General features: G+C 43.0%; 1 protein-coding gene across 1 annotated transcript; it reads left to right on the top strand.

Annotated features, from left to right (window-relative positions):
* The first annotated feature begins 25,719 nt into the window (after positions 1–25,719).
* On the top strand, positions 25,720–67,261 carry TMED10 (transmembrane p24 trafficking protein 10). Its single transcript, XM_043556657.1, has 5 exons — positions 25,720–26,008; positions 45,033–45,144; positions 50,096–50,169; positions 63,298–63,424; positions 63,826–67,261. Exons 1-5 carry the CDS (start codon positions 25,784–25,786, stop codon positions 63,945–63,947), a joined length of 660 nt encoding a protein of 219 aa, XP_043412592.1. The 5' UTR covers positions 25,720–25,783; the 3' UTR covers positions 63,948–67,261.
* Positions 67,262–72,089: the final 4,828 nt, after the last annotated feature.

Raw genomic sequence — 72,089 nt, 5'->3', positions numbered from 1 at the left:
CCTTCACTCAAGTGATTGCTTTGACTGGAAACTCAGCTGTCAAAATAAAGTTGATGGCCTTTCAGAAAAGAAAGTAACCCTAAAAACGGACGCACCCAAGAGAAAGATGAAAGAAAATGAGCCCATTCCATCAGACCCGTGGATTCAAGTTTTAGGAAATTGCAACAGATTTGGGGGACTACGAGGTGTATCTCTGGCAACTTCTAGAAGCCCGTAGCTTTTCTGAGGACCAGACGTATTGTGTTTTGTGGGTGATTGTCGCAAAGCTCTTCTGTTTCCTGTGGTGCTTGGAAATCCGGGGACACTCTGAATGATTGTTATGTTTTTTGTTTTTGTTTTTCTACATGCTTCTGGTTCTACCCATTTCCTTTCAGCCAGAGGCCGAAAGCTGGCAGCCTGTGGGCCAATTCAGCCTGTGAATGTGTTTTGTTTGGCCCACAGGGTGTTTTTTAAAATTTTCTATTAGTTGCCAGCATTTAAAAATCAAGAGACTTCACGCGCGCACACACACACACACACACAAATCAGGATTTCCTGCTTTTCTTGAAAAAATGATAAGATCTGAAGACATCGGGGCTACATGTCCACATGGCAATAGTCTGCAGGAGCTGAGTGGCAGCTGCCCCCTTGGGCTAGGCATGTGCCCTTGCCTTGGCCTCATCCCCTCCTGGCCTGCCACCTTCCTTCAGTTTACCTGCCAGTTCCATCCTAGGACTCCGCAGAGAATGAGGCTTCCAAAATACCTCGGTCGTTAGTTCTAAACCACTCGCCCTGACGTGTTTCCTGTTCTACATCCCAACTCGTCCCCAAGCCTTGGATGTTCTGCTGTCATCGACTGATTTCCTGTTTGTGGGTTCGACTCATCCCCCTGGCTCAACACCTGGCACCATTCCCCATGTTACCTGTGCTTCCTGCCCACCCCGCCCCTGCCCCTCTCAACCCAGAAGACCCACCCACGTTCCACGCTGCTGGCAGCCCTCCAGCCCATCCACAGGCACCCCCACTTGGCTTGCTGTTCCCTCGCATCTGTCTCTGCTTTTATTCCTCACTTACCATCGCCCTCCAGCCCTCCCTGGTTGCTCAGCTTTGGCTCCTGTTTCCATCCTTGAAATCGTCCCTTGGACTTGACTAGAGTACAGTTCTCCTTCTTCCGTCTCTCGGCCTCCTTCCCTTAAGCAAATCCTAACATTTCGGTGGCTTAACCTAATAAAAGTTTACTTCTTACTCGTATAACAGTCAAATGGGAGTTTTCCTGGCCCAAAGGCAGGACCCAACCTCCTTCCAGCTGTGGCTATGCCATCCTTGAGGGCCTCGGAATCCTCCTTATCCAGCTCGGAGGTAGCGAGAAAGGAGAGAGCGATGAAGGAACCACTGTTTCTTAATCTTTTTATATTTATTTAATTTTGAGAGAGAGAGACAGAGGGAACACGAGCCGGGGGGGCGGGGGGCGAGAGAGGGGGACAGAGGATCGGAAGCAGGCTCCGTGCTGACAGCGGAGAGCCCGATGTGGGGCTTGAACTCGCAAACAGTGAGCTCATGACCTGAGCCGAAGACAGATGCTTAACCGACGGAGCCACCCAGGTGCCCCAAGGGACCACTGTTTCTTAAATGCCTTCCAGGCTGGAAGCAACACCTGTCACCACCACTCACGTTCCGTTGGTGAGAGCTAGTCACGTTACCACACAGATGGAAGAGAGGATAGGACCTGTAGTCTGTGGGGGGGGTGCCATCCCCCAGTGACAGTCTTGCTATGAAAGGGAGAGCCTGAGCTGTGTTGGGGGGGAGGGAGGGCTGGCTATCTCTGCCCAGCACCCCGGCCAAGCAGAGGCCCAGATAGCCGCTTCCCTGGCCGAGCGGGTGCTAGTCTCATTAGACGTGGGAAGGGAGTCGCACACTTTTCTCCAGCATCATGGAACTCTCCACAGCAACTGACAGAAACCCAAATCAGCTAAGAAAGAAGAATATTTGGGGCTCTCATGCCTGGGAAGTTCAGGGGGTTGAAGTTGCCTGAAATACGATTGGATCCAGACACAAATAGGGATGTTAGGTCTCTCTCTCTCCATTTCCCCATCTTGACCAAACCCCCTTTCTCTTCTCCTGCAGATTTTCTCCACATGGCAGAGAAGCTGGCAGACCGCTGACTCTGCATCACATCCTCCTAGTTCCATGTTCTAAAAGGCAACTCCCCTTCTCCTCCGGCTCCAAGCTTTAAAAACCAGAGAGAAGCCTGGCCGGCTGGCCTGGCAGGAGTCACAGGTCTACCAGGGAGGTGGATGAACCATGAGCTCCTCTCCCACCATTTCCCACCATGAGCTCTCCTCCCATCATTTTCCAAGGATATTTCATTGGAGTGAAAGAGAAGCAGCTTCCTTAAGGAAGCCGGGACTGCAGAACAGAGAAAGCAATAAACGTACAAACCTTTGACTGCACGGCCTCTGATTATACCTCTGTGGTCAGCCCAGAGTCTGGGCCTCAGCGTAGGTCCTGGGAAGCAGCCTCCTGAGACCAGCCCACTCATTATGCACTGCTTAAGTAGAAGACATGGTCTCTGTAAGACGTGATAGTATCTTCATGACTTCCTATGAATTCACCAGAGTTGGCAAGGGCCTGTTGACAAGTTGTTGTGTTTTTTTTTTCTCCAAGACCTGAAGACCTAGGAAGAACCATCAAGTTCTACCAAAGGGATATATTTATAAAATGAAATATCATTGGAAAATCCATGCTTTTCAGGCAGAAATTTACTTCAGATGCGGAAGCACCTCTTTTATTCATCCCTCCAACAAATAGTTACTAAGCAACTGCCATGCGCCCAGCTTGGAATCAGGTGCTACACATGCAATGGTGGATACGTTCCAGTTCCCTGGCCTCACCAGCCTTAGAGTCTCTGCACGTAAGGAAACACAGTTAAGGCAAAAATGTGATACGGTGACCAAGTCTGTAAGATAACACTGTTACACAAACAAATAAACAAAAGCCACCCTGAATCAAGAGCTGCTCAAGAGTGAAGAAATTCCTGAGATACTAAAGAAATGAAGGTATGAATCAGGAGGAAATAGCAGTCAGAATATCTTGAAATTCATGATGTGTGAAAGCACTTCTGGAATGTAGGTTTCCCGGTATGCTACCTTACCTGGTATGCTGTTGGGACCAACCACCCTCTGTCTCCTTCCCTAATTGCTACTTAGTTTTGCTTGGAGATTTTTTTCCCCCATGAACACCCATTTCCCTTCAATGTTTATTTATTTATTTTGAGAGAGAGGGAAAGAGAACGAACAGGGGAAAGGCAGAGAGAAGAGGGGAGAGAGAATCCCAAGCAGGCTCTGTACTTAGTGCAGAGCCTGACGTAGGGCTCAGTCTCACAACCCATGAGCTCGTGACCTGAGTCGAAATCAAGACTCTGACGCTTAATCAACTGAGCCACTTAGGTGCAGATTTCCAATTTTTTATTGTTAAGTCAACAGCAATTATTCCACAGTTTCAGAACTTTACAATACTATTAGTACACAGAGTAAAGACATCCTGTACAGTCTAGCTCTTGATTCTTTTCATAAATTTTAAATTTTGGAATAATTTTAGATTTACAGAAAAGTTGCAAAGATAATACACAAAGTTCCCATATACCCTTCACCCAGTTTCTCTTAATAGCACATTTGTCAAAACTAAGAAACAAACATCGGTACACTACTATTAACTAAATTCCCTACTTTATTGTGATTTTGCAGTTTTTCTCCTAATGCCCTTTTTCTGTTCCAGGATCCAGTCCAGATACCACATTGCATTTTGTGGCTCTTGATTTTTAAGGATTATTAGTCTTCAGGCATGGGTCAGTTCTGCCTCTTTTCCTCCTTGCTGCCAATGCTTTAGACATTTCATGGTTCATTAGCACCTGCTCTAGAATGAGAGCAGGGGAAGGAAACAATTTTGAGATGCAAATTAGCCAAATGTTGTTATTTATTGGTTGGTGGCCGTTAGCTCAGTTGCTAATAAGGCCAAGGTTATTGGTTTCACGTCTGTCTGTGAGTCAGCTGGCTTAGCAATGACAGGGGAAATTTTGACCTGTGGCCATTACTTGCACCCTAAACCCTGTCCGGCCTCTATTAAATGCAAACTTTTTGCCAGAATGGGGTAATGGTGGGAGTGCCTATCCTATTACCTTGCTACTTAAAGTGTGTTTCATGGACCAGCAGCAGAAGAAATGCAGGTTCTAGGCCCCGCCTGGGTATAGGGATCAGAATCTGTACTCTAACAGATCCCCAGGCGATGAAGAAGCATGGCCATTGCGAGCCTACCCTATGTAAGGTGCTAGAGTCTCAGAAAAGCAAGCTCATCTCGCCACCATAGAGCATAGAGTCTGGTAGGGATTCCAGTCGAGCAAAATGGCAATTATAGTTACAAAGGCATACGCGATGATAGGGTACTGCTAGAGAACAAGAGAGGGCCTAATCTTGAACTGGGGGACCAGAGTATTTTCAGAGAATATTATATTTGAGCTGAGACCTGGAGAATAAGAAGATTTAGCCACTTGAAAGAGGGAGGAAGTACAGGGGGTGAGGGTGAAGGAAAAACAGGTAGGGGTAGAGGACTCCGAGGCAAAGGAGACCATGGTGTCTCCTGAGAATTGCACATAGTGTAACATGGCTACAGCCTCCTGTGCCAACACTGGGAATGTTTGATGGTGACGATCCAGAGATTTCCTTCTCTCTGTATTCATCAACATCATCAACACGTATTGTTGAATGCAAACTATATGCTAGGCACCATGCTAGGTGTTGAGGATATGGGTAATAAATGTCCCAATCCCATTAGATATGGGACTCCAGGTCGGGTCAGTTAGATATTGTATTTACCCAACAACTGGAGGTAAGAGGTGCATGATACATCAGAGGCCTTGTGGGTACAGCTCAAGGATCCTCCAGATGGAACAGTCCAAGGGAGGCCGGACCTGTGCTCAGGTAGGATCAGTAGAGTGTGACCAATATTGAGGGGTTAAGGGAAAGGGTCCCAGCTAAAGCATCCTATGATAAAAGCGTGAGTCCCATAGAGCCAGGAGATGATGCTAAGGTGAACACCATGTGGGAGATGGGAGGTACATATATTAGTTTTCTCTTGTTGCATAACAAATCACCAAAAACTTAGTAACTTCAAATGACACCGGTGTATTAGGTGACAGTTCTGTAGCTCAGAAGTCCATCAGGCACAGGTGGGCTCTCTGCTTGGGTTCCCACAAGTCAAGGTATCAACCAGCTGAGCTTTTACGTGGAGGCCCCCCGGGAAGAACCCACTTCTAAACTCATCCAGGTGTTGGCAAAACCCAGTCCCGTATGGCTGTAGAGTATGTATGTATGTACCTTGCTGGCTGCCAGCCAGGGTCTGCCCTCTGTTCTAGATGGCACACACACTCCTTCTCAAGTGGCCCCTAACGTCTTCAAAACCAGCAACACTGCATCACACCCTCCTTGTGTTCTGAATCTCCAACTTCCTCTTCTCTACCAGCCACAGAGAGCTCTCCTCTACTAAGGGGCCATGAGATTAGATCAGGCCCACCTGGATGATCTCCCTGTCTTAATTTAAGGTCAACTGTGCCATACAATATACCACAACCACAGGAATGCTCTCTCATCCTATTCAGAGGTTCGGGGGATTGGGACATCTATGGATGTGGACTGGGGGACCATTTCAGAAATTCTGTCTACTACAAGAGCTAGGAATCTAAATGAAGGTTTGGAATCCTAACTGGCAGGGCTGGGTCAGCAGCTAAAGTTCCAAAGGAGACTTGTAGCAAGGCAGAAATGGAGCCTGCATTCTGATGACCCCCCCGGGAGGCGTGCCTGGGCACTGTGGTGATTGCACGAAGTCAAAGAAGGTCTCATACCCACTCATGATATATCTGATTTCCTGTAGGATTCTGGTGGTCTTGGCTACTTCTGGGGCCAAACTCTTCTTTCCTCTGTGTTAGATCAGTCTGTGAATCTTCTCACCATCCCCATAAAGGGGCCCTGTGATGTTCCACAACAGTCCAGACCTGGAGTTCCATCCCATGCTGGCCTATGCACAAAAAACCACTCATTGTGTTATGGTGGAAGCAGCAGGCCTTACTGGGGTTTGAGACACACACCCCAGAGTCCCCCTGGTAGCACTAAACACCTCTTTCCTTCAGGGTCCTCTGTGATTCTTGGTCCCCTCGCCCTCTCTTCTCTCCAACTTCCCTTCTCATGCTGGTTTACTTCTTCCTACCTCTCAGAAGCCAACCTGTTCCTCCTTTATCATATGCACAGAAGTTCCATTTTCCCCAGCTCCAGACTTTCTTTGCACAGCTGATGATTTGGCTAAAGTTTTTGGTGTCATCACACATAAGGACCTACTGGATTCAGTCCTTAAGTCAAGACCGCTCTCCTCCCAAGTCTCTGTCTTCCTGTGGGAGCGAGGGTGAATGAAGGTGGTTTCCTTCTTCCAGTTTCCTGTGCTGTGGATGGGAGTGCAGGTGTAATAGGAAACACAGGGTTGGAGCACCTCTCAAGCAGGTCGCAGGTCACAAGAAGACCAGCAAGGGTGGTCTCTCTCTTCGGAGAGTGGAAACCAGGTCCCAAATGAGGCAAGCAGTTTGTACTAATAGAGGGGGCAGGGAGTGAGAGAGCAAAGCCTGTTTTAGGAAGTGAGGAAGGAGTACAGAATTGGACCTTGAAAGAAGATTAAGGTCTAGTAAGTGGAGAAGAGGAAACAGCCTTTCAGGTGGGGCCCTGTTGATAGGAAAGACCAGAGAGAAGGACTGAAACTTGTCCATTTCTAGACCTTTCTGCCTAGAGTGAAGGGCAGTCACAGAACCTGCTGGGCGTTAAGGCCAACTTGCAAAAGGCAGAGAACACAAGGCTATTACTAGACTTCACTTCTACAGGCAGTGAGGAGCCATTGAGGTTTTGGGTGTGGCGTGTAATTTGTGCTCAAGGTCACTTCTATTGACTTAGCTGGTATGTTTGCGAGTCTACCTTCAGATTACACACACCTGCCTTTACACACACACACACACACACACACACTTCCAATTCACAATAGAGCAACTCTTTGATGATATAAGAACTTGCACTGACCTTGTGTTTTCCCTTGGCTTAGTGATTCCTTAGTTCACAGAACTGCCACTGACAGGCAATGTATTGGATATGATTAGCTGGCTCTCAGTAACCAGTCCCACTTTTTCACTGGGTCTTAAAAGTTAGAGAGCTATATATAGGCATGCATTGGTGGCTCATTCGGTTAAGAGTCTGACTTCGGCTCAAGTCCATGATCTTGCAGTTCGTGAGTTGGGGCCCTGCATCAGACTCTGCACTGACAGTGTGGAGCCTGCTTGGGGTTCTCCCTCTCCCTCCCTCTATCTCTGCCCCTCCCCCACTCACTTTTCTCTCTCTCTCTCTCTCTCAAAATACATAAATAGGGGCGCCTGGGTGGCCCAGTCGGTTAAGCGTCCGACTTCAGCCAGGTCACGATCTCGCGGTCCGTGAGTTCGAGCCCCGCATCAGGCTCTGGGCTGATGGCTCAGAGCCTGGAGCCTGTTTCCGATTCTGTGTCTCCCTCTCTCTCTGCCCCTCCCCCGTTCATGGTCTGTCTCTCTCTGTCCCAAAAATAAATAAACGTTGGGAAAAAAATAATAATAAATAAATAAATAAATAAACTTTAAAAAAAAGCTAGAGAGCTATCAACTATGTTTCTCGTACTCCTTTGTGCTAGGGTTCTGAATGGTATAAATTAAGTTCCATTAATTAGAGGTACTCATGAGAGATTTAAAAGGCAGAAGAGAGTCTGGGGTCACCTTCCTGATGCTTTGGCTATGTTCTGCTGACAAGAAATGTCAAGGCCATTTGGACATCTACAGCAGCATTCCAGTGTTCAATTTCCAGAGCCACAAGTGCCACGTGGAACTTGTGACAGACGAGGAACAGGTGGTAAGTGATCCCTGGATTACAGCCATGGTGGTGAATTCTTAAACCAAGCTGTCTTATTAGTAGCCTCCTGGTTCTGGAGGAGTTGCAGCTCCGCTGGCAGGCCAGTTCTGCGGTGTTCTTGTATTCATTCCAAGAGGGTGCTCAGTCCTCCAATCCTTCTCATAATTATAAAATTATTAATATATTGCTTGTTTAAAATACCTTGAGTGGCTTCTGTTTCCTGCTCTAAAACTTAACTTCTGCAGCAAGAGGATATAAAAGCATCGTTTTTCACTAAATAGACTCTCAAAATATTCTTTTTTTGTGTTGAGAGAGGGCACAAGTGAACAAAGAGCAGAGAGAGAAAGAGAGGAGAGAGAGAGAGAGAGAGAAAGAGAGAGAGAGAGAAGCAGGGCTCACCCAAAGCAGGGCTTGTGCTTACCCAAAGCAGGACTCGAGCTCATCTGATGTGGGACTTGACCTCATGAACCATGAGATCATGACCTGTGCCGAAGTCAGATGCTTAACAGCTGAGCCACACAGGCACCCTTCTCAAAAAATATTCTTTTTAAAAAAAAAATTTTTGAGAGAGAGAGAGAGAGAGAGAGACAGAGCGTGAGTGGGGGAGGAGCAGAGAGAGAGGGAGACACAGAATCCAAAGCAGGTTCCAGGCTCTGAGGTGTCAGCACAGAGCCCGATGCGGGGCCCGAACCCAGGAACCGCGAGATCACGACCTGAGCCAAAGTCGACATCCAAACTGTGATGAATTGAGGAGTATGGAGCCACATGCCTCATAACACATGAGCTTTTCTAGGATAACATCCCCACAGTGTGATACATACATTCCTAATGATACATATGCCTCCCTCTACGGGAGGATTTTGAATAGTACACGGGTGAACATTTACGCAATTTTAACAGTTGTGTACTTATTTCAATGTGTATTAGAAGAAAATTTACAGGTAGCATATCAGGCCTGATTTCGTGAATGACATAACCTAAATTGTCTGTAAAAAATTATTCATAAACAGCGTTGCTTATGGCGAGGCTAGAGTGGTAGCAAATACTCCAGCAGAACATATCAATTGATCTTACAAAAAATATTGAGTAAATAACAGAAAGATGGCACACAGAGTTGGCAAAAACCGTGAGGATAGTGTTCAGATGACTGAGATTTGGGACACTCTAGCCTAGTGACTCGTTCTGATGAGTCCCCTCACTGTAAAAATAGCGACGGGGAGCAACTTGAGATCAAAAATCCTGTTCTTCAACCTATACCCGGCCCCACTCCCAAACACCACCTTTCCTTTTGCCTCCAGATATTACTGGAAGTCTAAACTGCGCCACAGTGTCACAGAGAGAACTCCCAGAGCCTGCAGGGAGGTTATCACACATCAAGGCTGAATCAGCCCATCAGCAGGACCAAAGGGTACGGTGGGGAGGAGAAACTGAAAAATGAGCCTCGATCTAGGAACAGCATGTATTCAGCACAGAGCCACAAGTTCAGAAATACCAGACTTGGGTGTGTTTGTTATGGAGACCTACTACAGCGAAAGGGAGGGCAAGAACCCAGGATTGCTCTCCTCAAAGGGAAAGCTGGCAAAGTCATCTCCCAAGGGTTCCTGTCAAAAGCCACAAGCCCCAGACGCACTGACAAAATAAGGGGACAGCCAGGAGCCACCCTACCTCTTTGTCCTTATTCTCATCCCGCAGACCTCAGAAGAGATACTGCAGATATATGACTCTAAACGTAATGAGTACAAATTGCAACGACTCTAAAGCTATACCTTGATAATCCTTAACTGCAACAGCAGGGAGATAAGACAAGAAACTGGACCAGAGGACATTTAGAAAAAAAGGTCTAATAGGTCAGTGATTTCCAAATGCCTGTCTACAGACCAGTGTCCAGCTGCCTGCAGAATCATCACCTATCTCGGGGATGGGTGTGTGTTTTTTAAATGTCTTCCAGCTTTATGAGATATAATTGACATATAACATTGTGTAACCTTAAGGTGTACGATATGTCGATTTGATATACTTATATACTGCAAAACGATTACCACCACAGGGTGGGTGTGTGTTTTACTCTCCGTCGCCACCCAGGGCGCGTTCTGGTTCACGCCAGAAATGGACTCTCGGAATTGGTGTTTTTAACAAGGTGCCCGATGGTTCTAATGCTCAGTCTATTTTGCAAGCTACTCTTTGAGCCCTTGTGTCTCAAGTCTAGTTGCTTCCTTCCTGTTCCCACTGGCCCAGCCTGGTTCACTCCTTCCACGTTGTGTGGCTCTAACAGCTTGCTAACTCCTCTCCTGCCTCTCTCTTTCTTTAAACACTTTAGAGCCGATCCCATGGTTCTAGAGAATAGGAAAATCGCATGGGAGAGAGAAACAGGATTTGGTGTTCAAAAAGAGATCTCCCTCTTGAGAAAAGTCATGTTATCTCTCAAAACTGCGGTTTTCCTCGTTTTCAAACATAGGGGTTAATAAATGTGCCCACGTTGCTGGGTCACATCATTTCTGCTTAGAAGCATCCAGTGGCTACTAGAGCATCCAGTGGTGGTCTGGCTGGCATCTCTTCCTTTGGGAACGATCTCCCTCTCCCTGCTCTGCAAAATTCTGGAGGACAATCAATCCTAGATCCTCTGAGGTGGGCACAAGACCCAAGCGATGCCAATCAGACTCTCCTGGACGTCTGAATTTTCAGTAGGGATTCAGGAAGGGGAGGTTTGAAATTGAGTCATGAGTTCATACTCTGGAGATCTCCTCCTGCCTGATCAGTTCTTCCTTCAATTCTGTAAACTCCCCGATATCCTTCTAACGGATTGCCCCCATTTTCTGTCCGGTTAACTCAGAATTGGTTCCTGCCTGTTGAAACGGAAGAGCCCTAATTAATATAGCTCCTCATAGTCTCCAGAATGAACCATGCAAGCTTCTCATCCCATGCTACAGGATTCTCCCCATTGTGTTTACATCTCACTTGATGGTCCTTCTCTAACTAAACTTAAACCTCTGTGTGACAATCCCTGCGAGCTAGGTATTCCACTGTTTGCATTTTATGGGCAAGGAGGGCGTCTCAGTCATCTTTGTACCGTGGTAGAAAGCTTGATGTATTTTGATCAGATTTCATTGAGAGAACCAGCTCTGACATTTAAAAATAACAAAAGGCATTTTGTGGCTCAGGGCAGAAAAGTTTCCCAGAGATTAAGATTTTAGAAAATCTGGGTATAAACCAAGTTCTGGGGGTATATATATATATTTTTTTTTTTAAGTTCATTTATTTATTTTGAGAGAGACAAAGAAAGCCTGAGTGGGGGAGGGGCAGAGAGAGAGGAAGACAGAGAATCCCAAGCCGGCTCCACGCTGCCAGTGCAGAACCGGGTGCAGAGCTTGAACCCATGAAACTGTGAGATCATGACCTGAGCCTAAACCAAGAGTCAGACACTCAACCGACTGAGCCACCCAGGTGCCCCCTGGGGATATTTTTAAAGCACATTCTCAAGATATATTCCACTCCTTTGGCTAGAAATTAGCTTTGGAAGTTTAAGATAGAGGACCCAAATGAACTAGCTCACCGATCATTAATGAGGCCAAATGTCTTTGGGTTTACAGAACCCTCTGGGTTGTGCATTTTGATGTTCAGAAAGGTTATTAGTACCCTCAGGACATTCTGATGACCCAGGAAATCTTACTCATAAGTAGTAAGTTCCGAGAACTTAAGTCAAGCAAACTATAATTTTTTTTTTTTTAACAAAAGGGAAGGAATGCAAACGCTTCGCTGATCACAAATACAATTAAGAAACAAGGTTGATTTTAAATTTATCTAGTGGAGGGGCGCCTGGGTGGCGCAGTCGGTTAGGCGTCCGACTTCAGCCAGGTCACGATCTCGCGGTCTGGGAGTTCGAGCCCCGCGTCGGGCTCTGGGCTGATGGCTCGGAGCCTGGAGCCTGTTTCCGATTCTGTGTCTCCCTCTCTCTCTGCCCCTCCCCCGTTCATGCTCTGTCTCTCTGTGTCCCAAAAATAAATAAACGTTGAAAAAAAAAATTAAAAAAAAAAATAAATTTATCTAGTGGCAAGACTATTAATAAATTCTCTTTCCTTTCTTTACCTATTTTGCTCCTTCTGCTAAATTAGCTCCAGTCACCGATTAGCCATTGCTATCTGGGTCCACAGTCACCAAAGGCTTTTTTATTCCCTGATAGTAAAGAGAGGTAATGATTAAGGTAATTTCTCCTTCAAGATTGGTGCAATGAACAAGACCGCCTTGGAGTCCAATACACTTGGGTTTAATAAACTGCTCTGACACTTGTTCATAGTTTAACTTGGAGTAGTTTTCCTTCTCTAGGTCTCGGTTTCTTTATCTGTGCAATGGGGACAATAATGCTGGCCCCCGTCTCCAAGATTCTGCTGTTGGTCCAGGATGACTGTGGATCCTTGGAATTTTGTTATGAGGATCAAAGGAATGAAAAGCCCTAGAACAGTGCCTGGCACCAAGTCAGTGCTCAACAAATGTTTCTTTCCCTTCTCCTTTGATAACTTCTTCCCTGATACCTTCCGTTCATTTCCACTCCAGACCTCAGATCACATTATATACAGGTAACATGTGCATAAAAACACATGATTTTAATGTGTCAACATATTCTGTGTACATATTCACTCATTTGTTCAACAAATAGTTATCGGGAACCCATTGGTGCCAGGCACGTGGTAAACCAGTTAGACAAGTTCCCATTTCTCATAGATCTTACTCTCTAGCTGGAGAGTATTCGCTGTGTTGGGATAGGAAGGCAGGGGTGTGGAGAAGGAGGGCCGCAGGGACCAAGCAGGGGAGGCTTCTCTGGAAAGAGGGGCTTTGAGGCACAGAGGATGGGGAGGAGCCAGCCACAAGCCAGCCCGGGGCAGAGCACCCCAGACCCAAGCACAAGCTTGGCCTGTGCAAAGCCCCAGGGGCGGGGGCGGGGCGGGGGAGGGGCGCAGCTTGGTGCTTTTGGAAACAGAAAGGGTCTAGGGCCAGGAAGGACGAGAGTGAGGGGGAACGGCAGGGCCCTGTTGGCCAGGGTGAGGTGTTGGGATTTAAATGTGACACACTGACAATGCTGAAGTGGGGAAGGAGTGGGATCTGACTTAGGTTTAAAAAGCATCTCTCTGGCCGCTGCGTCCCAGAGTGGATTGCAAGGGGCGAGGATAGAAGCAAGTGCACCCGACTACATACACATTCCAGGCATGTGGACTCCCAGAATTAGAAAGGAGCACAGAACAGCGTGGGGATTCCCAGGGGTTGGGGGTGGTCACCAGCCTGGGGAGCACCGGTCCTCATCCCCCACCCTCACTTCACAGTCACCTGAGGGCACAGTTAAAATTCCAAGGATCCACACAGCCGCTCCCATGGGCCAAGAGAATCAGAATCTCATAGATGGGGGCCGGCTCTTGGGATTTTCTTCACAAAACTCCCCCGGGGTATTTTGTAGGCATCCAGAGTTAAGAATCACAGTGTCTGGGTGAACTCTCCAGGGCCCGAGACCGCTTTCCAGTGTCACACATCCCATTACTACAATGCCCTTTTTCAGTGGAGCTTCCCTGCACACCCACTCTCATGGGACCAGCCAGCAACTCTTCCTCCTATGAAAGTTACCCCACCCTCCACCCCCACTGCCACACCCACCATCACCCAAAGCAAAGGGAAGGAAAGAACCTGATGCTTCGGGAACTCTGGATAGGAAAGGGGTTGTCAGGCTTCTGGGCATGCCCCCAAACCCCTTCGGGGCCCCGTCTAACAGGCCCTTGCATCCAGGAGCACTGTGTGGACTGTCAGAGCCTCTGTCTGACCAAGTCCCCAGAAGGTGAACCGATGACTGTCCTCCCCAACCCAGTCCACATGCATCACCACAGAATTTGAGCACTGGAAGGGCTTTCCCCTAAGTAGTTTAATTCAAAGCTAACCACAGGTTGGCAGGGGGGTGGGGGGAGGGAGCCAGACACTAAGTATAATCAGTCTTGTATTTCTGGAGCATTCTTAGAAGCTTGGGCGGGGGGAGGGGGAGGGAACTCCATCACCTACATTCTGGCAGGCCCTGTGCTCTATAATTTACAGTTCTCACAAAAGCTCCATGAAACAGATGTGGTCATTCTCTTTTAGGGACTCGGTAGCTGAGATTCAAAGAGGTAGAGTAGCTTGGCCAGGGTCACACAGCTGGCCAGTGCTGAGGGCCCGATGAAAACTGAGTCAGCCTTGCACCAACGCTGGGGCTCCGTCTGCCACCGCACTGTGCTCCCTCTTGGTTATCTTTCTCTAGAATCTTCCTTCAGCGGAGGGGTAATCAGCATCACCCCTTTCCCCAGGTCACCCCATTTGAACCTAGGAACCGGCTTGCCACGTCCTGCAACACCCCCTTGCCCAACATTCTGTGCCCCCTACCAGCACCCAGCCCCTCGCCCCCCTCTGTCCTCTCCCTCCTCCATGTTTCCTGCAAACTCGGTCCAGAGCACAAAACAACCCTTCAGTAGCAAGAAGGAACAAAATATGGAGGGTAAAAGGTTGTCCATTTTGCCGACATGTTTTGACGGAGGGGCAGAGAGAAGGAGCTGCTTTTGTGCCTTGACACCTTGCTGGTTGCTTTGCCTGGCTTGCTGTGACTTTACATACTTAACAGTGAGACATTTCCCAACTACTCAAGGCCTACAGTGGTCTCTCATTTTAGGACTTGACCCCAGAGTTAGCACTTACATAGGAAATCAACTTAATCCTATCACGTTCTCTTGTTGTTGCAGATGGACATATTTTGACTAACCACTCCCCCCCCCCCCATGCCCCTTGTTTAACCACAGGGTTACTTTTTTTTTTTAAGTTTATTTATTTTATTTTGAGAGAGACAGAGACAGTGCAAGTGGGAGAGGGGCAGAGAGAGAGGGAGAGAGAGAATCCCAAACAGACTCTGAGCCGCCAGCACAGAGCCCAATGCAGGGCTCGAACCCATGAACTGTGAGATTATGACCTGAGCCGAAACCAAGAGTAGGACGCTTAACCACTTGAGCCACCCAGGCACCCCAGGGTTACGTTTTATACATCATTTGTGTTCCTTTACACAATGGAGTCGCTAAAGGTTCTTGTTGACTAAGTGATTGGCTGACCCTGTCATATGCAGGGACCACTCAGTTTCTACCTTAAAGGTGGCCCCACATCTACTCTTAGACCTCACAAGAGCAGAGCCTAGAGAAAGAAGCCATTCTTCAAGCATTTGCTTTCAAGGCAGAATTCAGTCCCTGGAGGAAGCCACTCCTAAAACCACATTCCTCTTCCACCTGAAGGAACCCCGGGGCTCCTGGCAGACCTCTCCCCACCCCGCCTCCCCCAGGAACTCTGGAGCTAATGTCTTTATCTCTGGTGCTCTGCCAGGCCCTTTATGGATCTTATCTTAGCTCGCTCTCACAGCACACCTAGGCAGCGTTATTCTCGTTTCAGAGCTAAGGACGCTCCAGATCAGAAAGGGTAGGAAGTAACTTGTTCCAAGGTATATGCAGCTGGTATAGAGCAGAAATGGGATTAGAACCCAGGGGTGCTGGGCCACAAAGCATCAGAGCATCTGATACTCATTTCTGGGCTTTAGCTCAACCAGATTCAAGGCTCCTCAAGGTGGAGACCAAGTTTGGATTCCCCACAGGGCTCAGCACAGGGCAGAGGCGTAGTGAGTGTTTGCTCAGCAAATTGTCAGAGGAAGTTTACCCTGATTACCTATTGTGTGAGAACCAGTATTGGGGAAAGAGGAAGTGTTTGTGCAGTGATAAGGTCTGTGTGCCATGGTCGCCCCATGCCCTGGACCAGGGACAAGAAGTGGGAGGGTGGGCAGCAGAATGGGGCAGGGTGAAAGCCTCCTCCCTTACAGGGGCTGAGGGAAGAATTAGGGGTGGCCGAGAGACCCGGGATTTAGGGGAGGAGGGGAGGAAGATTTTGGGGGTTGACTGGTTGTTGACTTCCCTGGCATCCAGGCCTACAGGTTTCTCCCACCTGAAGAAGCTACAGAAATAAGGAAGGAAGGGGAAGGCAGGCTCTCAGTGGATACAAGGACCACCTGGAGGTTGTAGGACAAACCAGTCCGTGGCTGCGCGAGAGGTGAGGGAGGACATCAGGTTGGGGAGAACTTGGGGGCAGATGTGGGATTTAAAGGAGCTTCCGGGAAGTTGGAGGAGAAAGAGGACTAGATTCAATACCTCTGAGAAGAGGACATTTTCTTGAAGAGTCCCATACCAAGAAGGCAAAGCATGGAAGCATGGCTTGGAGGGATCAGAAAAGATGGGATTTGGTGTGGGGAAAGGCAGGGGAGGTTTAGGAAGCTGGTTCGGAGAGGTAGCTGGGCCTGATGAGGGTACAGGGAATGCCTTGTGGGGGTGGGGTGGGGTGCAAGTTCAGGGAAGCAGTGGGACTGGGGACCCAAGCTGATACTTCACATCCCCACCTCACCATTTACTGAATGTGGGACTTTGGGGAAATTTCTTAGCATGTCTGACCCTCAGTTTCCTGAGCCATAAAATGGGAGAGAATAATACCAGCTGCCTTATATCATCATTGTGCAGGTGAAATGAGATAAAGTGTGTGCACTGAGCTCAACATGGTGCCTGGAAAGGAGAAAGGCTCAACAAATATGAGCAGTAATTGCCGACGGTGGAAAGATTGGGGTTTGTTCCTGAGAAGGAGGGATCTAGGAATATTGTGAAAAAATAAGCCACTGCCAACCTGTTCTGTTTCATGACAACTTAAATTTCCTGAGTGCCGAGTATGTGCCAGACTCCTTTCTATGTTTCAGATGTTTTATTTCATTTGGTCCTCCTTCCCCCCCCCCCCCCCCCCGCCAGCCCTATGAGAAGGCACTACACTTATCCTCATTTACACAGGAAGCAGAAATACAGAGGGTTTGGTAATCAGCCTGGAGTCATATGGTGGACGACAGAACTCAGGCATTCTGACGCCAGGCCCACATGCGCACCTCCCGCCTCACATCAGCTTACGTAAATGTAAGACATCTAGAGATGCGGCCGAGAGAATGGGTCATAGGGTTCACAGCGTAGCATGAGGCTTCTCAAACCTCTGGGGCATAAGGTTCCCCTGGGAAATGATCTAAAACGCACAATCCAGGGCCCCGTGCCCAGAAAGCCTGCCTCTGGCAGCAGAGACAATAAAATATAGGGGCTGGGGCAGGGAGGTCAGAAATGTATATTTTTTAATCAGCTCCTTAGGTGATTCTGATGCAACCTGGAGGGCTAGAGGTAGGAAGAGAACACAGGAACAGTACAGGAATAACTAGATGGCTCAGTGGGGACGATATCTGAGTAGCATGAAGAGGCAAAGTTGCCCGGATAAGGTGGGATTTGATGTAGGCATTTTTTTAATTGAAGTATAATTGACATATATTAATTTCAGATGCACAGCATAATGATTCAATATTTATATAGATTGCAAAATGATGACCTGGGCTTTAAGGATGGGTAGGATTTTGTACACCCTTCCACCCTTCTCCATTTGGAGGCTACATTGGGTTAAATTGTGTCCTTCAAAAGATATGCTGTAGTCCTAAGCCCTGGAACCTGTGAATGTGACTTTATTTGGAAAAAGGGTTTTTGCAGATATAATTAAGTTAAGGGTCCTGACGTGAGATCATGCTGGATTATCTGGGTAGATCCTAAATCCAATGACAAGTGTCCTTATAAGAGACAAAGGAGAGACACAAAGAGAAGTCCCTGTGAAGACAGACACAGAGATGGAAGTTATGCAACCACAAGCACAGGAATGCATGGAGTCACCAGAAACCGGCAAAGGTGAGGAAAGATTCTCCTCTAGGGTCTTCAGATGGAGAACATCCCTACTGATACCTTGATTTCAGACTTCTGGATTCCAGACTGTGATATAATACATTTCTATTGTTTTAACCATCCAGTTCATGGTGATTTGTTATGGCAGCTCCAAGAAACTAACACATACTTTCATCCTACTCACACCATTCACCCTGGGGAAATCTTTGTGATTAGACACTGAGCTGTGGAGCTCCCATCCTACAGACAATTCGGCTGTGCTTGCTGGATCCCCAGCCAGGACACCAGGCCCTAAAAGAGGGTGATGGAGCACAGCTGTTAGTAACATGGTGGCATCACCTTTGTAGACTTGTGACTTCTCCATTTCTCCTTGGATGAAGACTTGTAAGAAGTCAAAAAAAAAAAAAAAAGGCTCAGTCTCTGGCTTCACAATTTACAAAGGAGGAAGTCACACCTAGAAAGCATAATTTCCAGCCCAAGGTCACCCAGTGAGTGGTGGCAGGGCAGAGCCAGGACCCCTATCCAGAGCATACATCTCCCAAGGGACGTTCAGTCCATGGTTCTCAGTGTGGGCTTGCCATGAAGCCCTGGTTATTATAATGCTATAATGTTGTTGCTTTCATTTCACTCTGAAAGAGTCAATTATCTGCGACGATTTTCCTTGGTGGTCGGTCTTCTTGCCCCTGACCGACATGTGGGTGCTGGTGTTTGACCTCTGGCTTAGAGATTCTGATGGTTCCCTTCCCCATAGCTGGGTCTTCTGCTTTAGGGATGCAAGTTGAGCTATCTTTGGAAACTGCTATCTGAAATGCGGAAGTTGGCCATCTGTAGAACTGAGAGCACTGGCTGTGGTCTGTGAAACACCAAATCTTGGAGAAGTACCTCTTTAGAAAGGTTATTAATACTTCCTTGTCCACGTGCCACAAAGATTTTGTGCAAGGGAGAAGAAAAAGATTCCCCCATGTGCCTGCAGAGAGCTTCCTCCTCATCCTCCTCATCTGAAGCCCTTGCTTCTCATTCTTCCCTCTCTGTAATGCTTGAGCTGGTAGCACGTGGCCAGCCAAGGAATGAACCTTGTCCCAAAGCTGGTGTTCCAGGTACTCTAGTTACCAAAGGACTAATTTTGTGTCATGTTCTAGGAGAAAGGGCAGCAGAGCTTCAGCAGGAGAAATCAAGAAGTATTTATAGAGAGCACACTGATTGAAAGGCATTGGAAGGTTAGGTGTTGAATGGGGTCAGGAAGGGTTAGGGTGGAGCATTAGCTTTCAACCCTGAAGGTATGTTGGATCCCAAGGATGTTTTTAAAAATCCCAATGCCCAACTGCACCCCATACCATTTACATCAGAATGTCTGTGGAGGGGAGTCTGGCATCAGCATGTTTTAAATATCCCCCAGATGATTCCAGTGGGCAGTCAAGTTAGGGAACTACTGAAATATGCTATTCCTAGGGATTCTACCCAGATATTCTGTGTTCAGTGGTCTGGGGTGTGTCCTAGTTGGGTCCTAGGCATCGGCAGTTTTTTTTTGGTTTTTTTTTTGTTTTTTTTTTTTAATTTTTTTTTTTCAACGTTTATTTATTTTTGGGACAGAGAGAGACAGAGCATGAACGGGGGAGGGGCAGAGAGAGAGGGAGTCACAGAATCGGAAACAGGCTCCAGGCTCTGAGCCATCAGCCCAGAGCCCGACGCGGGGCTCGAACTCGCCAACCGCGAGATCGTGACCTGGCTGAAGCCGGACGCTTAACCGACTGCGCCACCCAGGCGCCCCAGGCAGTTTTTAAAAAGCTGCTCAGGTGATTCCAGGGTGCAGAGGCGGTTCCAGTTAAGTAATAAAGGTCAAGTCATATGGGCATTATCAAGGCTCCTGCAGCTGGTGCTCTTGTCCCATCTGTATGGATCCACATGTCCCACAAGATGGAGCTTTTGTTGAAGGAGAACGCGTTATGGTGGATTTCAGAGACAGCTGGTGACGGTGGACGCCAGATGTTGATTCCTTAGTGGGCTATCAAAGAAAATACATTGGAGAGAAAACCGAAAATTTTCTCAGAATCAAGAGTGAAGGCTGAAAACAGTGTAGTCCTACGCTCTAGGTCACCCAGCTTTAAGGCCTCAGAGTACTTTTGAAGTAATCCCAAGCTCTTTGAGGATCTGCCTGTGGACAGGCTTCAGTCATGGCTGTGTCCAGATGCAGAGTGTAGCTAATTTTGGGGGGTAGGTGCATTTGGCTCTCTGCTAATCCTCCTTTGGAGGGTCTCAACTCTGGGGCTGCTTCACTGAGTAATTTTCCCCATTTTCCCCTTCTTTCTTAATCCTTAATCCTTATGTCTATAGGATTCTAGACATAAGGCAAACAGGAGACCCTGCATTCCCCATCTTACCTCCTTGACCCTACTTCCTTCTCTCCTAGAGTCCCATCTTCACAACTATTCTTCTCTGTCCCTTGGTTCTTCCATTCCAATTGGTCCAGTGGATTTCTTTTCATCTCATTCGTGCCCTGAGATTCTTCCTTCCAGGCCTCCAGAACTCATCTCTCTGCACTGGGCTCTAGGACTGGTGTCCTCCGTAAACAAACAGTGCTCATGGGCTAGAGGGAATGCCTCCCATCTTCAACTCCCAAGGTTGGCCTTCTCAACTTTGGTTACTCTCAAGGCATGTGGGTAGTGGTGATGGTTCATGTGTTGGCTCTTAAGTTTCCTGAAACTTGTTCTTTCTAGACACATTTTATATCCTTTACTTGCATCATCTCTAAAATTCTTCTCAGTAATTTTCTGGGTTAAATCCAGACTTCTTAGTGCTCTCAGCTCACACATATTACTAGAACTTTGATCCTGGTAATCAGGATGTACAGGCTGTAACATAAAAGGCAGGGTCCTGATAGTTTATCTTGCTTGACATGTTCTATAGACAACACTGAAGAAAGGCATTAATTTACATAGAGAGTTGGTGAAGAGTTCTTGTTTCCTACCTAGGAAGATAAAAATTTAGCATCATGGGAGTCTGGAGAGGAAGATACATCTTGTTTTTTTCAAGCAAGTGAACTTGAGCTAGTGAGCTAGTAGATGCTACCAGTTTCACATCAACTATTGACATCTTCATGGATATTCTGGAAGACTTAAATTCACTTAAGCCCCTCAAAAGTTGTATTATGCATATAAGTGAGGATAGAAAAAGAATCTAACACTTCTCAGTGGAGTGGGAACTAAATGATAAGTGCCCTGTTTAATCAAATGTAGTGACAACTATGCCTGAAAACTGGTCTTCTCAACTCTAAGACTAACTCATTGTGTGGCTTGAGACGAGTCACTTAACATCTTTGGACCTCAGCTTCTCCATATGAAAAATGGCAATTAAAATACTATATAAAGGAACTAGTGTTTATTGAGCAACTGCTCTATGTTGATGTGCTAAGTGCTTTATTTTATGTTGTATCCTTTCATTCATTCATTCAGCAAGTATTTGTTGAGCACCCAGTATGTACAGGATATTGTACCTGGCCTAGGGATGTATCAGGCACAAAAAACAAAGACCTGCCTGGCTTTCTTAGAAGTCAAATGCAAGTCGGGCTGTGTGAAATTAACTAGAAAAGAAATATCAAGATACTCTTGATTATTAATGAGTACTATATAGATAATAAAACTAGACCACGTGATAGAAAATAACCTGGGGACAGGGTTACTTATGCAGGGTTGGCTTTCTAGAAGGAGACATTGGAGTTGGGACTTGAATGATGAAGAGCAGCCTGCAGAGTCCAGAGTCCATGGGACAAGTCTGGGAGATAGCACTCCAGGTAGACAGTAAGTGCAAAGGCCCTGATGCAGGTAGGAGTTCAAACTGTCTGGAAGGCCATGTGACTATAGATAGGAGAGTGAATGGGTGCGTGGTAGGAGGGATTGGACACTGGGTGAAATGAGACTAGAGAGGCAGGCAAGAGCCAGACCACAGTAGCCTTTTGGGTTGTGATAAGGTATATGGGCTTTGTTCTGATTGATCTTATTTACTTTTTTTTTTTTAATCATTAAAGGTGTATTAAGGAGAATAGTGGGACAAGAATGGAAGAAGAAATGACAATAGGGAGGATGTTTTCTTACCTAGGTGAGAGAAGCAAACTCTTTCTGTAAAGGATCACACAGTAAACATTTTAGGTTTTGTGAGCTATATAATCTCTGTCATAATACATTCTTCTCCTCTCTCTCCTGCTTCTCCTCCTCCTTTTTAGACAACCCTCTAAAAATGTAAAAACCATTAGTCTTGGGCGATACAAGAACAGGAGTTTGCATGCTGGATTTGGACTGTCTAGCTGGGCAGTAGTTTGCAAACCCCTGGCTTAGAGAGAAGTAGAAACTGACTGGCATATATTTAGGACACAGAATGGGTAGGACATGCTGATGAACTGGGTCTGTGTGGGGAGGGGGTAAGAGAAAGAGGAAACAAGGATGGCCTCAGTGAAGAAGTAGAAGGTGGTGCCATTTACTGAGATGGGGAAGAAGCACATTTGGGAGTGGGGGGAGAGGGGAAATTAAGAGTTAAGTATGAGTTGCCTATTAGTCATCCAATTTGGAGATGTCAAGTAAGGAGCCTGATATAGACTCTGGAGCTTAGAGGTCAGTGCTGGAAATCCACATTTGGGAATTGGGGAGTTATCAGACTATGGATGCATTTAAAGTCATGGGACTGAGTGAGATCAACCCCCAAATGCAGCACAAAGGTTCCAGGAACAGGTCTTGGGAGACTTTAGAACTTAGAGAACCCATAGAAGTCCTTGGAATCAGTCTCTGGGTCAAAGACACATGACAAATATTGCCAAATGGCTTTCCAAAAGGGTCTTTTGCATCTTCACAGAACCCATCTTGTTTTAGCTGCTTAAATATACTCTATAAGTGGGCCTGTACACATGAATGGGCAGAGACACCAGAGTTAGGAATTCTTGACTGCTTCTGCATGGGAGTGGGGAGCCTCAAGCCACACTGGAGGATTCAGCTGGTTAAAGGAGGCATCGAGAAGGCAGAAGGCAGATGGCTAAAGCACTTCTAACCACAGAAAGGACTGTCCAAGGACTTCTAACCACAGAAACACCCAGCAAGTTTATCACAAATGCAGATTCTTAGTAAGAGTTCTGAATCACTGTCTGGGGTGAGGTGTGTGTTAAACATGCTCCCTCTCTATAAACAAAAGGTTGAAAAACCTGTGGCTTAGGGATAGTCTGGGTAAAGAGTATGTCCTGGTGACATCTATTCAGCTCCAGAGGCCCCAGGGGCTTCAGGAATCTTGGGAACCTGGGTCCGGCTGGGGAAGTTTCAGGATGATAGGATAGCAGAGACTGTTAGGCTAGGAAGAAACATTTTTTCTGGTTGTGGGACTCTTCCTGTTTGCTCTCCAATTCATGAGGCCTTTCCCCTGCAACAAATGAAAAATGGTACCTTCTTTAATGCAGATGTAGAGTTTAAAAGTTTGGGTTCCCTAGGAGTATCTACTCTGCCCTCTAGTTCCATAGCATAGAGGGGAGAATTTTTTTCCCCTGCATTTTATTGGTAAAATTGAAATTGTATCTACACTTTAGATACATCATGGATTAAATACATTTATGTGAAAACAGCTAAGGAATAGTTGAAGGAATTTGCTGTTAGGTCTTTTGCTAGGAGCTAAGGGATCAATATTGCATTTACTGAACCATTATTTATTGTGCCTTCTAAGTGCCAGGCCCTATTTTATTTTATCTATCTATCTATCTACCTATTTATTTACTTATTTTTAGTTTATGTATGCAAGCCCCAAGTGCAGCTCAGGGCACATTCCCATGACCAACTGTGAGATCATGACCCGAGCCAAAATCTAAAGTCAGACGCTCAAACGACTGAGCCACCCAGGTGCCACATCAGGCCCTATTTTAGATTCAGGAGATAAAGCAGTGAAAAAAATAGACAAAAATCTCGGCCCCTCACAAAACAGATACCCTAGTTAGGGAGACAGATTAATAAACAAGATAAATACGTACAGTGTATATAAAATAGTGGTGAGTGCTAGGAAGAAAAATGTGAAGGAGGGAAGGGGGACAAGAAATAGTTGGAGGCAGGATAAGTGAGAACATAGGACAAGAAAGTACACATGGGCTGTGACTTGGGAAAGTAACTCAATTTCCCTAGGTCTCAGTTTCTTCATCTGTAAAATAATAAATAATGGTACCTTCCTGAAGAAGGCTCGGGCCCTCAGACTGACTTTGTCACTTTTAAACAATGGGATCTGGAGTGTGAAAGATCTTTGGCCTCTCAGAACCTCAGTTTCCTCATCTGTAAAATGAATAGACTTGCCCAGCCTATGTCATATGGTGTTTGAAAATGTCAAGTGAGATAATTACATGAAAATATTTTTTAAAATAAGCTATTATATAAATGTAAGATAGAAATTAAAATACATGCATAGATAGAAATTAAAATACATGCATACACACACACACACACACAGGATTTTATGGGTTGCAAATCTTTGGCTGATGGTCAGCAGAGCATAAGGGCTGAGAATAAACAATGAATTGAATAACTCCTTGATACTGATTCCCTGCATGGGCAGGGAAAAGGCAATGCAAATTATGAGGATGTGCTGAGTAGACTAGCAATCTTATCTTAGATCGGGGATAAAATAATCAAACTAAATGTTCCTAAATGAACACCTCATAAAATAATTATTATATGGCATTTGTCAAATTTTAAAATGTTTTACAGCTCCTTTATGTTTGTTCTTGTTTTGTTTGTGGGACTTCAGTTCCAGGAAAAGAACTAGATGGAATGAAAGGAGTTATAAATACAGAACAATCATTTAAATTGCTAAAAGCAGATAGTCCAACTTCTGGGTATTTCTGTAGCTGATCAATGAAAAGCAATCAAAGTAGATGATTCTAAAGTTAGGCTCTTGTGTATTCCTTTTTCATCTTCACATTTTCTTCATTCCTGACTATTTGATAGCAATAGTGGTTAAATCAAAACATGTCGGTATTCATGCACGGTATAGTGTACCATCATCACATAGTAGGTACTCAATAAATATTTGATGAAAGAACATATTAGCGATTACCATGTACATTTAGTTACTACAGACTAGCCTATTTGATCCCTAAAGTGTTTATGCATTAAAAACACGTAATTACTTGACAACGCTTATCCGGTAAATGGCATCGGCTCCATTTTTCAGACTGAACTAAAACAGTGTGTTTTATTCAATTTAAATGGAAAACACACGGGCACCAGACTGCCTTCAGTCCGGTAGAGCATTCAACTCTTGATCTCAGGGTTGTGGGTTCCAGCCCCCACCCTGGGTGCAGAGATTACTTAAAAATAAAATTTTAAAAAGAAAATACAAAATCCAAATTTCGTTGAATGTTACCTAACATAGTAGGTGCCTGAGGTTTACTAAATAAGATACACATTCAGAAAGCAGTTACTCCAGCAGTTACTGTGCTCAAGTGCACGATCTGCGCCTACGCCCAGCTCACATTCATCAGGTATCCCGTACACCTAATCTGAGGTACTGGCTCCGCTCGCCTAATAGCCAAATTAGAATCTTTCCGCTCAGCCTCTCGAAGTTTTCTTCTCTAGTGCTCAACGTCCCAGCTGTCACCAAGGCAGCAAGGTGCGGGGAAGGCACATCTGCCTGCGCCGCGCCCGGGAGGCCTTGGAGGCCGATGGGCGGGACTAACCAAGAGCCTTTGTGGCCGTTTCCTATTGGTGCTTGGTTGCTATGGTATCACCGACCTTAAAAACTCGCGGGCACTACTTCCGGAAGTTAAAAAAGAATTACTTCCAGGGCTGCCCACACTTGTTACGGCTGACTGAGCGGTTACTAAGGTTAACAAAAATAAAACTTTTGAGGGAAACTTCTAGAAAACCGAATTTAACCATTTTAATTTGTTGATATTACGTGGTATCATATCCTGTTTTCCCTTTCAAGAGATTTATCATATAGTCCTCGTTTATTTGCCAGTCTCCAAAATGGCGCTCACGGCATTCGGTCAGAGGTGAGTCACGTGGGACCTCCCGGTTCCGGCGCGGTAGAGGCCCAAGGAGGTGAACCGTCTCCGGCACCATGTCTGGTTTGTCTGGCCCACCAGCTCAGCGTGGCCCTTCCCCGTTAGCGGTGCTGGTTTTATTCCTGCTGGGCCCCAGCTCGGTGCTCGCCATCTCCTTTCATCTCCCCGTTAACTCCCGCAAGTGCCTCCGCGAGGAGATCCACAAGGACCTGCTGGTGACGGGCGCGTACGAGATCACCGACCAGTCTGGGGGCGCTGGCGGCCTGCGTACCCACCTCAAGGTGCGGCAGTGGGCGGCGCGGGGAGGGAGGACCGTAGGCGTCGACCGAGGATGGGGTGGGGGGGACGGCCTGGGGCCTGGAGGGCGGCCTGGCCTCCCTGAAGCGCGATGGGTGCGCGGTCGAGACCGCCCCCTCATCCGGCTGGTCGGAGTTGGCGGGGCGGGGCGGGGCGCCAATGCCAGGGAACCCTTACAAGGGCCGCGAGGCCTTGCTGGATGTGGTGACCGCAGAGCTGGGGCGGCCTCGACTTTGGTCGTGGTCGGGGTCCTGTAAGTGTTCCGGTCCTAGTTATCTTGAACTGGAACTTGTTTCTCCGAAGAGGCCTCTGCGTGTTGAGTATGTGTCGGGCTTGGCGTCATCAGACCCCCCTGAAACCTGCAGGAAAATCATGGAAGGGCTGAAGCTTACCGTGAATAATAAAACCCGTTATTGGTTGAGCAGTAGCTGTGTGTCAGGTCCTGTGCCACGTTACATATGATACTATTTAGTTCGTTGCCGTTGGTTTCATCTTCCACGTGAGCAGACTGAGGCTTAGAGCGATGTAGAGTAGATTGATGTCCGAGCTGGCATTCTTGGTTTGGGAGTTCAGTAAGGTGAAAGAAAAGGACTGCAGTCTTACACTCGCCTTGCTTTTTATTTGGAATACCTGTGATTGGTTAAAGTCGATCGTTGGTCACAGAATGGTCACTCTGTTGTAGTATTTTCTTTAATGGTACCCCAGAGTTTGGATTTGGCCAATTTTCATGCAAGATTTCAACAGTATTCGTTGATGGTGACAAACTACTACCGTAATGCCAGTTTGGCCCTCCGGTGCCATTAGGATGACCAGCGCTGTCTTTGAAAAGTTAATACAACAGGATACCCAGAAAGCTTTGATTGTTTTATTCATTCGGGATAAGCGCGCAGTTTGTTAAGGAAAATGGGTCTTGGGGGCGCCTGGGTGGCGCAGTCGGTTAAGCGTCCGACTTCAGCCAGGTCACGATCTTGCGGTCCGTGAGTTCGAGCCCCGCGTCAGGCTCTGGGCTGATGGCTCAGAGCCTGGAGCCTGTTTCCGATTCTGTGTCTCCCTCTCTCTCTGCCCCTCCCCCGTTCATGCTCTGTCTCTCTCTGTCCCAAAAATAAATAAACGTTGAAAAAAAAAATTAAAAAAAAAAAAAAAAAGAAAAATGGGTCTTGGACTAAATAGGAAGAAACCTTTTTACTTTTTAATAGAGCTTCGGGTATGGGAAGACCATAATTTATGTTGAAGGTATTGGAACCCAGTAGTGGTAATTATTTATATTTTATTTGGGAGATATAAACTATTTTTAGGGGTTTGCTCAGTGACCTTTTCTTTCATGATTCTCTTCAGATACCAAACTTCTGTCTGACCAAGAAAGCTGTGATCATATAATTTCAGAGGTTTAGATACAGTGTTTTGAGAGTCATGCTGCTGACTCCTCGAAGGATGTAGTGCATAGAATAAGAGAATTTGAGCAATAAAGGAGATGTTACTCTCATCTCCAGTGTTGTCCCCTCTGATTTATATTTATATTTTGAAACCCTTCAGTGGCTCACTGTTGCTCATCTGATAAAGTTTAAATTTTCCAGCGTGCTCTGTAGCACTCTTTATGATCTCTTTCTGGAGCTTTATGTATTTGATCACTCCCCATTTTGCATTTTAGGTATGAGCCACCCTGAACAGTACCCTGAACTTATTTTCATCTGATATTGTAGCTATTTGTCTTTATACCTTGTCTTTCTTATTAGATTGTTAGTATTCTGAGGGCAGGAATTATTTTCATGTTCATATTTTCCAGAACCTCAAGCATTTGGCCTGCCTTCTAGTAAGCCGTTAATAAATACAGGAAGCATAGTTTAGCTTTATGGCCTCATGTGAATTATATCGCCTCCAAGACTGCTGGAGACACCTCAACAACACTAACATTTTGCCATCACTCAGTTGGTCTCCCCACGTGTGCTTCGCTCTCTTGCTTCTAACCAGCTTAATTGGATTACTCCTGGGATCCTAAACCCAAATAAATGCCAGGCAGGCAACATAAATGAATGAATTGGGACAGATATGATTATAAACAGTGGCAGTGATGATACCTGGGAGACGCTGGGAACTGTTAATTTGGGGTAGCCAGTACCGGTCTCTTGATGTAGGCCTTGATGCCACATCTAATTTTTCACATGAAGTCAGAAATCCAGGTTTTGATGTGAAATCTCCTGATTTTTAAATGTCATCAACTGATTCAAATTGGTTTGGTTATGGTTTGTTTGCAGTTTTATAGAGAAGAGTATGGCCAGTCCACCATAAATACAGTACCCAGACTCAATACTTCTCAGGGTCTTGCCACACTTGTTTCATCGAAACTGCCTCTCCTTCTCATTTTATGCTGAATTTTTTTTAATGTTTTTTTTTGAGAGAGAGAAAGCAAGCACGAGTGGGGGAGGGGCTGAAAGAGGGCGGGGAACAGAGGATCTGAAGCAGGCCCTGCGCTGATGGCAGAGAGCCCGACTCGGGGCTCAAACTCACGAACCAAGAGATCTCCACCTGAGCCGGAAGTTGGATGCTTAACCAAAGTCGGATGCTTAACCGACTGACCCGCCCTAGTGCCCGTATGCCGAATTGTTTTAAAGTAAATCCCAGATATGGTATTTCAGTCTTGCACACTTCTGCATGAATTCCTTTAAGCACGTAGTCACGGTGTTATGTGGCTATACTCACTCCTCACAAAATTAATAATGCTATCCAGTAGTACTCAATTCATATTCAGGTTTCTCCACTTGTCTCAAAAATATGTTTTTAAATTAATTTCTTAGATCTCTCAAGTCTTCTTTAATCGAGTCTTGGCAGTTGTATTGTCAGTTGTCCGTAAAATGTCCTACACTGCGGCTTTGTCTGTTTACTTCCTTGAGGTATCATCCAAACAGTTCTGCTCCCCGTGTTTCTTGTAAAAGGAATCAGCTCTAAAGATGTGCTGCAGTTAGTTTCAGGTTTATCTTTTCGGTGAAGAGTACTTTGTGGGTGCTGTATGCCTCATGCGGCATCGCAGCAAAGCACACAGTACTTTCTGTGCCTCTCAGTGCTAAGATTGATCAGTGGGTTCACCTTTGTGTTAGCGTCCTACTGCTGCTGTAACAAATCACCACAAACTCAGCTTAAAATGAGACACATTTATTTATCTTACAATTCGGAGGTTAGAAGTCATAAAATCAAGGTGTCAACAAAGCTGTGTTGTTTCTGAAGACTCTAGGTGAGGGAATCCATTTCCTTGTCTTTTCCAGCATCTAGAGACTGCCTGCATTCTTTAGTTGGTGACCCTTCCCCCATCCTCAGAGCCTGTAATAAGTATCTCTAAATCCTGCTTTTTCTCCCTCTTTCCCACCGTCTCTCTCCCCCTCCCTCCTCTGCTTCCATCCATCATCTCCTTCTGATTTTCCTGCTTCTCTCTTTCCCTTATAAGGACCCTTGTGATAATCTCCTTATCACAGACCCTAATTTAATCACACTTGCAAACCCCCTTTTGCCATGTACTATAACATTCATGGGTTCTGAGGATTAGGGTGTAGACATCTTTGGAGGGGTGGGCATTATTCTACCTACCTAAGGTGGTAGCAGCCCAAAGTCTCCATTGTAAAGCTTCTCATCATTCTTTTACTTCTGAGTCTATTGCTGACTGTTGTGCGAATTTATTGTTTCATTAAGGTTGTGTAATGATGATTTTCTAATTTTGTTATTCCTTCCATATTTACTAGCTGGAATTCTTTTTTTAATTTTTAATGTTTATTTATTTTTAAGAGAGAGACACAGAGTGCGAACAGGGGAGGGGCAGAGAGAGGAAGACACAGAATCCAAAGCAGGCTCCAGGCTCTGAGCTCTCAGCATGGAGTCTGATGGGGGCTCGAACCCACGAACCACACGGAGTCTGATGCGGGGCTTGAACCCATGAACCACGAGATCATGACCTGAGCTGAAGTCAGATGCTTCACTGACTGAACCACCCAGGTGTCCCTTAGCTGGAATTATTCTTAAAGAATTCATCAACTTTTAAAACCATTTGGTTACCCTAAAATTTTTAATTCATGTAGAAAAGGCAGGATAAATGCAGAATTCATTCCTTCTAATTGACAATTTTCAGAGTAAGAGAGAGTTGCCTTTGTCATTTCCAATGTAGTCTGAAGAAGGTGTTATTTTAATGAAGTACTATACTGAAATCATTTTTTGTTATTTCCATTTTTAGAGTCATTGTTCTTATCACTTGCATTCTTTCTTTAGGCTCACATGTCCCTCTGGTTCCTGTAGCCTTTTATTTTAACACAACCCCATTAGGGTTTGATAGCTTCCCTGTTTTGTGGAACAAGGTATCCTAGGCTCATCTTTCGTCTGCGCAACCACTGACCTGGAAGTGGCGGTTCCTCCAAGGAGTTCTGTCCATTTTTGTGGGGAATGGTATTTTAGAGACCACAAGCTGGGTGTCATTTTAAAAAATGTAATATACTGTTCAGGCCACAGAACACTTTTGTGGGCTTGATCCAGTCCCTTATCACGGTTTGCAACCTTTTTTCATAGCATCTATTCACTTTCTTTTAAATTTTGACCACTTGTGCCCCACACTCTGCCCGAGGATTCTCTGTGCATCATTTCTGCTTCTGAAGTATACCTCTCGAGTGAGAGAATCTGATTGGTTCAGCTCTTTTTTATACGCCAGGCCACATTTCAGGTTTCTCACAGCCTACTGACTGTCTTCTCTTTGGTGGTTTGTCCATCCTTGGTTCAAGCAGCCATGGTTTGGGCTGAGGTTAAGAGGGGAGCTGGAGGCTTTCTGTAGTGTAAAATTTAGCCAACCGGACTTGGCATTTCGTTGTTGCTCTGAATAAGGCAGTCTCTCTCATAAGGGTCTTTGTGAATATAGTGCCTCAATTGGCCTAATGCACTTTCTTCCTGTCAGGGAGTACCTTAATGTCCAGCGAATATATCAATGTTTTCATGTATCACTGTATGTTGTAGTTCTGTGTTTATATACACAGTTTTGTGTTTTCTTACATAGACTCTAAACTCCTTGAGCAGAGATTGTATTTCATTCGCCATTGAAATGCCTGTCTAATACAGTGCCTGGCACATAGTACATAGTAGGACTTCAACATCAGAAATTAATGGACAAATGAATTGGCAGTGTCCTAGCCGTATCTCTGATTTTTTTTCTCCTCTTCCTTCCTCTTCATGTCTTTCCTCCCACTCCTGACTCCAACCGTACTGAACCTCGTGCAGTTCCTTGAATGCAGTGTTCTCTTAATCCGGACCAGCGTTTGGCTGCACACCCCTTCTGTGTGCCTTCTTTATAACCTGTTTGCCGTGGCACTTTTGATGTAGCATGGTGCTTACTTTGTGAAGTCTTTCGTGTCTCATTCATCCCTGTGTCTTAAGTTCAATGTACTATATACTCATTATTGTACAACTGAGTCAAGTATATTAGCCTTATTAAATAAGAGTTGAGTGGAAAGACCCTGGATGTGGAGTTAGACAGATCTGAGTTCAAATCTCAGCAACTCCACCACTTAAATGGTGTATGGTCTCAAGGGAATTACTTAACCCTTCTCCTTGAGTCCCTGATACGTGACAGGGCGATGATAGAGCTCATAGAAGTGTTGGAAGGACTAATTGAGGCGGTTCTTTATTATTCAGGGGATTATTCAGGTCATATATATTATTACTCTTTTGTTTCCTCTCTTCTGAATGAAAATTGTCAATCTCACTCCCCTGTCGTATGTCATTGCGGTGACCTGATAAAGAATGTTATAATGAGAAGAATTCTGAGGATTTTGTTTGTGATTCTCCTATTCATGCAATGAATATTTTAATATTTAATATATGCCAGACCTAGCTGGGGAAATGGGGATGGAGAGCAGACGAAACTCTTGAGTTCTAGTTGGAAACAAAAACAGGTTAAAAAAACACACACAGTTGCGGCTAGTGACAAGTACTATAAAGAAAAATCAAACACTAGGGGGTAGGGAGTAACAGAGGGGTAGAGCATCTGAGTGGTCAGGGAAGGCCTCTCTGAATGGAAATGGATTGAAATGATGGGCGGGACTCCAAAGATTTCTGCTTCAGGCCTATATTAAGATGTGCTTTGTGCTGAGATTTCCAGTGAATTTATCCCATACCACCCTTCCCTGGTTTTTTGGGGGTTTTTTTTGTTTTTTTTTTTTGTTTTTTTTTTCACAAAATGAGGCTAACTCAGGCTGAACAGTATCAGATTTAAAGACTTTGCTATACAAAATTGAAGCAGGATGTATTGACTCATCATTTATAGTGAATATAGAAATTTTTTCATTGCTTCAGGCCCATAATAAGAAGCCTGTTGTAGGAACTCAGAATCTCAACTCTGTTGATTTTGAATTGAAAACCACATTTTCATTAAGACTAGATGATATCATAATAGTTTAATAAGCTCCAATACCATTTATCATTTAGAATGCTTACTAATAGTGCAAATTGGAGGATGAATTAGTTTTAGGTGATGAGATGAGTTGTTGCCTAAGGGTGATTTGTACATTACAAATAGTTTACAGAGTGCAAAAAGCAGTTGTGAAGAGTTGTCATAATCATCACCCAAAAAGAAAGAAAAGCCTAATGGTAATAATTGAAATGATTTATACTTTTTCAGCCTCTTCCAAATAATCTAATTGGTCTAACCTTTTTTTCATTGTCATTTTTTCAAGAGTGCTAATGCTAATTAATAGTTCATTTTGCTAAATGTAATTATTTTTTATTTGGATGTTATACCCAGTTGTGGTGCCAATCTTTCCCAACTAGCTTATAGATGAGAAAGCCAAACAGATCATTTGAGGAGTTCAGCCTTGAGTCATAGGCCTATCATAATTTAAGCCTAAAAATGATCAAGAAGTATCTTGGCGGCTGGGAAACCATGGCTTTTAACTGTTTCCACCCCCAACTGAAAGCTGTATGAAAAGATTGGTGTGTGTGTGTGTGTGTGTGTGTGTGTGTGTGTGTGTGTGTGTGTGTATATATATATGTACGTATATATATATATATATATATATATGAATGATATAGTTTTGAGATTACTTTATTTGGAACAGTTATTTCCGTTTATTATTACTGGAATCTATACTGAGAACTGATCTTTTTCTGTTGAGAAAAATCTGTCTCTTTTAGGTTTACATGTGATGTGATTATCATCCAGTGGGTTAGAAACAATTCAATAAATAGGTGGTTTGGTACAGAAGGCCAATTGGTACATTAACATTTAATAGTATCAAAAGCTAGTTTCTTTTTGTAGTATATTCTGATTTCTGACCTTGTGTTTCCTTCTCTCTAAAAGGTAAACATCATGTTACTTCATTTAAATTTCTCTTATTCGGTGAAAAGTTGTCTACAGCCTTCTCTGTTTTGAACTGACCTAGAGAAGGGGCTGCTTAGATGTTGAAATTGGTGAGGCGCCTGGGTGGCTCAGTCCGTTGAGCTTCCCACTTGATTTCAGCTCAGGTCATGATTCCAGAGTTCTATTGAGGCCCATGTCCGGCTCAGCACTGAGCATGGAGCCTGCTTGGGATATCCTCCTCCCGCCCCCCACCCCCCACTTGTGCTCTTTCTCTCTCTCTCTAATAAAAATAAATAAATAAAAATAAAATCGAAATTGCTATGCCATGTCTTTATGATGATTTCTGGAGACTGTGCCTAGTTTCTAGGAAAATGGAAAAGATTTATAAAGGTAATCTAGCGGGTACAGTGTCTTCTATGCTGTTTCTTGTGTGAATTGCTGACTGGTGGTTGATCCTGAGCCATTGCCCCCATATGCATACTCAGTCTGGCAGCCTGGACAAGTAGAGCCTTCTGTGAAATCAGCTAGCTGGCCACGGACCAGAATTTGGGCTCCCAAACAAGCCTCCAACTTGAGGGAGGTTGATGTCATCTGCTTTATCCTGTGCCCCCAACCTCATTGTTCAACGTAATGTGTGGGAAATCAAGGGACTAGTTGTTAAGAAAGAACAAGGCTTTGTTTGTGCCTGAAAGGGTCACGCTGGAGGTTTTTACCGTAAATAACTTTGGAACAGTATGAAAAAAAACATTTGATCTGGCTTCACCCCCGCAGTAGTATTGTTAGGGCAGCAACTGCTCTTTCGTTCTCATTCCCCTCCCTTCCTCCCTCTTTCTTACTTTCTTCTTCCAACTTCTCCTCCCTCCCATCACACCCACCCCCCCATCCCTCCACCCCCACCCCCACCCAGTCACGCATGACTATGTTGAGTTAATGTAGCAAATGCTGATAGAAGCAGGAAGAGAGCATCTATCCATTATCATATACAGTGCCTGGAAATTTCCTATCTCTCTCTCTTTTTTTTTTTTAATTTAAGTTTATTTATTTATTTTGAGAGAGACAGAGATAGCACAGGTGGGGGGGGGGGGCGGCGGGTTGAGGGTGGTTGTGCAGAGAGTGAGGAAGAGAGAATCCCAAGCAGGCTCAGCACTGACAGTGCAGATCGCAACCCACAAACCAAGAGGTAATGACCTGAGCCGAAATCAAGATGCTTAACCAACTGAGCCACCCAAGTACCCCTGGAAATTTCTCATTTCTAGTTTTCAACACTTCTACAAGTTGCCTCAAGCAATACTATGCCGCACTGCATCATTGTTGAATTGTGTTGGAAGTTTGAAAGAAGCTAGTGTTGTTTAATGCTGCTTGAGGCCTTTCTAAGTTTGACTTTGTTCTGGGTAGAATCTACATGTGATCCTTGGATTTCAGGGATGCAGTCGGTAGACTTGGTTGGTACTTGCTCTTGCTTGAAAGATCAGGGTAAATTCATTTTATGCCCATTAGATACATAGCTTCTAGGCCATCTGTTGCCTGTGTTCTTCAGGTTTGAAAACATCGGTGACTTGTGGTAGCTCACCTTTCCTGTGGTGATGGGAGATGATGAAGTGTCTGTGTGATGAGATGAAGTGAGGTGAATGACAGGCATTGTGAAGTAGCACCAGGCTACTCTTGACCTGAACGTGCATCTGAAGGAGGGTCATCTGCTTCCGTACTACAGCGGGCTACAGGTAAGGGAGCCACAGAAAGGGAAACCAAGGATGAGGGGAGACTACTGTACTGTTTTTCCAGTCTAAAACTACAGCATCTTCAGTGACTTGGTGTTCTCTCTGCTTTTTTATGTCTTAGGGTAGTAGATCCCATGGCTCAAGATTCACTTGTGAACTTTTACCAAAAGAAGGGTAGAGGCAGGCCTGCAACCGCAGATCATGCACACACAGTCCTCTCTTCCCCTCCCCTCCCCCTGCACCTAAGGTTGTTGGGTCCTGCTTGTAGGTTATTACTTGGCAGGTTAAAAAAAAAAAAAAAAAAAACACATGCAAGAAACGCTGGTGTCATCTTGTATTTCTTACTGTAGCTTGTTAGCAGCTAAAAGGTTTCATTGAATCCTTGCTTCGTCAGACATTTTGTCTTCAGGTCCCAAATCTTGCTGCTGCTTCCTTGAGAATGTTGCCTTTTGTCTTTTTCTCTTTCCACGCGGTAACTATTTGGGCCATAATTATCCCTGAGTTTAGTCAGGATAGTGTACTTTATAATATAGTTTGCCATCTAGTAACACTATTAGGTCGAAAGTATGGTTAGTGACCTAAATGTTTGTGGAGTTCTGAGTTACGACTAACAAATAGTTACCATCATGAGAAAAGGACAGTAATAGTAACACTTGAGTGCTGGCCACATGCCAGACGCTCTTCTAGGCACTTTACATGTGTTGAATGAATTAATTAACCAATTTATTTATTTATTATTTTTTATACCTGCATTAAATTTAATCCTCACAATAATCTCACAGAGTATGTGCTATTATCCTTATTTTACATATGAAGAACAGAGAGAGTAAGGAATATACCCAAAACTTTACAGCTAGTAAGTGGCACAATTGTGATTTGATCACAGACCTGAGGTCTGACTCTAGAACATTCAGTCTGTTATCCTGTACTGTCTTTCAAAGGGAGAAAAGGATACGTGTTTCTGTTTTAGTTCATTCTTATCAGTGTATAGAACTTGTACAAGGGTCCTGATGTTTCTAAATTCCTGAGTTAGTCATTCAGAAGCTATAATGATAGTTACCTTTAAAATAATATGCACACATTGTATAGTCAGGTGTTCTACCACAGACTGTCAACCTGAAGATGACAGAGTCCAAGTAGGAGCCTAATGGAAGGAAATTACATCGTCAGATTTTCACCATCTACAGCAAAGCTGCAAGCTGATTGACCTCTGCTGCTATGGTAGCCTTCCTGGAAAAGACGCATGGGTTTGTTTGTTTGTTTGTTTGTTTAATTTGAGAGAGAGAGATTGTGTACACCAGCAGGGGAGAGGGGCAGAGGGAGAGAGAAAGAGAATCCCAAGCAAGCTCTATGCTAAGCGTGGAGCCTGATGCCCACCCAGCTCGATCCCACGACCTGGGATCATGACCTGAGCCGAAATCAAGAGTCAGATGCTCAACAGACCCAGGTGCCCCTGTTTTGTTTTGCTTTGTTTTGTTTTTTAAACATTTTCTTGGGATTGGTGGGGTATGGAGCTGATTCAGCAAATGAAAGCAATGTGTGACCTGTGTCAATACAAAGACAGACTTGCCACCTTCCCTGTGGATCATATGTTATTTTACAGGAGTAGATATGGACTTTGTCCAAAATAACTATTTGTATGTCCCTCATTAAAGTTTGTGAAAATGCTTGATGCTTGCTTGGCTCTGAGTAGCCTATAAATTTCTTGAGAATCTGCAGACACATGTGTATATATGCATTTGATTTCATCTTTCTGGATAGTATTTTTTTAAAACAAACTTTAAAAAAAATCACTTATTTATTTTGAGAGAGAGAGTGCAAGTGGAGGAGGGCAGAGAGAGAGAGAGAGAGAGAGAGAGAGAGAGAGATTGAGAGAATCCCAAGCAGGCTCTGAACTGTGCGCCCAGAGCCCACAGCAGGGCCCAGACTTACAACTGTGAGATCATGACCTGAGCCGAAATCAAGAGTCGGACCCTACTCAGACCCTTAACCAACCGAGCCACCAAGACGCCCCTTAAACAAAATTAATTTATTTAAGTAATCGCTACACCCCACATGGGGCTTGAACTCACCACCCTGCGATCAAGAGTCGCATGCTCTTCCGACTGAGGCAGCCAGGTGCTTCACAAACTTTTAATTGTAGAACAGTTTTAGAGCATTAAGATGTTATTATTGACTAACGTTCATACTTTATTCAGATTTCTTTAGTTTTCACCTAATGTCCTTTTTTTGGTTCCAGGATCCCATCTAAGATCTTTTACATTTAATCATGTCTCTTTGGGCTCCTTTAGATCATGACACTTTCTCAGACTTTGTTTTTGAAGATCTTGTGAGTTTAAAGGAGCGTTGGTCAGGTATTTTGCAGGATGCCCCCACCCCCCTTGGGATTTGTATGATCATGTTTTCTTTATGATAAAGCGGGGAGTATGGGTGTTGGGGAGGAAGCCCACAGAGGTAAAGGACCATTTTCATTACATCATATTAAGGGAGCATGCTATCTGCATGATTTATCACTGTTGCTGTTGATCTTGGTCATCTGGCTGAGGTAGTGTTATTGTCAGGTTTCTCTACTATAAAGTTACTTTTTCTCTCCCGTTCCTTGGTGTGCTGTTTGGAAGGAAGTCCCTATACGCAGCCCACGCTTAAGGAGTGGGGAGGTCTGCTCAGTCTTCTTGAGGGTGCTCTTTTCTACATAAATTGAGTCTTCTGCCTGGGAGATTTGTCTCTGTTGAATACTTTATATCAGTATGGATTCATGAATATTTATACTTTGGGTTACAGTCCAATACTACTTTATTTTGTTGCTCACATTGTTTCAGTTTGGGCTGTTGGGAGCTCTTTCATTTGGCTCCCGTGGCCCTTTAACATACCCTCCTTCTTATTTTCTGTTTTGTTTTGTTCTGTTTTTGAGACTTTCTTACTTTCTGGCACTACAAAGTGCTACAGACTCATCTTGTATAACTTTCTGCCCCAGTCCGGGATCAGCCATTTCTACGAGAATCCCTGCTTCCTTTTATTGGAGAATGAATGGTATTACAAACCAAGATCTGGGTAGGTAGTATTATTTTTAAGACCTCTCTTCCTGGCTTTTTTTTTTTTTTTAACACTATTGTGGTTTCAGCAAGTGGCCAAAAGTAGTTCCAGTCTTCTTGCAACTTTTAGAGTAAATCTGGGAATTCTGTGAGCAGTAAGAGGGGGGTGGGCTGGGCAGAGAACCCTGGCACAGGAGCTGTCGTCTAGGTCCTTCAGGTCCCACCTTTGCATTAGGTCAGGCACATCATTATAGAGGAGCACTAAAAGTACTTATTCGAACTGTATTTGTATCTTTAGCAAGTTTATGGTTGAAATTGGAGAGTGATATTGGTCACTGTCCTTTTGCAAGGACCTTCCTGATAAATTGTTCTTCATGTCTGGTTCCAGGAAAATTATCTATCATCAGAAAACAAATGATGTGTAACCTAACTTGGTTCTCTTATAGTCTTTTAATCTTGGCTTCCAGAAAACTTAGAGCCAAATTTATTGTGTACATATCATTTGCTGGATTCAGGTTCTTGATAGTGCCTATTTGTTTCTTCCTGCAGGTGACTTCTAATTTCTTTTATTCCTAATTGCTTTATTTGCCTAGGGTATGGGCCTAAGCTTCTTAAAGATCCTTTTCAAGTAGGCAGCGTATTATCTTGAACGTTTCATAGAAGAAACGGGAGCAGGCTCCAGGAGCAGGACCTGCTCAAGAACCTGTTTTCCGGCTACTGCCTGGGATGGTCCAAGAAAATCCGATTCTTAAGGAGTTTATTTTCCTGGTGACCTGGATTTTCACTTATTTTGACAGTTTCAGTGTGAGCATTTACATATTCTTGACATCAGCTACCCTGCATATAGAATTAATGCTTTTTCCTTACTTACTAAGTTGTGAACTTTGGTTTGCTTTTCTTCAGAAGGTGTTATCTAGAACAATGCTGTATTACTTCCCATTCCTTGATGTCATATGGGTGAATTTTATGGTTTGATATGACCTTTGTTTAATTGAGAATCTTACAATAAATATTATAAAGGAAGTAAACTTTTAAGGGCTTGCTGTTAGTGGCTGTTATTTATTGTATTACCAAGGTACTTTAGTAGAATTTAAGGAAAAAAAGTAGAATCTCTCAATTCTTGAGACACCAGATGACTTTTTAAGGTGATCTGTAATTAGAACATTTTAATTTGAGGAAATTTAAAACCATCATTTCAGGATTTTAGGCTTTGCCAGCTCTGGCTAGTCACTGAGCTTGGCTCGTTTTCTGTTTCTTAGCTACCTACTGATTTATGTAATTATTTTGGGGTTAGTGCATATGCTTTTTTTTTTTTTTTTTTTTAACTAATATTGATGGTGTGGCTCCTAAATAGCTGCAGAGTTATGAACTACATGGGAAACCTCCTGATTTTCAGAAAAATTCTAGGATCTCAGAATGCCCAGTAGTCCTTAAGAGCTTAACATGGAGGGTAAGTTCTCATGTTGCTTGCTTGGATTTCCAAATATCTGAATAAACAGCCTTTCTACAGTTGTGCCAACTGAAGGTCATAGGGAATATAGGAATGTGAAGGCCCTTAGGGAATTGTGATCATTATCACACACTTTCGGGATTACATTTCATACTGATAAAAGGGGTAGGCAGTGGTGGTTCCTTTGCCTTCAGCCTCTTGTAAAGCATTTGAGTCTTTGCACGAAGATGAATCTTTAATATATTTTCAGATGTCATGGAAAGAACCATGAAAGCAAGTGATTCTACCATAATTGTAGTACAGTGCACATTGTAGCAAGGGACTACTTATGCCATGTTTACCCCTCCTGAGTACCACCTGGAGGTATGGATTATACCAAAGTCTTTCAGAAGAACATGGCAGGCTTCTTAATTCATTTTGCAAAATACCCGATGAAGGATTTTGCTAGTGACTTAATCTACACTCTTTTTATCACCTAGCTCAAGCTCCTGTCCTTAAATTAGTAAGTTTTTTTGAAAAACCTTCTTAATGTCTTTTTTTTTTTTTAAGTTTATTTATTTTTGAGACAGAGACAGAGCATGAACGGGGGAGGAGCAGAGAGAGAGGGAGACACAGATCGGAAGCAGGCTCCAGGCTCTGAGCCATCAGCCCAGAGCCCAACGCGGGGCTCGAACTCACGAACCGTGAGATCGTGAGCTGAGCTGAAGTCGGACACTCAACCGACTGAGCCACCCAGGCGCCCCAAACCTTCTTAATATCTTAAGAGATAAAAGAGATCATAAGCCAAGCACAATTAAATTAGGTTGTTTTTCCTAGGTCAGTGTTTTTCCTAGGTTTTTCCTAGGAAAGACCTGGCCTCTTTCCTTGCCTGACTGTGGAGATGATGGCATCTGTGGTGACTGTTCAGTCCTGCATTTTTTTTTTAATGTTTATTTATTTTTTGAGAGAGACAGAGTGTGAGCAAGGGAGGGGCAGAGAGAGAGGGAGACACAGAATCTTAAGCAGGTTCCAGGCTCTGGGCTGTCAGTACCGAGCCTGACATGGCCTTGAACTCCCGAACCACGAGATCATGACCTGAGCCAAAGTCAGATTCTTAACTGACTGAGCCACCCAGGCGCCCCAGTGCTGCGTTCTTGATGCTTATTCCTTGCTGTCCTCTACTGGTTTCATTTACATTAAACATTTCTAGTAGCCTGTAATCCTTTCCTACTGCCTTAAGAATTAAATTAGGGGTGCTTGCCTGGCTCAGTCGGTAGAATGTACGACTCTTGATCCCAGGGTTGTAATTTCGAGCCCCGTGTTGGGTGTGGAGATTACATAAAAATAAAATCTTAAAAAAAATTTTTTTTTAATGTTTATTTGTTTTTGAGAGAGAGACAGAGCACGAGCAGGGAGGAGCAGAGAGAGAAGGAGGCACAGAATCCGAAGCAGGCTCCAGGCTCCCAGCTGTCAGCACGGAGCCTGATGCGGGGCTCGAACTCATGAACCATGAGATCATGACCTGAGCTGAAGTCAGATGCTCAACCGACTGAGCCACTCAGGTGCCCTGTAAAATAAAATCTTTAAAGAGAAAAAGGAATTAAACTAGTGTAAGCAAATCTTGAAGCTTGTTTTTATCCAAGTAAGCCTTAGAAAAGTTCCACATTTTCTGCAACTTTATTCATAGGAGCCAAACTAAGTTAGAGTTTTTTAATCAGCTTGGAATGTGAAAATCTGTTATTCCTGCAGTCATTCTTTCTGAACTTCCTCCTTGCTCTTAAAAGTATTGTCGTTGTGCCTTTGGGAGCTAGGGAGCAGGGACATAGGAGTGCCTAATGGGTGACAGACCCTGAAGAAAGGGAGAATAACACATTGCTGCCACATTGGTGACTACACATTACTTTGGGAGTTGAATAGTTCCCAGACCTTTTTGCCCTATAATACGTGTGTATTCAAGGTTCTAAAGTAGTCTTTTCTTAAGCCTTTTCTTTTAGCTGATTGAGAAAAAGTATCACATGAACAGGAGGCCTTTAGGAATCTTCAGGGCTAAGTATTCCCTTCTCCTTGCAGATTATATAGTTATTGCTGCTTCAGGACCTCTACCTTGCGGCTGCCTGCTAGTCCCTCCAAGATGAAGAATGCAGACTGAACAGTGCAGTGCTCACTTGAGAGGACTCTTACGCATTCTGATTTGCACGGACCCAGAGAATCTATCACATTCTGTTTCTTAGTCTTTCTTATCATCTGTGCATTCCATTCTTTCACACGTTCCTTTTGTGGGGAAGCAACATGGAATGGAGGAAGAACATAGACTTTCCACTACTTCAAATGCACATACAGAATTTATTAACTCTGTGATAAACAGGCTACTAGGTTTCCTTGTCATTAAAATGGGGATAATAAGACGGGCCCCTCTGGGATTGTTGTGAAGATTTCATAAATATTATGTATGAAGTTTATAGCATAATTCCTTAATCCCTGTATCCTTCCAAAAACAGTTGCAGAACCTCAAGCCTAGATCACTTACTACTTTTCTTTGTTCCTACATCCTGGTTGCTAAGTGTTGCCACTTAGAAATCCATGGCCCATGATCTCAGCTGAGACCTCCATGCTGCCCAGCAATGCTTTCATGTGATTTTAGCCACCTTTTTTCTTGTCCAATGCAGAGGTCAGAAATTGTTGGCCCAGAAGAACTTGGTTCCCTAGACCTCTTTTGTTTGGCCTTGACATAGTTTTTCATATGTTGGGATTGGCTGTAAGGATCTAAAATTTAGGAGATTTCAACTAGACAAGTTAAAATGTCTAGCTTCTTTTGAAAAATTGAATGATCTGAAAACCCAGCATGACATGCAGTCATTGGTTTCTCCCTTGAGACCGGTGTATCTTCTCATTTTGCCAAATTGTCTACCACCTTGTGGACTGACGCTGGCCCGTGCGATTCGCTTAGGTTGCTCAGTTGATCCTGGGAGGCTTTGACTTTTTGGTCTTGTCCTATGACCTCTTCCTCCTTAAAATCCCTCAGATCCATCCCCTTCTCCCCATCATTCCTAGCCTGGAGTGCTGGAATAGTGTCCTAACCCATCTTCTTATCTCTAGCACTGTCCCTCTTGAGTCTGTCTTCACGGTATTACCAGGTTCATCTTTCTAAATTGCAAACTCAATCATCACTCTCCTGTTTCAAATTCTTCATTGCCTTTCCACTTTGTACAAGTGAAGTTTAAACTCCTTAGCATGCTGTTGCATTTCTTTTTTTTTTTTTTTAAGTTTATAATTATTTTGAGAGAGAGAGTGCATCTGGGCAAGTTGGGGAGGGGCAGAGAGAGGGGGAGAGAGAATCCCAGGCGGGCTCTGCATGGCTCAAACTTACCAACCATGAGTTCATGACCTGAGCCAAAACCAAGAATCCGACGCTTGACTGCCTGAGCCACCCCGGTGCCCCTGGTGTTGCATTTCTACATGATCTGGCCAGTACCTCTCCAGCCACTTAACCTCTCTGTGCCTTGGTTTCCTGCTATTGAACATGAGAGAAATAATAGTTCTTATCTATAGTGTTATAATAAAGATTAAATTTAAAATGCATATAAAGCACTTAGCATAGTACTCAACATTTAATAAGTGCTTAGTAAATACTAGTTATTAGTATTATGATGATACTATATATATATTTTTTTTTCAGTCTTCATATTTGCTATTTCTTCTACCCTGAATGTTCTTACACCCCTATTTTTCCCTTTTTAACGAAAATTTTTTTCATGTTTGTTTATTTTTGAGAGAAAGATAGCATGAGCATGAGCAGAGGAGGGGCATAGAGAGAGGGAGATGTAGAATCTGAAGCAGGCTCCAGGCTCTGAGCTGTCAGCACAGAGCCTAACGCAGGGATCGAACTCACAAACTGTGAGATCATGACCTGAGCCCAAGTCGGATGCTTAATCGACTGAACCACCCAGGCACCCCCCTCCCCATTTTCCCCTTAATTGCAGCTCATCCTGTGGGACTTAGCTCACATGTCACCTTCTCTACAGTATATTCCCTGAACCTCCATATCCTTTGGCACATGTACTTACCTCTAGTAGTGCAGTTTTCACGTTATAGTGAAGTCTCATTTCTTATTCATCTCCTCATTTAGACTTTTAAGTCCTTTGAAGATAAGAACTGTCTTACACATCCCATCCCTGTATCCCGAATGACCAGTGCAGATCTAAGCATTGACAAATTAATGATCAACATCATTCATGGCAGAAGATACTTGATTAATATTACTACTGTTAATTCTTAGGGAATTGAGAAGATGTGCCCTAAAACCTTTTATTCAGCCCTCATTTCAATTTTTTTTTTAATGTTTTCTTCTCTATGTGTGCCTTTTTTCCTTCTCTTTTTGCATCAGTGTCCCATTTCCATTCTCTGCTCCTACCGCCTCTCCATCAGAGTTTGTTTTATAGAAGAGATGTGTTCCTATATGTCTTTTGTAGTGTATTCTTTTGGTAATTGTCTGCTTTGTTTTTGTGACCTATCCCTTTCTAGATAATGATACTGGCATACATTTTATAAGGTGAACTTTTGCTGATAAACCCAATCTATATCAACTGTATCAGCTTTTAGGTTTGGTAAGACTTTTTTTTTTTTTAAGTTAATTTATTTTGAGAGAGAATGTGCAAGTGGGGGCAGGGGGTAGACAGAGAGGAGCCCAATGTGGGCTCAGTATCATGAACCGTTGAGATCATGACCTGAGCCAAAATCAAGAGTCGGATGCTTAACCAACTGAGCCACCCAGGTGCCCTAGGGTATGGTAAGACATTCTATAGCAGCAACATGTTTTAGCCGTCAGTGTGTATACTGTTTGAATGAATAAAATTTGCTATATTTGGGTTTCATCTTCTTCTTCTTTTTTTTTTTTTTTTTTGTAAGTTTGTTTATTTTGAGAGAGACGGAGACAGTGTGAGTGGGGAAGGGGCAGAGAGAGAGGGAGAGAGAGAATCCCAAGCAGGTTCCGCACTGCCAGCGCAGAGCCCCGTGTGGATCTCAAACCCACAAAACCATGAGATCATGACCTGAGCCAAAAGCAAGAGGTGGACACTTAGCTCACTGAGCTACCTAGGCGCCCCTGGGTTTCATCTTCTAATCCAGTTCTTGTCTTTAGGAATGGAGTGAATATAGTCATCATAATGGGAAATAGCAACTGTCTTTTTTTTTTTTAATTTTTTTTTTAATGTTTATTTATTTTTGAGAGAGACAGAGACAGAATGCGAGTGGGTTGGGGCAGAGGGAGAGGGAGGCACAGAATCCGAAGCAGGCTCCAGGCTCTGAGCTGTCAGCACAGAGCCCGACGCGGGGCTCGAACTCACGAGCTGTGAGATCATGACCTGAGCCGAAGTCGGACGCTCAACTGACTGAGCCACCCAGGCGCCCATCGACTGTCTTTTATAGACAATGTTTCTTTCCATTTCTCCGGTTTCTGTAAGTTCTCTTCCCCAGTGTTATTTTCTTCCTCTTCTTACTTACTTTTTCTTTTAGATCACAGATTCTGCTGGCCATATTCTGTACTCCAAGGAAGATGCAACCAAGGGGAAATTTGCCTTTACCACTGAAGATTATGACATGTTTGAAGTGTGTTTTGAGAGCAAGGGTAAGTAATCAGAGTGTTTTTCCCTGAGTTAAGTGTCTTCTCTCAAATTAGAGCATGAACTTTCTCTCCTGGGCCAGCAGGAAGAGGAAATGGAAACTACATTTGCTTATATATGTCTTTCACACATATAAGTGAAAGTTGGCTAATCAGCCGAGTTCTTCATGTCGTGGAGTAGGCATTTCTTGAATGATGTGACATTTGGTTTGAATGATAGAGTTGAGTTTCGTAGAGATGCTAGAAAACAGTACATTTATATGCTAGTGACACATTTTCTAAGGGATTAGAAATAAGGTCTGTCTGACAATATATAGCAAAGTTAGAAATATTTTTGGTCTCAAGAGCACTTCCCTAGTTCTATCTTGCTATGGATTCTTCTGTGCATCTCAAGGCTAAGATCCTATCCTTAGTACCTTTTAGACTAATTACGTGATGGCTTCTGTGCTCCATAATGGGTTAAAATAAAAGGCAGACTCCTTTTCACTCTGCATTTGTTAGCTTCAAGGACTCTAGATTCTAAAGGCTGTATGCATTTGTATTTGTTACATTAATTGGGACCCTTTGGGGTGACAGGACATGAAAAGAAAACTCAAGCTGCCTTGACTCTCTGAACTGGGAAGTCTGCAGTGTGGTGCTGACCTCAGGCATAGCTGGTTCTTGGGGTTTTAACAGTATCATTGGAATTCCACCTCTCTCTTAGTGCTTCCTTTCCTTGCCTCCATTTAATTTTATTCTCAGGCTTTCTCTGTATAGTAACAAACGGACTCCTGGCAGTTTTACATTTGTAGAATATTCAGAACAAATTATCCTAGAAGAGCAGGCTTCTTTGCCAAGAGTGGCAGTAGATTCCCGGGAGTGGCAGATCAACCACCTGCTTTTGACAATTAACCAAGAATCAATTCCCTTGATCTAAAGTTGGTCAATTTACCCTAAAAGCTAAGGGAGTTTGCCTGAAGTAAATGGAATAATAGATTAAAAATAAAAAAATAAAGGATTTTAATGGTGATTTCATGACTGATATCCTTCTGTCTGCTCCCAGCTGTGCCAGTTCCAGGATGTCTCAACAGTATTCTAGACATTGCCACATAGCTTTGCCATTCTTATCTCAAAACCAAGATGTCTAAAACGTCTAGAGGCTGTATTCATGAGCCTCTCTTCCAAATGAATTCCTCTCGCTTACCACCGTTCCCACTACCCTTCCAGTTACTTGGGCTCACATTTGGAAATCATTTTTTCCTTTGTCAGCCTATCATTGAGTTCTGCTTATACTTCTTTCAAAATATCTTCTGTATCTGTCACCACACAATCTGAACTCTAATCTTTTAAATCCTGGATTGTGTCATTAGGCTTCAGATATCCCTGCTCTTAATATATCCAAATACTGCTACCAGATTTGTCTCCTAAAACACATATTTCATCATGTCAGTCCTTTTTCAAAAGCTGTCCCTGCTCTGTAGTGGTAGTAATGTTCCTATGCTATAGAGTGAAACCCAGAATCATAGAATTTTTGAGCTAGAAGAGATTTTATGCATCCTGGCATTCAACAGTCTTTATATTCTTGCCCTAGCCTTGCCTTCCGCTGCTCATCAGTCCCAGCAGGTCTAGTTTGCTCTACCCTCTAAACACATCACGTACATTCATTTGCTGGAATGCTCTCTTCCAATAAAAGCATGAGTTTACCTTAGCTTACCTCCCTCAACCATTCTAGCCTGCTCAGTTTCTCAATCGATTGATTCATCTAACACATCATTTATTAAGTGCCCTTACGTGCCAAGCGCTGTTTCAAATGTTGGGGATACAGCAGTGAATAAAACCAGTTCTGTTCTCATGGAGCTTACATTTTCATTGACGCAAATAGACAGTAAACAAGTAAATATAAATCAGGTAGTAATGAGGACTTTGGAGAAAGAGCCAAATGCCTTGAGATGCTTAGCATACCTCAGAAACAGCAAGGAGGTTAATGTGGCTTCCTCTAAATAGTATATCACTCACTGATGAGATCATTTAGGCATTTTTGAATATGTATGAATATATACATCACACAGCTTTGTGTTATTTAAATGTCTCCTGTATGTCTGTCTTACATTTCCAATTTTCAACTCTTTGAAGGTAGAACTTATCTTTTATTCTGAGTGTTTTATGTGCTGATGCTGTGCATATAGATGCCCAGGAACTAGTTTTTAAGATATATATGTATGAGGCACTTGGGTGGCTCAGTAGGTTAAGTGCCCAACTTCAGCTTAGGTCATGATCTCACAGTTCGGTTTGTGAGTTCAAGCCCTGCATCAGGCTCTGTGCTGGCAGCTCAGAGCCTGGAACCTATTCACATGCTCTGTCTCGCTCTCTCTCTGCCCCTCCCCCACTTGTACTCTGTCCTTCTCTCAAAAAATAAGCATTAAAACATTTTTTTCATAAAAATTATGTATATATATGCATAAATGTATACACATATACAGTATAGTCCCCACTCAGTTTCCAGTTTCATTTGTTTTGATATGGCAGTGTGATAACTTGTAGTCTTTGCATCCCCTTTTCAAAGATTGTGCATTTGGGGGCACCTGGGTGGCTCAGTCGGTTAGGCAACCAACTCTTGGTTTCCGCTCAGGTCATGATCTCACGGTTTGTGGGATCGAGCCCTGCCTCGGGTTCTGTGCTGACAGCTTGGAGCCTGCTTGGGATCCTCTCTCTCCCCCTCTCTCTCTCTCTGCCCCTCCTCCACTCATGCTCTCTCTTGCACGCTCGCTGGAAATAAATAAACATTAAAAAAAAAAGTAAGTTTAAAAAAAAAGATTGTCCATTTGACAGAGAAATGCAGAGAAGGTTTTGTTCTTGTTCTTCGTTTGTTTTGTTTTGTTTTGTTTTTACAAAGGGGACCCTTTAGGGCCACGATGTCAGCTACAGGGATAAGTTGGCTGGTCTCTACAAGAGACTATATGGTCTGGACTGAGAACAGCCAGAGGTCTGTGGTTTTGTGGTTTCACTTGTGTTTGAATAATGCTTAATGCTGTGCTGTGGCAACAGAGAGGTGGTGGAAAGAGTCTATTAGGAAGAGAGTATCTTGATCATTGGACCAGGTGGGGTTGTGAGCTGATTCAGTTACATAACTTTCTAAATGAGGAAGGAGAATCAAAAATCTGCACTGAATCTCTTATGGGCCAATGTTATGATCAGGATTATACATGGGATTTGGGGAAAGATCTATACCTCTCTGGGTGCCACTGTTTTTGTTTTGTTTTGTTTTGTTTTGGAGACTTACTGGTTTAATGTTCAAGAGGCATCTGTGACTTGTCTTAGTTTCTTATTAGTCCTACCTGTGTAGTCTTATTTCTGTGGCTTTCAAGTGATCTTTCTAATCTATCCAAAAGAACTTCTTTACTGTCTTTTAAACCTGCCATACTCATTTCAGTACCTGAACCTTTGCCCATACTTTGCCCTCTGCCTAGAGTACTCTGTCCTTGCCTTCAGGTGCTTTCTCTTTAGTGAAGTCTGTCCACAACTATTGCCTTCCCTTCTCTAACCTTTATTTCATAGCTGAGATTATCTGAACTGGGTTTTTTTGGGTTTTTTTGTCTTTTTAATGTATTTATTATTGAGAGAGTGTGTGCATGTGGAGGGGGGAGGGGAGCAGAGAGAGGAAGAGAGAGAATCCCAAGCAGGCTCTGTGCTGTCAGTGCAGAGCTGACACAGGGCTCAATCTCACAAACTGTGAAATCATGACCTGAGCTGAAGTCAAGAGTCAGATGCTTAACTGACTAAGCCACCCAGGTGCCCCTGAACTGTTTTTGTTTTTTTTTTTCTTAAAGTTTTATTCTGCTTTGCATTTTCACTGTAGTTGTTATGCATATATATGTCTTAGATTCCCGTGGAATTATTTGAAGGCAGAGATTGTAATTCAGTACAGTCCTAGCACCTAGTGAGTTCTTAGTAGTTATTGAGTTGACTTTTGTCCATATCAGAAACCTCCAGTGTTCAGGCAGCAGAGGGTACAGTACCATTCTCTCTGGCTTATAGTCTCAAGAACCCCAATGCTTAAGTGGCATTGTTTCCCTAAACTCCTAATTTCATGCAGGCAGCTTCTTATTTTATAAATAATTTGGTGAATTGATGAATTCCAGGGGATTGGGGCCGAGCAGTTGCCTGCGACTCTGAGTCTTTTCCTCTCTCCTACCTGATGATTTAAGTTTAAATTCCTCTTTGATCAAGCTGAATCAGTTTACTTTTTCTAATACGAGCATCGTTCTGTTGGCCCTGCTATGCCAAACAGACATTTATCTAAGAAGCATCCCTGAGAATTGTACTCTTATTTACAAGTATTTTTCTTGGGCTCTTCTCTTTTAAGTGTTTTGTGCGTCCTATATAACATTTTATTAGCCTACTGCAGTGGCCTTCCATTGACCAAAATGTTCGAATTAATGTGGAATATTAGCTAGATCCTGTGTTGTTTTCAGTACTCATGTTTATATTAAGTAAATTCAAGCTTAGCGTATACCCATTAATCTTTTTTTTTTTTTTTTTTTTCCCAAAAATTGACAGGCCTTTTCAGATGTGGAAGTGTACCTTTTCAGTCTGAGTTGGTGCCCGCTACCTATTGGCTACTCAATTTTATACTTTTTGACTTGAGTTTTATTTCCTAATCTGGTAAAGTCCGTATGTCGTCCCTTCTGCTCTCCTATTCCTCTGTAGTGCCAGCTGCAGTGGCTTATGTCCTGCCTGCTCAGAGATGTTTGCCAGCAGCATATTCTCACTGCTTTCCGCCACCCCGCACAGATCGAGGCTTTGTCTGGAATGCTTGTGATTTTAGCCAGAGCCAGGAATTTTCTGCAGCTGAGTAGGGGGAGGAGTCGCGGCTGTTTCCCTCTATTGAGAGGGTAGGGGTTAGAGAGAGGGAGGGGGGTGGGTGACTTCCCGGAATTTTAAATATTCTACACAGTGAAGCTTTTGATTTCTCTCTCAGGAACAGGGCGGATACCTGATCAGCTCGTGATTCTAGACATGAAGCACGGAGTGGAGGCGAAAAATTACGAAGAGGTACGTCCTGCTGGAACAGCCAGAGGAGGCAGTAGCGTGCCGGCTGTGAGGTTTCTGTGACCTAGTCAGGCCGACCGACTGTGCTTTGCCCAGAAGGCTTTTGTTTTCTCATCAATCATGTGACAACCAGCTACAGTCTTACTGATGCGAGAAGTTGTATTAATAGCCTTGAACAGTAATTCTGGCTGTGCCATCAGCCAAATGACTGAACCAGCTATCCCATAGAAATGTTGACGTGATAAAACACTCAAGCGTATGCCATTAGCACTCTTGAGACAGAAGCCCAGATGTATATCTGTAATTTTTTTTTAAGTTTATTTATTTTGAGAGAGAGAACAAGAGCCGGGGAGGGGCGAGAGAGAGAGAGAGAGAGAGAGAGAGAGAGAGACCGAGACCCAAGCGGGCTCCACGCTGTTAGTACAGAGCCTGACACAGAGCTCAGACTCACAAACCTGTGAGATCATGACCTGAGCCAAAACCAAGAGCTAGATACCTAACCAACCGTGCCCCTGTCATTTATTTTTTTATTTTGGGAGAGAGCGAGCAGAGGAGGGGGAGAGAGAGAATCCCAAGCTGACACCGTGCCGTCAGCACAGGGCCCAACGTGAGCAGGATGCTTAACCAGTTGAACCACCCAGGCGCCCCTATATTTGTAATTATTAAAATTACAGACTTCATTTATATGTTCAAGATTAAGAAAAGCAATGTGTTTTTAATTCTTGAGGATTTTACTCCAGATGGACAGCTCTATGTATGTGTATGTGTGTGTGTATGTGTGTATCTATATCTATATCTATATCTATATCTATATCCTATATCTATATATTTAGGACATGGATTCAGTGCTGTTTAGACATGAACAACCGTGCTGACTTTGAGAAACACCATAATCAAAAGTAGCTTATAGTTAATAACACAATTTCAGTCTTTTATGAAAAGGAGCACGATGGTAGGAAAAACTGCAATAGACTGGAGAGCTTGATAACGAATAAATATTTTTGCTGATAGGTAGTATTATAGGGAATAAAAACTGGCATTTATTTGGGTGGTATGGAGGTGGGGGTGTGCATAGAATAAAGGTAAGGGAACTGAGCTTTTTCATCTATTACGGTAGCACAGAATGGTTCTTTAAGTGAAGAGCACCTTTTAAAAACCTCAAGGACTATATAAGAGTGGAGGATTGGCTTTTATAGAAAGTTAAGAGTATTTTTACCCAAATCAGAGCCTTTTTACTGAGGGCATGAAGAAGAGGTGGGGTACAGGAAATAAATTGGTTTTAAAGACTGTAGACTCAATATTAACAAAGAAAAGTGTATTTCAGAGAATATTCTAGGACCGATGGAACTAAAGAAGTTGCTCTGCCTTTGGCCAGGACGTGGAAGCAAAATATCCTGGAATGGAATCAGGTTGGAAGTGACTGGCTGGCTCTGCAACAGGAAGGAGTAGTGCAACAGCTGCAGCTCTTCAGGTCTTTCCTCTTTTTCCCAGTTCAGATGTCCAGTCGAACAAAACCAGGCTGAGTTATGTGTAGGTGATAAACGGGAGCAGTGATGCAGTGGTGAATGGAAGACCGTTCCCAGTAGAGACATTAATTTGCTTGCTACCATGTCTAAACTAGTTTAAAGTTGTTGTTGTTTGTTTGTTTTTTTAACGTTTATTTATTTTTGAGACAGAGACAGAGCATGAATGGGGGGCGGTCAGAGAGAGAAGGAGACACAGAATCTGAAACAGGCTTCAGGCTCTGAGCTGTCAGCACAGAGCCTGACGTGGGGCTCGAACTCACGGACTACGAGATCATGACCTGAGCCGAAGTCGGACGCTCAACTCGCTCAACTGACTGAGCCACCCAGGCGCCCCATAAAGTTGTTTTTTTTAAACATTTATTCATTTTTAAGAGATGGAGCTTGAGCGGGGGAGGGGCAGTGAGGGAGGGAGACACACAATCCCAAGCAGGCTCCAGGCTCCAAGCTGTCAGCACAGAGCCCAACGCGGGGCTCAAACTCACAGACTGTGAGATCATGACCTGAGCCAAAGTCGGACGCTCAACCAACTTGAGCCACCCAGGCACCCCTAGTTTAGTTAAAAGAAATAAAGCAAGAGAGCCTCTTTATTTGGTGAACTGAAGAGTAAGTTGAAAAAATCCTTTTAAACTTTGAGGGTTCAGAAGAATCTTAATTATGTTTAAATATGATACTGTGTGTTAAAATGGTGTTATAAGGTATAAAAGAGAAAAATGCTGTTGCAGTTATTATGAGGTGGAAGAACAGGTAAAATGATTTTCAGTTTTTGATTACTGCCTCACTATCCTCAACTTCAGACCGTTCTCTGAGCCAGGTTCCTTTAAGTTCCTACTGTGTACAATTTGACCTGTTGTAACTTTTCCTCCTAATATGATGGCTGTCATTAAGTGGTATACATTAAATAATAGGGCATTTGGAGACGTTAGACATCATTTCCCCCTCTAAAACAGAGACTATTATTTGTGAGTTTACATATATATAAAATGATGTGGATATCACTGTAACAGGACATTTTGGAACTCCTATTCCTCCTGGAATTTCAACCATCCTTGGACTTTGTTGACATTGGGGAAGGGCCTTTATCTTTCCTGACCTTTTGCTTAACCCAAGAGGGGAATCCCTACCCGAAAGGAAACCACAGCACTTCCTTTGCCTGCTTCCTGCTTTGGAAGCCTGGCATGTCCTAAGCATTTCATTACGCACATGGTTACAACACAGCTCTAAATTCTGTTTCTTAACCAAGTAACTCTTATTACTACTTTCTTCGGCAATCTTACCACCCCCCCACCCCCACCCCCCACCAAAAAAAGCAAACCAAACTGAGAGGAGGAGAAGTGGTTATGACACAGGCCAAAGACTAGCCCTTTTCTCAGTCAATGGCTAGGTTCCCTTGAATCTTGCTTAGAAATAGCTGTTCCTTGTCTCTCGGCAAATGCCTGTGACAAGAACATGAATAATAGAAGCACTTGTTCTCTGGTTAATTACCAGAGAGCATTGAGCATATGTAGAGGTTTTGAGGCATTTAATTTCAGGCCCTTGAGGTAATGGAGAGCTTTTATCTCCAGAGGATTTGGACCTGTTGGCATAAGTGTTTAGCTTTGGGGAAGTGGCACATTTCTTTAATTTTTTTTCACATGCAGAACATCTTTCCCTCGCAGCTGTGGGCTTCATGACTCTGAAGTCCCTTGTGGTTTTGTAAAGTTCAATAGTAGTCAGTGGTTCGATAGCTGGGCAGAGTACCACAATACCTACTAAATTGGTACAGAGGATTTACTTAATTAGCGCATGTGGAATTGCTGTGTCAATAATAGAAATGTAAGGTGATGCTATTTGGAAGCTAGAATGGTTGTCCTATTGTAAAGAAGCATAGAGTCTTGAACTTTGAATTCTTTAAAGAGTTCGGAATGCTATCTCCTCAAAAATAAAGCACTTTTGATTCCCTCTGTTGAATTTTAAGGACCTCTCACCACAGTGTCTTTTGCCCCTGAAGGGGGCATCTTTTTAGAGTCAGTATGTGAATTGAGCCGTTTTTTGTTTTGGTTTTTTTTTTAGTGTTTATTTTTGAGAGAGAGCATGAGCAGGGATGATGGGCAGGGGAGGTGGCAGGGCGGGGAGACAGTGGATCCCAAAGGGGCTCTGTGCTGACAGCAGAGAGCCTGAATAAAGGGGCTCGAACTCATGAACTGTATGAGATTCTGACCTGAGCCAAAGTCTGATGTTCAACTGACTGAGCCACCCAGGCGCCCCGAGCCATTTTTTTTTTTTTTTTTTTTTTTTTTGAGTTTGTGGTCTGTGAACTAGAGCAGCTGTTCATGAGGACTTAGTTGTCTAATCCTGCAGTCGTGGAAATGACGGCAATCACTGTCTCACAAAGAAGGAGCCATGTGACATATCCTCTAACTCTGGGGCTGTGTATGTCCCTTCTTTCTTTCTTTCTTTTTTTTTAAATGGGGCCCCAGATGCAACATGGGGCTTGAACTCGTGACCCCGAGGTTAAGAGTCGCACGCGCGAATGATTGAGCCAGGCAGGCGTGTGTATGTCCTATCTTGATGTGGATGTCAGCATTTTCAGCACAACTAAAATCCTGTTTTGCATGTGGGTTCTATTAGTGTGTCATTTGCTATCAACATGTACCCCAGAAACACAGTTGCCCTTGTCGGAGCAACAGCTGAAGACTTTTCAAAAGTTCTACTTTTCTGAATGCCCTCGGGAAGGAGGAGCTCTGGTTCTGCATACTGGATCCAAAATCCCTTTCTGACATAAGTGAAATGAAATAACATGGGTAAGGAACGTGACACATAGTTGGTCGGTTCAGCAGATTTTGGCTCCCTTCTCCCGCCCTTTCTGGAAATTGAATAGGACAGAGTAAATAGGATCATGCTAAATTTCGCTTCGCCCTAAGATCAGCAGTATCATCTGGCCTTATTTTGGCACATTGTTGACCTTTTGAGCTTCTGTGAAGAGGCCTGTGATTCACACACCTCCCTACACAAGTAGACTTGTCCTTGGTTATAGGTCGGCCTTCTTTATCTTAATTGTGCTCGATTAGATGGTCTCCACTGTTACTGGTGTGCTTCTAAAATTTGGGGGGGTGTGGAGGTAACTGCAGTTTGACTGAATTTGGCTTACCACACCAAGCTTCTCTTGACTCTCCGTGCTCCACCAGGAAAACAATCCAGGGATTCTCTGGAGGCGGGTTTGTTTCACATGTCTGTTTTAAGAAGCAGTTTCTCAGAGTTAACACCTTTTCTTGGGGCAATTACATGTAACTCGCAACTCTAGATTCAAATCCTCATTAGAGGAGGGGAAGATTTGGATATGGCCTAAGAAGGATAATTTCAGCCGTTTTGGAAAGTGTTGTATGTATGCAGGGAAAGGCTTTGTAACTTGTAGTTTTCCAAGCATCACCTACCACTACAGAGGAGAGTGAAAGTGTGGTAGGGAGGACCTTCTCCTGGGCAGAGGGTGGAAGTAGATGTAGAATGTTCTTAACTTAGAGGAAGCCCTTGCTTCAGGGGACCAACGGCACTTACTTTCTGCTATGAGAAAGTTGGCTTCTCTGAAGAAGGCGTGGAATGGACGTGCTACGCAAAGTATACATTGTATTCATTTCCTTGAGTTCAAGGGCCAAAGTAGTGTGGGGAAAGAGAGGTGCCTGGGTGGTGCTGCCGTCTTATTAAGTGTCTGACTCTTGGTTTCAGCTCAGGTCATGTCTCAGTTTTGTGGGTTCGAGGCCCACATTGGGCTCTGTGCTGGCAGCATGGAGCTTGCTTGGGATTCTCTATTTCTCTCACAGTTTCTCTCTCCCCTTTCCCTGCTCACCGCTGTCTCTGTCTTTCTCAAAAATAAATAAAACCTTTAAAAAAGTTTTTAGAAGGATAAAAATCAAAACTATGAATATGACAGTGTATGATTGAGTTAATTATGTGGCACAGTCTAAGTGCTATAGGATTTTAGGAAAGAAGGAATTGGCGTGGACAGAAATGGTTAAAAGGAAGCTTCGTGGTTAGGGCTTAAAACATAGGTAGGATTTGGATACACTGAATGAATGTGCTTTTGGAAGTCAAAAATACGGTTTTGCTTGCAGTTTACAGCAGAGCTTTTGCGTCTTTTTTTTTTTTTTTTCTAATTTTTTAATGTTTATTTTTGAGAGGGAGAAAGAGTGTGAGTGGGGGAGGTGCAGAGAGAGAGGGAGACACAGAATCTGAAGCAGGTCCCAGGCTCCAAGCTGTCAGCACAGAGCCCAACGTGGGGCTCAAACCCATGAACCATGAGATCATGACCTGAGCTGAAGTTGGACACTCGACCGACTGAGCCACTCAGGGCCCCAGAACTTTGCAATTTTGATGCTGAATAAATGCTTCGGTGATCTTGGGTAGGGAGTCAAGAGACCATGGTTCTGTTAGACTTGGTTTTCTACCCAAAAGACTGAGTAACCATGGAATCTTCAGTTTCTTGATTTGTAAAATGAGGTCAGTCTGTCTGTGGTGGCTCTTTGATTATTCAATGGCTAAATGCAGCCTGCAAGGGGAATGCTTCCCTCTAGTGGAGAATGTATGGTACACAATGTTGTCAAATAGGCTTTGCCTTTATCTAGCTGTTGACAAAATACACATCATCCTTTCAGCCTAGGAAGAGAGAAGTAGACTAGGATAGTGACCTGCCATCATGAAACATGTATAATTTCACATTCTTCTTTTTAAAAAAAAAATTTAATATTTATTTTTGAGACACACACACACACATACACACACACACACACACACACACACACACAGCACGAGCGGGGGAGGGGCAGACAGAGATGGGGAGACAGAATCCGAAGCAGGCTCCAGGCTCAGAGCTGTCAGCACAGAACTCGATGCAGAGCTCAAACTCACGAACTCTGACATCATGACCTGAACCAAAGTCAGACGCGTAACTGACTGAGCCACCCAGGTGCTGCTATAATTTCACATTCTTGCAAACACTTTGAACCTTAAATCAGACTTTTATTTTATTTAAGTTTATTTATTTTTGACAGAGAGAGCGAGCATGAGCTAGGGAGGGGCAGGGAGAGAGTGAGACACAGAATCCGAAGTAGGCTCCAGGCTCCGAGCTGTCTGCACAGAGCCTGATACGGGGCTTGAACTCACGAACCTTGAGATCATGACCTGGGCTGAAGTCGGACGCTTAACCGACTGAGCCCCCCAGGCTCCCCAAATCAGACGTTTAAAAGAGCAGAACAACAGTCTGGGGATTTTGATAGAGGTTTTCTTATTAGCTTTTTGTGCCAACTATGAGAAAAGTCATGATAATACTCATTGAATACTTAATCCTAGGCAAGCAAAGAAGGTCTTCCTGAGAATAGTGATAATTTGCTTAAAAATTTTACTCTCTTAGTCTCTAAAAATGAGAATAATATCAGTATGAAACCAAGGAAGTTTGGCTGATAAACTGGACAACTTACCCAGATCCTTGAGGCCTAATATAGCTTGATCACTTCACCTTTGATCCAGAAAAAACTTAGTGTAGTCTACTAGTTTCCTTCATCAGATTTTTAGTACCTACAGAGTAAAAATATAAACTCACACTTGGATTCCAATCTCAGCTCCACCAAGCTCTGAGAACTTGGGTGAGTTATTTAACACTCTGAACCTTAATTTCCTCATCTGAAGAATTTAGAGATAATAATATCTCTAATACAGGGTTATCTCATACAGGGTTAGGAGGATTAAGCAAGATTACAAGGTATAAAATATGTACACATTCTAGTTATATACCGGTAGGTCTGATTCATTATACAGCCTTCTTCATCCTCTTCCTCAGTTTAACTCCAGCCTGACTTTTGAACTTTATGTTTGCTGTTAGCCACCACCCTCCCCCAGGCACGTATGTGTGTTGACGTGTGAGTGCACACACACATACACATCAGACTACCTATGACTAGACAACTCATGGTCTCCTAAACATGGCTTGCAGTTTCCTCCCTCCAAGTTTTGGTGTGCAACTTCCCTGTAACCTTGAATGCCTTTCTATCTCATCTCTTTCAGAATCCTGCAGAATTCATGAAACTCGGTTCACTCGTTTCCTGTTAACCTTTCCTTTATCCTTCCAACTATGATTAATCGTGTGCTACTTGCTTTCCTTTCCACTTTTTTTTTTAAGTTTTTTAGATTTATTTTTATTTTGAGAGAGTGTGAGCGGGAAAGAGACAGGGACAGAGGGAGAGAGAATCCCAAGCAGGCTCTGCACTGTCAGTGCAGAGCCTGACGTTGGTCTCGATCTCACAAACCATGAGATCATGACCTGAACCCAGGCACACCCTTTTTTTTCTCTTTACACTTTTAATGTGTACTTTTGTTGTAAAAGTTAATACATAATGCCTTATATTATGGTTATAGCTTTTTATATGAGCCTCTCTACCAGACCGTGAGCTTCTTAGGAACAGAGATCATCATTTATCTTGGTACCTTGCACATAGTCAGCATTGTTGTTAGGGTCTTAAAATGTTCTGTTTTTGTTTTTTTTTTTTAACAGCTTTTTACATTTTTTTAATCTCTAAATTTAGATTAAATGTAAATATATATCCATTCATATTGTTATTTACCATTGAGTATCCATGATGTGTTAGATGGTTGGATTAGCAAATTACTTTTCAACATTGTTTTAATATCTTGGCAATTCTTTAAGTTTCCTAGATTTAAAAGTATCAAGACTTGGTATCAAGAATAAAGGTATTAAACGGGGCGCCTGGGTGGCGCAGTCGGTTAAGCGTCCGACTTCAGCCAGGTCACGATCTCACGGTCCGTGAGTTCGAGCCCCGCGTCGGGCTCTGGGCTGATGGCTCGGAGCCTGGAGCCTGTTTCCGATTCTGTGATTCCCTCTCTCTCTGCCCCTCCCCCGTTCATGCTCTGTCTCTCTCTGTCCCAAAAATAAATAAATGTTGAAAAAAAAATTAAAAAAAAAAAAAAGAATAAAGGTATTAAAAAAAAAAATAAAGGTGTTTATTAGGCAGGGATGTGTTTTAGGAAAAGAGACCTTCATCCCACTCATAGAAGGTCAAAACTAATTTACCAAAGTAAGGACAGGGTTGAGTAGGGATTTCATTGAGGAAATATCAACTTGGAAAATGGGAGTTGGGCTGTTTGGTTATGAATAGAGCTAAAGAGTCTGGAGTAGGACCTGTACTAGAAGAGGAGTTGGGGAATTGAAGGAGTAAGTAAACAGTGGCCTGTATGCAGTATGGAATACTGTGCAGCAGTTAGGAAGAATGAGGTGAATCTATAAGCGCTGAAGTTTTTTGTTGTTTTTGTTTTTGGACTTATTCATTCATTCATTCATTCATTTATTTATTTATTTTAATATATGAAATTTATTGTCAAATTGGTTTCCATACAACACCCAGTGCTCATCCCAAAAGATGCCCTCTTCAATGCCCATCACCTACCCTCCCCGCCCTCCCACCCCCCATCAACCCTCAGTTTGTTCTCAGTTTTTAAGAGTCTTTTATGCTTTGGCTCTCTCCCACTCTAACCTCTTTTTTTTTTTTTTCTTCCCCTCCCCCATGGGTTTCTGTTAAGTTTCTCAGGATCCACATAAGAGTGAAAACATATGGTATCTGTCTTTCTCTGTATGGCTTATTTCACTTAGCATCACACTCTCCAATTCCATCCATGTTGCTACAAAAGGGCCATATTTCATTCTTTCTCATTGCCATGTAGTACTCCATTGTGTGTATAAACCACAATTTATCCATTCATCAGTTGATGGACATTTAGGCTTTTTCCACAATTTGGCTATTGTTGAGAGTGCTGCTATAAACATTGGGGTACAAGTGCCCCTCTGCATCAGCACTCCTGTATCCCTTGGGTAAATTCCTAGCAGTGCTATTGCTGGGTCATAGGGTAGGTCTATTTTTAATTTTCTGAGGAACCTCCACACTGCTTTCCAGAGCGGCTGCACCAATTTGCATTCCCACCAACAGTGCAAGAGAGTTCCCGTTTCTCCACATCCTCTCCAGCATCTATAGTCTCCTGATTTGTTCATTTTGGCCACTCTGACTGGCGTGAGGTGATACCTGAGTGTGGTTTTGATTTGTATTTCCCTGATGAGGAGTGATGTTGAGCATCTTTTCATGTGCCTGTTGGCCATCTGGATGTCTTCTTTAGAGAAGTGTCCGTTCATGGTTTCTGCCCCTTTCTTCACTGGATTATTTGTTTTTTGGGTGTGGAGTTTGGTGAGCTCTTTATAGATTTTGGATACTAGCCCTTTGTCCGATATATAAGCGCTGAAGTTTTTGGAAAGATCTTACTAAATGAGAAAAAGCAAGCCATAGAGCAACGTGTACAGTATGATCCCATTTATAAGTATGTTTTTAATTACATGTTTGTGTGTACACTTATATGCATGCAAAAGCATAGTGTGTTATCTTCTAACAAGGTCTAGATAGATATACACCAAGTCCACAACCATGGTTACCTCTGAGAAGGAATGTGTGGATGTGGGAATTGGGGAGCTAGCTGTGAAGGTGGGCTTTTTGTTTTTGTTCCCTTTGCTTCTGAATGGTTGACATTTTTAGCAGGAGAACATGTTTATGCATTGCTTATACAACTGAAAAGTAAACAGAACACCAGAAATGAATCAGGAGCAGGATTTTTGGTCTACAGTGCACAAAGGCCATCCTCAGTACCAAATGTATTTTAATTCCATCATAGTCTTTCAGGTATTAGGCTTTTGGCCTATTGTCATTTAATAAAAAAGGGAGGGAGGGTTAGAAGTTGTCTTCCAAATCATTTTTTAAAATAATACTTTCAGCTGGCAGAGGCACAGCCATAGTTTCACTTCCAGTTCCTTTTTGCACGTTTCCATTTAGAGAGCCTTATATCATTTATCGCTAAAGAAGTTTCATGCCGTTGCTTTTATTCTGTCTCATTCAGGAAGCTTTGGAGGCGAAAGTATAGACCAGGAGTAAACAGACGGAAGTTCAGCTTATGATATGTCTCTTGTATTGGTATCTTTTTCCTGGGGAGTTCAGTTCCTTTGCTCTGTGGCTCTATATGAGATCAATCAACTGATACATATTCTAGATTAATGGCAAAACTTGGCATTTGGGCATTCAGCTAGGAGAGTTTGCTGAATACATTAACTGACCTTTAGTTAAATGTTGTAGTCAGTTAGCGTTATTCTGTTTTGTAGCTGTCAGTCACACTAACCAACATTTTACAAATGTAAGAAAACATAAATCCAGTGAAAGAAAACAGGTGCATCATTACAAATTCATTGCATTTTATGTACTTTAAATATAAATCTAATTTTTATATCCCTATCTTAACAGCAGTTTCTAGTTTTATTTTTTATTTATTTCATATATGAAATTTACTGTCAGATTGGTTTCCATACAACACCCAGTGCTCATCCCAAAAGATGCCCTCTTCAATACCCATCACCCGCCCTCCCCTCTTCTTTTTAAAAATATTTTTATTTTTAAAAATATTCAGTGAGGAATCTAGATTAGCAAAGAGAACATAGGAACACCCTTAAACTCTTCCTGTTCATCCTATGTTAATTGCTGTTAACGTTAACAGGAAAAGAACAAAGAAAGTAAATTGGACAAAAGAGAAGAAAAAGTAGGGAGTTATAGAGAGAACATATGGTAGATAGAGAGTAAAGAAGCAGATATAGGAAAAGAATATTTATTTATTTAAAGTTTGTGTAGAGAGAGCACACACGCAAGTGGGGAAGGGTAAGAGAGAGGCGGGTGGAGAGCGGTAATCCCAAGCAGGCGCTGCACTGTCAGCACAGAGCTCGACATGGCGCTCACAGACTGTGAGATCACGACCCGAGCCTAAATTGAGAATCAGAGGCACCTGGGTGGCTCAGTCGGTTGAGCATCCGACTTTGGCTCAGGTCATGATCTCATGGTCTGCGAGTTTAAGCCCTGCGTCGGGCTCTGTGTTGACAGCTCGGAGCCTGGAGCCTGCTTTGGATTCCGTGTCTCCCTGTCTCTCTGCCCCTCCCCTGCTCATGCTGTGTCTCTCTCTCTCTGTCAAAAATAAATACATATTAAAAAAAAAATTTTAAATCGAGAATCAGACACTTAACCAACCGACTGAGCCACTCAGGTGCCCCAAGGAAAAGAAATTTTGAAGAATTCTCTATGTAGGAAAATTTTAAGTACAGCCTGGTATGTGAGTTTTAAGATCTGGAAAGCTCTGGTGATGTATCCCCATTTTAAAGCAATTCATAATCTAAGGTTGATAGGAAAAAACAAATAAAATAATGAAATCCTTTCTTTTATTGTATCTGCCTTTAGTTACTAGATGCTCTTGGAGGTTTCACAGTGGTCTAGGTTGAGAAAGGAAAACAATTCATTTCTCACATCCTTCATTCCTTAGCATACAAGGAAGTCCTTGGAGATTTCTTTTGATAACTGGCTGTGTAATTCGAAAAACCAAAGATGCAGTGTAATTTTTTTGGTAGCAGACCCAGGAGTCATCTGGGCTCTGGAGCTCTGATATAAACCTTAAAGCTCTTTTGGGATTTAAATGAGCAAACCAGAATTCTCTAATTTTGCAGTTTGAGTTATTATCTTAATGTTATAGTTACACATACTCTCATTCCTGTGCATTCCTTATTGGGAATTTGGATGGTTGTCTTTTAAATTAAATCACGTCTAATATCATGACTCTCCCACTTATTATGCTGATAATACTGTTTCTTGGACATGAGTGGAAGGGTAAAGTAAAATGCTTTATTAAAATCAAGAATCTCAGGATTCTTTTAGGATCAATTAAAATAGATAGCCTACCATATGATAGAACTTCTAAGGAGGTTTTAATCAAAATTAAAGTATAAAGAAAAGTCTGAAATGGAAACACAAACAGTTCGTGGGGAAGGGCAAAAGATTTTAAAATATGTTAGGGGCACCTGGGTGGCTTAGTCAGTTAAGCATCTGACTCTTGGTTTTGGCTCAGGTCATGATCTCACAGTTTGTGGGTTTGTGCCCCGCATCGGGTTCTGCACTGATGGTACAGAGCCTGCCTGGGATTCTCTCTTCCGTCTTGTACCCCTCCCCTACTTGTGCAGGTGCTCTCTTCTCTCTCTCTCTCTCAAAAATAAACAAACTTTAAAAAATGAAATATGTTACAGTGATAACAGAAGGGATTTTAAGTTTTTGTTTTTGAAGATTTTATTTTTAAAATCTCTACACCCAATGTGGGGTCCAAACCCACAACCTCAAGATCAAGAGTCACATGCTCCACTGACTGAGTGAGCCAGCCGGGCACCCCCAGTTTGGTGAAACTTTTTGTTTGTTTATTGGTTTAAAGGAAATTCAGAGCCCATTTTATTAATGTTCGCTTGTTTTTGAGAGAGAGTGAGCAGGGGAGGGACAGAGAGGGGGAACAGAGGATCTGAAGTGGGCTCTGCACTGACAGCATGGAACCCGATGTGGGGCTCGAACTCACAGACCATGAGATCCTGACCTGAGCCGAAGTCAGACGCTCAACCAGCCGGGTCACCCAGGCGCTCCTTGGTGAAACTTTTTAAAAAACTCCTCTGTTGCCTTGTGTTCTAGACTAGAGTGGATTTTTCAAGGAGTGGGTTCATAATTCCTTTCTTTTCCAGATTGCCAAGGTTGAGAAACTCAAACCTTTAGAGGTGGAGCTCCGACGCCTAGAAGACCTCTCAGAATCCATCGTTAATGACTTTGCCTACATGAAGAAGCGAGAGGAGGAGATGCGAGATACCAATGGTGAGGGAGAGGCAGCTCTTGTTTGTTCATAAAGGCGCCAGACCTCTTTTCTCAGTTTTGCCAGATGGGGGTAGGGCTGGGCTGATGGGATGATCACTCACTTCAGAACTGTTGCTTCTTAAGGTAAACGAGCTCGGTTCGATTTTCAAGGGGAAAGAAAGTTCTTCTGTGATACGCAGTTAACCGTATTCTCAGCTTATTGTGTATCAAACCGATAGTGCTAATCTTTGTGATTTTTAACATTTCTATATAGAACAGTGAAATTTTAAGAAAAACAATCCAGAATCCTACTGCCTGGCCTAGGGACTGAGTGGAGTTAACTAATTGCCTTTTCCCCCTGGCCACTGTTTAGTCTGCTGAACCTCACTTCATTTACACTTGTCACATTTCTGTTTTTTTAGAGTCAACAAATACTCGGGTCCTGTACTTCAGCATCTTTTCAATGTTCTGCCTCATTGGACTAGCCACCTGGCAGGTCTTCTACCTGCGTCGCTTTTTCAAGGCCAAGAAGTTGATTGAGTAATAAAGCCCAGTGTCCTCCCACCTGTATCTCAGCCAGCTGAACATCCCTGGGACGTGCCTCGCCTAAGGCATCCTACTGACAGCACCATCAAGGCACATTGGAGCTTTCTTGCCAGAACTGATCTCTTTTGGTGTGGGAGGACATGGGTTACCACCTACACCCAATAAGTCAATGAGGGACTTCTTTTTAACTTCGTAGGATTTGGACTGGTTTTGCAACAATAGGACTATTATTAGAGTCACCTATGACAAAAAATAGGGGTTACCTAGCTAATGCCAAAGCCAGCATTTGTACTGGGTTTCCTCATGTGCTATGTTTGAACCATGTTTTCTTTCCTTTTCCTACTTGCTCACCAGCTTGAGCTTCCACTCTAGTTCCTTCACCAAGGTATGTATGACCATGTTGAACTTGTTTCATTGATCATCCTCTTTGGATTTCTGTGTGAAAACACACTTAACTTTCTCTTGACCCTTAGCTGAAATGTGTAGGTAGCTTCTGGTGATACCCTTTCATAATTTTATGTCTCTTAAAAGGGTGATCGATGGGACACCTCATAGAGAGGAGCTTTGAACTGTAGATAACTCTTAAAGAAGACATCGTTTTAGAGAATTAAAATATTTGTGCTTAACTGCCTGAACCTTTTTCGTGTATTTACGTGTGTTTAGTTCTATGCAGTTTTGTCAGGTAGAGATTTGTGTGATCAGCACTGCAAGATGCAGAACAGTCCAACTCTCGTATCCTTTGTACTACTACCCTTTTATAACCATGACCACCTCCCTTCCTTACCCCAGAGCCCCACCTTCTGGCAACCACTGATCTGTTCTCTATCTCTAATTTTGTCATTTCAAGAACGTTTTATAAATGCAATCATATAGCATGTAGCCTTCTGAGATTGGCTTTTTGAACTCAGCATAATTTCCTTGAAATCCATCCAAGTTGTTGCATGTTACCAGTAGCTTGCTCCTTTTTATTGCTCAGTAGTATTCCACGGTATGGATGTACCACAGTTTGTTTAACCATCCCCCCACTGAAGGACACTGGGGCTGTTGTCAGGTTTTGGCCATTTCTAATAAAGCTGCTGTGAACTTTCATGTACAGGATTTCATGTGAACATAAATACTCATTTCTCTGGGATAAGTGCCCAAGAGGGCAATATGGTAAGCACGTGTTTATTTTTGTAAGAAACCATCCTACTCTTTTTCCAGAGTGACTGCCATTTTACCTTCCCACCAGCAATGTGTGACCAATCCATTTTCTCCAAATCTTCACCAGTATTTGCTATTACCGTTATTTTTATTGTAGTCATTCTAATAGGTGCGTGTAGTAATACCTCATTATGGTTTTGATTTGCATTTTCCTAACAGCAAATGATGTCGAACATCTTTTCATGTGCTTATTTGCCATCTATTTTCCTCAATTAAATACCTATTCATATCCTTTTTGCCCATTTTCTAATTAGATTGTTCTTTCTACATTAAGTTTTGAGAGTTCCTTATACATCCTAGATACAAATCCTGTCAGATATGTGGTTGCTTGAATTTTTTTTTAGATTTTTGGTTTTTTTCCAAGTAATCTCTACACCCAACATGGGTGGGTCTTGAACTTACAACCCCGAGATCAAGAGTCGCATGCTCTACTGACGGAGCGTGGTTGCTTGAATTTTTAACTTCTACCAAGGAAAATACAAGTAAAATTCACCAACTCTTCTTACATGCCCAGTCACTGACTTAATTCCTGTCCTTATGTGTTCTGTCTAACAAATTAAGACATACGAGGTACAAACACACACACACACACACACACACACACACACACACCCCCTGGGAGGATTATGAATAGAGTAAATACTTGAAAATGCATGTTGTGAAAGCAAAGCCAAGAATCACTGTTGGCATATAAGGTGCCTAAATGCAAATACTAATATAAGTAAGTGAAGGCATGGATACAAATGACTGTAAACAGTTACGAAAAATACTACCACTTAAAAATGTCTCCACTCCACCCTAGAAAGTGGGTGGGAGTTTGTCCTTTTTTTTTTTTTTTTTTAATGTTTATTTTTGAGAGAGACAGAGACAGAATGCGAGTGGGTTAGGGGCAGAGAGAGGGAGACACAGAATCCGAAGCAGGCTCCAGGCTCCGAGCTGTCAGCACAGAGCCTGATGCGGGGCTCGAACTCACGAGCTGTGAGATCATGACCTGAGCCGAAGCCGGTCACTCAACCAACTGAGCTACCCAGGTGCCTTGGGGAGTTTGTCCTTTCTATAATTTCTTTTTCAACCCCTACTGTTATAGGGCTTGTCTAATCACAGTGGTAAGAATTACAGGACTTAGGGCATAGCACTTGCAGTTAAGAAGCAGTGTTAGAATTAACAGAGAACACTGCCGTGGTGACCAGGATAAAGTAGAAAAGTAGAAGAGGAAGTGAATTATGTTGTTGAACTCTCAGGCTGTTCTATTAATGTTCCAGCTACTGTGAACCCAAAGCCCTTTCCCCCCCTCTCTTGGCTCCCTGTATGAATTCCTCTGGTGTGCGACATTGCCATCTGCTGGTAGGAATTGATAGGTACAGCTTCTGAGAACCTGGCAGCCAAATCTTCGCCATAAGGAGAGCAGATGTTGAGAAAGTCTACATGTGGTATTACATATACTAGACAAGAAAGGATACATCCAAGTAGGGAAGAGAATAACTGAATTTGTGGGTCAAATCCATTCTTAGACATGTAAAGGTCAAGTTCTGTTCTATACTATTAGTCTAATAAACTCTCGTATTTCTGACTGGTGCCTTCCCCCTTTTTCAGAAGCAGTGAAAGTTCTTCAGTTGATTATCCTTTTGCTCTGATAAAATGACAAAAAGATAGACGAGGAGAATATTTTATTTTGCTGATCTTTTTGTTCCTGAATGTGACTTTGTGAAACGGATTTTTTTTCCATGTCCTTCCCTTTTACTCATGCCAAAAACACCAACTTGGACATTGTGCTTTCAGTTTAAAGTTCATTGATAATTACACTTTGATTTGATTGAAAAAGTAAAAATTACTTAATTTTATAAAAGCCTAGTGCAAGAACAAATGAGCTTTAAAAATGGGGATGTTATCTGCTTTCCTCCATTTTGAGCCCATTTAACACAGTCTATATAATATACATAGGAACAATACAGTTTAAGCATTGTTATACCATTGTCATAAACCCCTGTCGTAAGCCATTTTTCTGTTTGTTTAATGGAAAGAGGTGTGTGGGATTTCTATAGATTTACTTGTAAGTTTGGATTGGGGATTTTTGTGTACATTTTCTCAAATAAACGCTAGCAGAAACCATTTTAGGTGTATTTTTCTGTTCAGTATCTCTTTGTCTGAATTGACAATAATTCTTCCATATTCTTCAGTTTTAAAGTATGGCAAATTATCTGTGATGAATTAGAGAAGAAAATTGCATGTAATTTACTGCAGATGGAAAAAGTTTATTTGAGCTAATAAAATTTTATTATATTTTATATATAAATATGTAAGCTATATATAATGTGTATATAAACATAACAATAAAAGGGGCACCTGGGCAGCCCAGTTGGTTGGGTGTCTGACTTCAGCTCAGGTCATGATCTCACAGCTCATGAGTTCGAGTCCCGCATCGGGCTCTGTGCTGACAGCGCAGAGCCTGGAGCCTGCTTTGGAGTCTGTGTTTCCCTCTCTCTCTCTGCCCCTCCTCCGCTGATGCTCTGTCCCTCTCTGTCTCAAAAAAAAAATAAACATTAAAAAAAAATGTATAAACATAACGATAATACACATCTTCAGACAGGCAAAATAGGGTTCTCTAAGTCAAGCATTTTCTGTACCTTCTCTCTTTTGGAAACTGTTACTGGAATTATTCCTACAGAGTGTCTTCTCTTTTGCCCTCTATTCTGAAAATACCCCTTCCAATTTATAACCTTTTAGGACTTGCATTTTTGCCCATCACATCTGTGCAAAACCCAACCCATGAAGTAAAGGCCATTTTCTCCTTCTTTTTACTTACATTTGAACATTTTGCATAAAGCTTCTTTCCAAGAGGTCAGCCTAAAGTGCTTTGCACATTCACTAGCTGGCATCTTAGTTTCCCTCTGCCTCTATTCCACCCAAAAACAGGTAATAAATTTGTCAGTGAATCTGTAGTCTATAAAGTAGTGATTCCCAATTTTGAGTGTAACTATTTTCATATCAAAAATGTCTTATTCTTCACTGATGATTTACTTTTGGAGAACATAAACATAAATGAATTTGAAACTTTTTAAAATTTGAGAGAGAGAGTGTGCAAGCTGGGGGTGGGGGGCGGGAGCAAAGAGGGGGGAGAGAGAGAGAGAGAGAATTCCTAGCAGGCTCCACACTGCCAGCACAAGCCCAATTTGGGGCTCAAACCCATGAACCATGAGATCATGACCTGAGCCAAAACCAAGAGCCAGGCACTCAACCAACTGAGCTACCCAGTTGCCCCTGAATTCAAAACTTTTAAATGAACTTAATAGTCTCAACAGTATCACATACTTGTTAAATGCTAGTATGTGTTGTGCAGACTATTCAGTCTGTTGTAGTGGTCTCCCACATAACATAAACCCCGTGTGTAGTTTTAAATTTTCCAGTGCCACAATAAGAAACAGGCAGAATTAGTTTTGGTATATTTAATATATCCAAAATAGCATTTCAACATGTAGTCAATAGAAAAAAGATTAATGAGTATTTTACTTCTATCCCCCCCATATAAAGTCTTTGAAGCCCAGTGTGCACTTTACAGCTATAGTACATCTCCATTCAGACTAACCACAATTCAGGTGTTCAATAGCTGCATGTAGCTAGAGTCTACCAAACTGGAAAGTGAAGGTATAGAGTTTGCTTGGCACTTTGGTAGATTCTTTAATTTTTACAGTGATTCTGTGGCCCCAGGAGTCTGCCATTAACAACTAGGAACATCTGCTATATAGCATTCTATTGTTAAAATGAAACCTGGAAATGTCCATTTTTACCAAAGGCACTTTAAAATCAGTTACACGTTTACAATGTTCAGTGTTTCTGGACTTTAGAATATTCAAAGGCCAGATGTTTAGTTTCATTTATATCCAGTGTAATGAACAACTGAGCATGAGTATTTCTGTTCTGTATTCTCTAACAAGACATTTGTTAAGCTTAATCTATGCATTATAACTGGAACAAATTACACTATCAGGTTAACCAAGCTATAGAAAACTGTCATTCCTCATGGCGAAGATGCCAGAAAAATAAATTTCTTTTGTTTGTTTATTTTTGAGAAAGAGGGCACGAGCAAGGGAGGGGCAGAGAGAGGGAGACAGAATCCCAAGCAGGCCCCGCGCTGTGGGTGCAAAGCCCAACACAGGTTCTCTCTCTCTCTCAAACCCACAAACTGTGAGATCATGACCTGAGCCAAAACCAAGAGTCAAGACGCTTAACCAACTAAGCTACCCAGGGGCCCCCAGAAAAATAAATTTTTAAGCTTTGGTGAAACCTATTCGCTTTTTAAGTCATTGTTTTTTTCATTCCTTTAACCAAAAAATTAAAAACACTAAAAAAAAAAAACACATTGAACATATATTTTGTTTAATGTGCTGAGCCAAGCTCTGGAGTAAACTCAAATAAGAAGCAATACGTAATCCTCCAAGTGCCTTGTGACGAATAGAAGGTAAATGGAATGGCGTCTATCCAGAATAATCTCCCTACTTTGTTCACCTATCACTGAATTTTGGATATTCCTCCAGGAAGCCTTCACTAACCCAGCAAGTTTTCTTGGAAAGATGCCCCTCCTGGATTCCTTTCTGGAAGCTTGTACTTAACCACAGCATTTACACAGTTGTAATTGCTTGGTTGTTTGTTATATGGACTGTAGGCTCCATAAGAGTAGGAACCATGTTTTATTTTGTTTTCTGTTGTAACTCAGCACCTGGCATAAATTGGTACTCCGTGTTTGTTGAATGAATTAACTGAAATTTTTAAAAATATCTATAATCTGGCATCCTGGAATGAAGCCATCAAAATAAAACATGACAGGAGTTATCAGGCCTGCGTTTAGGTTAAAAAAAATGTTCTATACATAGGAGATAATAATGACCTGATACTCATTTATCAAATAAATTTTAACCCTAGAATATCAAGCACTTTCCTGGGTGTTGATATACAGCTGTAAACAAGAGTACAAAATCCAGACTCTTGTGGAGCTAAGGTTCTAATGAATGGAGATAGACAATAAAGTAAACCTAACAAGCATCAGTATTTTACAAAGAAGTGATGTGATCTACTGGGAGAGCTGTGTTACTCTGGATTGCTTTGGATGTGAAAAAGAGGCTTAAAGTACAAGTATGACATAAGCAGACCATCATTATGAAGACTAGCATATGAAAAAGAAGTATTGGATCCAGATCAAGGGAGACAGGAGTCTCTTTGTACTCTCTTACTCAGACCCAATGTGGAATGTTATGCAGAGTGTAGGACATCATACACAGTGTAGGCGCCTGGATGGCTCAGTTGGTTAAGAGTCCCAGCTCTTGACTTTGGTTCAGGTCATGATCTCACTTTTGTAGATTTGAGCTCCGCACTGGGCTCTGCACGGACAGTGCCGAGCTGGCTTGGGATTTTCTCTCTCTCTCTCTGTCTCTGCCCCTCTGCCACTCATATGCTCAACCACGCTCTCTCTCTTAAACACATACATACATACATAAATGAAAGGGACATTGATGAACCGTAGAGAGGTCAGAGGAATGTGAACTCATCCTTCACAACTCCTCTATCCCATTTCACCAATTTTCTTCATCCTCTCCTTGCTATCACTACCCACCTCATTAAAAATCAGGAAGTGAATCTCTTCCACTCAAATTTACCTCATCAACCACATTTCGATTGATCACAAAGTTCTAAATGTTCCTCAAATGGATTTCTCAAACCTGGAACCCTCTCCACTCACACTGATAAATACTTCAGTGCCTTTTCTTTTCTTAGACTATTAAATTGCCTCCTATCTAGTCTCCCTGCCTTCCAGTCTTTGTCCTCCACATGGTCATTGGAGTTATTTGTAAGATACATCTTTGGTCTTATGTAAGGTGACCGTATTATAGTTTATTGTCCAAGCTGGGCACTTGAGCAAAATAAAGCTCTATTTGTTATGCTGGGGGTGGGGGGGTGGGGTGGGGGGAGGGGAGGAGGCATAAATTGGGACTTCCCCAGCAAATTAGGACGTGCGGTCACTAATCATATACTCCCCTGCTTAAAAAAATCTCACATAATTTTTCATTGCCCACAGGAAAGCCAAACTCAACAGTTGAGGCCCGGTCTTCTTTTGCTTCTACCCCACACACACCCTGGCCTCCAGCCACAACACCCAAAACATTGTGCTCTCTGAAAGTTGTGGATCCAGAGTGCTGGGTTTGACTCTGGGCTCCCCTTACTAGCTGTGTAACAATGAGCAGGTTACTGAACCTCTGTATCTCAGTTCTTTATTTAGAATAAGAATAATATAAGGATTAAGTGGGATGACATAAGAAAACCTTTAGCGTAGTCTCAGGAACATAACACAGTAAAAAGTTAACTGTTATCTCTGTGAGGTAGGTCATATTCCTACAAGCTTTACAGATTTTAAAAAACTTGGGTAACGTAAAGTTGCCCAAGGTCGGGGCGCCTGGGTGGCGCAGTCGGTTAAGCGTCCGACTTCAGCCAGGTCACGATCTCGCGGTCCGTGAGTTCGAGCCCCGCGTCAGGCTCTGGGCTGATGGCTCAGAGCCTGGAGCCTGTTTCCGATTCTGTGTCTCCCTCTCTCTCTGCCCCTCCCCCATTCATGCTCTGTCTCTCTCTGTCCCAAAAATAAATAAAAAATGAAAAAAAAAAAATGAAAAAAAAAAAAGTTGCCCAAGGTCAATAACTGTTGGGACCTATTTTTTTTTTTTTTTTTTTTTTACTGTATTACAATTCTCCTAGTGACTTAAGGGTAAGGAGCATCTTATTGTAGATTTCCCATCCTTAAATACATTGACACCTCATTGCTCGAAGAATGCTGCATGAGATCAGATGGTCAGAGATTTGGAAAGACAGACGCAAGGAGAATGTTAAATCTGGAAAAAGAGTGTCAGGAGAGTTGATTTAAAATATTTTTGGAGTAGTACAGAACAGGGAGAAC

Source organism: Prionailurus bengalensis, chromosome B3, assembly GCF_016509475.1.
Source record: "Prionailurus bengalensis isolate Pbe53 chromosome B3, Fcat_Pben_1.1_paternal_pri, whole genome shotgun sequence".
NCBI classification, from domain to species: domain Eukaryota; kingdom Metazoa; phylum Chordata; class Mammalia; order Carnivora; family Felidae; genus Prionailurus; species Prionailurus bengalensis.
This window is presented reverse-complemented; position numbering and strand designations above follow the sequence as displayed.

Excerpts from the sequence above, each read along its gene's own strand:
- TMED10 (XM_043556657.1), top strand. The coding sequence starts at position 25,784 with ATGTCTGGTTTGTCTGGCCCACCAGCTCAGCGTGGCCCTTCCCCGTTA. Across the intron at positions 45,145-50,095 it reads AGTGTGTTTTGAGAGCAAGG|GAACAGGGCGGATACCTGAT; the intron begins GTAAGTAATCAG and ends TTTCTCTCTCAG. Across the intron at positions 50,170-63,297 it reads AGGCGAAAAATTACGAAGAG|ATTGCCAAGGTTGAGAAACT; the intron begins GTACGTCCTGCT and ends TTTCTTTTCCAG.